This window comes from Phascolarctos cinereus, unplaced genomic scaffold, assembly GCF_003287225.1.
Source record: "Phascolarctos cinereus isolate Bilbo 61053 unplaced genomic scaffold, phaCin_HiC Scaffold_2;HRSCAF=192, whole genome shotgun sequence".
Lineage (NCBI taxonomy): Eukaryota > Metazoa > Chordata > Mammalia > Diprotodontia > Phascolarctidae > Phascolarctos > Phascolarctos cinereus.
The window spans coordinates 401,768,866-401,840,954 of record NW_027555625.1 but is presented as its reverse complement, the minus strand read 5'-3'; positions in this window follow the sequence as shown (position 1 = coordinate 401,840,954).

Here is a 72,089-nt window from a genome sequence, read left to right as displayed (position 1 = left end):
CTTATGGAGTTTCTATATGTGCCCATTAACTCCTCCTTGAGGTAATTCTCAGCTCATTCATAACTCATTTGGGAAAGAGGCTCAGACTATTTTGAAGCAGCGATATCCTGGTGGCACGGCCCTATAAAAAGAAGAGACGGTAGGATAATGAGAGAGAGAATTGTACTAGTACTAATAGTAGGCCTGGGTTCTAGGTAAGAAAAAAACATGTTTCCATAAAACTTCCTCCCCCAAACATATACCCACCCTGGAGCTAAGCATTGCTCCTTTGAGTACTTGCGTGGAAGCCGGGGCCTTTTAAACCATATTTGTAGAGACACAGACACAATATAGTTTGAGGATCCCAGGGGAAAATTTAGAAGAACGAAAAAGAGGCAGCGGTATTATTTTTTAGGGCTGCTTCCAAGACTGAACATAGTCCATGTTAGCTCAGAACTTGGGGCACTGGGCCACAGGTTACATTAGAACGACTGCTATAATTATTCATATTATTACTATTGTTAGTGCCAAGCCTTCTAAGTTATTCCTATGTGGCTTTTAAATCTTTAGGGCTTTGTGAATTCTTACCTCATTTAGGTTTATCAAAAAGGCATTTGGCTATAATCCAACAGGTGAGTTTCAGCTCAGAGCAATCTCATAAATGTTGACTGGTCTCACGTCTCTGTATGATACAGGCACACAAAACACTGTACACTGTATGCCTCAAACTCAACATCTTTTTTTCTTCCTTTTTTATGCCAAACAAAATGATCCCTTTGAATATATTCAATACCAAAAGGCTATAATCATTAGAATTTTCTTCTGTGAAGGATCTGAAAAGATCTCAATTTTTATGTCTAAGAGTTGGACCAACTAAGATTACTTTTCTAACAGCTGAACCTTTCTTGAAAGACAGAAACAATTTACCCCAACATTGTACCACTTCACCAGATAAAACCAAAACATTCCAATGGGTCAGCCAATATATTCCATCTCTAGCAAATAAGTCAGGCATAGAGCTGTTGAAAGAAATGCAGTTGGTATTTTTTCATCCATATTCATCCACAGCCACACTTCCAAGGAGCTGCTCAATAAAGCCATTCACTCAGCAGCATTTTTAGATACAATTTTGTATTGAAAGATACACAATACAACAATCAAATAATAGGTCATAACAGTCAGTGAATACAACAGCTTTTCAGCGGGAGTCATGTTTCTCTGTGTGTAGATATTCACCACACACAATGCAAAAACAACAAGCAGAATTCAATTGTCTCATTTCAACTCAGTAGAAAGTTTTCAATACAAACCCATTCTTCTTCATATGGGTCTGCTTAATGGGTGGTATCATATCTTGGTTTCCTATTTGAGCTTAAATATTTTAAATCTGTTTTTATATGAACATGCCTGGCCTTGAAAGTAAAAAAAAAAGTACTGAGTACAGATGCTTAATGTTACCTAAACAGGAAGGTAGAGTACTTGATGGGTAGGACAAGAAAGTGGTAGTTAATAACCCTAACAAGGATCTCATTCCCACTCTAAGGGTGACTTTAGACAATGGATAAAAAGCAGGGAAAGACTGAATAAGTATTGAGGCTGACTCATTTTGGTGATCCAGTGGGAATTTTCAAAGTGGGGCGGGAGGAGGATAAGAAAGTCCAATGAGACCTCTGTGACAAAGAGTTCTGGCTTCGGGGAATCTTGTTTCATTGTTGACTGTTACATATGTATGTATCAACATATGCCACAGGATGAGAATACAGTAAAGGACAAAGGACAACTCTTTGTTCTAAAGCCTGTGATGTCTGTGTCCTAGATAATAGCTTCTGAGCCCTGCCCCACTCTCTTGGTCATACCTATGTCAGGGTAACCTGGAAGTCAGTTATTGCAGAATCCAGACACAAATGCTAAAGGAAGTAACTTTCTCTGAACAGCAACACTAGTGTTCATTAGCTAAAGGACAGAGCTGAACTTTAAAATTTACCACTTTTTTCATTTTTTTTTTAAATTCGTGGACCCTTCAGAAATTTCCCAAGTACTATTCAAATTGTATCTCAAATCTAACCATTTTATTTATCCTTTCCCTGGATGTGTTTCAGCAACACATCAATTGTGGATACTGCCAAAAGATACAGATGAAACTGCTATATATTTTATGGCTGCTTCAGTGAATTTTTCTATCCATCCTGTATTGAATTGTAAAATTTCAAAGGAATGTGGCTGGTCTTAACCACTGCCACCTTGACAAGTTGCCTACATATTGACAAGACTACTTATGACGAATGTTTCTTACTCCAGTGATTTATAATACATGTTTCTTATTACCTGCATGTTATATTTCTTAGAGTGCTTGATTTAATCATTACTGGATTATATTACAGTATGTGTAATCTCTTGGAGGTAACGATTTTTGAAAATTTTTGTTTGTTTTTGGTAGTATTTGACAAATAAACACTTCCTGCTGAAATATTTGTATTTTTTAATCCATGAATCTAGAACTCTACAAATGTTTCCAATATATTGCATATTTCTTCTCACATTTTTTCCAGATGCATACCTCATTTCTCCTGTGGCTCGCTTCATGAATCTGGGGATTCAGCTTAGTTTGTTGAAACAGGTTGCAGGGTTTTTTTCCTTCACCATCAATTTTAGTTTTATTGACACTAATGCTTGTGAAGGAGCATGAAGTGACAGGCTGATGAGTCAGTTTCTTCTTCCTTTAAGCCAACTTCTTGCAGCCAGGCTGTATTACAAAGCAGCTAAACAATGGATTTGCCAATTCCTCTCTTCTCCAGTTTAGAAGCCAGTAAGACGGTCTGCTGCATGCAATATGGTGTAATTTTCATATTCATAACATTTTTTATGTAAAATTATAAGTTGCCATTTCATTTCCATGTATTATTTTTGCATGTCTTCTTGTAGGAAAAAATACCTCCAACCCTTTATGTCTGATATCTGGTTTTCCAGAATGAAATTTGTAACCCACTTTCAAATGTTTCTCCATTTTAGTTGGTGCACTTGTGCCCATTAACATATTTAAGTTTCTCCACTGTGCTGGTTAGATTTTAAAGTCTATCAATTTTCTGGATTTGGGAGGAAGAGGAGAGGTGGGAAAAACAACTGTGATTCCATTGCTATAGAGAATCCTGGGTGAGCACATTCCCTTTACCACACAGGTTGGTACTACCTCTGCAACTCATAGTCATAGCAAGCTCCATGGTGTACTGAGAGAGACAGCCAATACGTGTTAGAATTAGGACATGAACTCAGGTCTTCTTGACTCTGAGATGGGCTTTCTATCCAGTACTCCACGCTGCCTAACACTTAATTCCAAAAATGCATCAGGTATCCTACATGTTTTCTTTTCATGCTATCATCTCAACTACATTTAATAATTTAACTTCCAGGATTTGTCAGATTTAGTATGTTCATATTAGGATTTTCTAAGCAGGAGGAAATAACATGCAATGATTTATCTCCAGAGATGTTATTTATTTATTTTTAAATAAAAGTGAACTAAGGATCAGAAGGAAGAAAAAAAGAACCAAGCTGAGACTCACTTCTTGCTTATCATGTGAATAATGTGGCTTGAGGGTTTCTATTTCAAGTACTAGGTGCTTTTTAAAGCAAAAATTACGGTTTGGATGATTGGGATACCATCTTAATTACTATTAAGAAAATACTAATCCTTTAACTGATCTTTACAAGAAGCTAAAAGTACTAAATGACATCTCCACCGAATCCCTCAAAGGGAACTGGTATTTTCTATGAGTGGTAAGACAGAAGAAAAATGTCTTTGTTCCAAGGGGCCTATTGTATAGTTTAAAGAGCATTTGACAGAGTACTAGTAGACATGAGTTCTACTCTAGCTTCAGGCACTCACTATCTGTGACTTTATTCATAAAACCTCTCCAGGTTTCTGGTTTCTCACATATCAAATGAAGAATTTTAATGGCGCCTTCTATTAATTTTGTACTAGTTTTCTACATCCTAAGCAGTTGAGGATTCTTCTCCTCCTACATAATTCCTACCATTTGACAAACGAAATTAAATAAAATGTGAATTATCTCCAGCAGGGTCATGAACATTTGCTCTTCAGACGGGAGAAAAGCAGTGAGAAAGAGCATGACTACAAATTAGGGTCTATGCCATTTGTTTCAAAGATAATATACAAGGTTCTGGTCCTAGAGCAGGTCATTATCTTCCTTCACCTAAACTGCTCTAATTAGTATCCCTGCTTCTAATCTCTCTACTCTCCAATCCATCCTCCATACAGCTGCCAAAGAGCCCTTCTTAAGACACAGCTCAACTTCCTCGCTTCCCTGCTCCAAAACCTTCAGCGCTTCCCCTTGGCCTACAGGACACAATATAAACTTCACAGCCTGGCATTAAAAGGGCTTCCATAATATGACCTAGCATCTTATCTTTCCAACCTCATTCCATGCTTCAAAAAGTTCACATTCCAGTGAAATTAGACTCCAGCTAATTCCTGAACTCCACATTACCTTTCTGTCTCTGTTCCATAGCATAAAGTATCCCTTATGCCTGGAATGCACTCCTTCCTCATCTTTTCTTTTTAAGATGCCTGCCATTCTTCTAGGCTTCACTAAGGTACTACCACCTCTGTGATGGCTTCTCCCACACTCTTCCCTCCCCACCAAGTTATCAATGCTGCTTTCTCCTCATTTTTTGGCATTATACTTATTTGTATAGTTATGTTCCTCCAGTAGAATATCAGCTTCTTGAAGGCAGGCACTGTTTGCTTTTTGTCTTTGCATCCATAGCACTGATCAAAGGGCCTGACACATAAGTGATAAATAAATATTTTAACTGAAACAAATTTTAATGGCATTGTAGCCAAGACTAGGAAACCCTCCTATCTCTCTCTCTCTCTCTCTCTCTCTCTCTCTCTCTCTCTCTCTCTCTCTCTCTCTCTCTCTCTCTCTCTCTCTCTCTCTCTCTCTCACCTTCCATCAGTCTCCATCTGATAGTCTACTAATGCTCCTGGAAGATTCTTCATATATGGCAACCACCTTCCACCTCCATTAGTCAGGGATCAATAATTTGGCTTGCTGCTTTTTAAAAGGTTCCAGATCTAGTTAGACAGTACAGAAAAGCCCTGGAAAAAAATGCATATTCAGCATAACAGCTAAACCATTTCTGAAATGAATTGAGAATATAGCCAATTTTCTTTCTTCTGATCACATATACTACAAGTAGATCAAAAGTGTCAGGGTTCTGGTGGACCCTGTTCTAGACCAGACCTTTTAAGTTTTATAACTTCTACGTAGTTAAGGGTATGGGAGAGATTCATCACCATGGAATCTGAAGAGTCCTCCAAACATTAGAAAGATATTTCCTTCCCCTTCAGACTCAGAGGAATCTTAGAGCTAGAAAATCAAATATAGTAATACATATAAAGAGCTGGAAAGGAATAAACCTATTTTAAGTCCAGGTCAAAGACACCAGGTATGTTCTTCAACTGGGAATCATTTCTGAATGCAGTTTTCCAGAGAGTGAAATACTTTGTTTCATTGAGATAAGTTATCTGATATTGTAATGTAATAAAAAAAGATTTTTAAAAAATGTTTTAAAATCAAAACCAAAAGCAAACCTTATCTCTAATGTGCATGTAAGAGAGGAAAAGGGAAAAACCCATGGAAACCAATATATAGTTTGAAAGAATTAAAGTGGTTAACTATGAATTCCATACCAGAATAGTACCAACAATGGACAAGATGAGGATTCTAACTGAACTCAATTTGACAAGAATTATCTAGCTTTCCTTTGCACTATTTTGTTTTCTTCTCTTTAATTTTTTTTGGGGGGAGTAAATCCTTTTAAATCTAGCCTTTGCTGTACCCAAAGCCCATATGTAACTTATAAATATGTGTAATCAAAGCTATAAACAAAACAGAGCTCATTTCAGGCCACAGGATGGCACTCTGTGTGCATATTACTGTTGAGGTACCACACCACTAATTTCCCCTAGGATAACATGGCTCTCTGTCCCACAGGAGACTCCAATACTACCCCTATCATTTCAAAAACTTTAGCAGCTCAAATAATGGCTGACTGACTACTGTCTAACGCTTTCTGGAGGCATTTGCAGATTGTCCAACCAATATATCAAATATCCTTCCTTCATATGCAGAAGATGGTGCGCTTTTTTTTTAAGGAGAAATTTCCTCAAACTCTTTATGATATGTCCCCACCTCTTCTTATTCTCCTTTAGGAAGAAGGTGAACAATATTTTCACACTTTTGCCTGAAGCAAATACATGGCCTGAATGACTGAGGACATTTAGTCTATGCAACTACTTGCAGTTTACATAGTCTTGGCTGAGAAGTCTATATTTTGACTCCTCAGATTCTATCTCCAAAATAATACTCATCACATTTATGGAAATTAATATAAAACTGAGGAGGGCACACCTTAAATGTATTGTTATATAATTAGTTTTTTTTTTTCCTAAATGCAGATTATAGGATGGTACTTTTAGAGCTGGAAAGGACCTTTGAGGTCATCAGTTCCAGCCACATCATTTCATAAATAAGAAAACTGAGAAGCAGAGTAACATCTTCAGTCAAACAGGTAGCAAGTGACTGTGCTGAGATTTGCATTCAAGTTCTCAGACTCCAAATCCAGCACTTTTTCTCTTCTCTACACTACCATATAAAGCATCACTCAAAGAACTCCTCCCCCAATCTATAAATAGCTTGACATTTGAATACTATTATTTTATCTTTTCCCATGAGAGTTAAATGTATAACAGTCACAGAAATTTAACAAGGTAATTTTAATGAAATTCTGAATAAACAATCAAGAATACTAAAGAAATATACATCATATTCACAATAAGTAGGAATAGTTATTCAAAGTCATTATAAATAATTCAAATTGGAGTGTATTAAAACCCTTATAATAGCATTTTATTGCAGAATATTTTAAGACTTGATTTTAAATATAGTATACACATATATACATATATAGTATTATGTATGTGTATGCACGCACGCGTGCACACACACAGAGGAAACACAACAAAACAAAGTAATTTTATTTTACACAGAAACAGGATTTTTTGCTAAAGAATAATTTTAAAATTAAGAAGGTTAATAATTCCTTGTTATAGCCTTCAAATTGCTTTCTTCTTTAGTCTACCAGAATTGGAACTATATGAGGAAAATGGGGAAAGAAATTGATTCAGAAGGGATAGTAAGATCAAGCATAGGTTGGCTTGATCTGAAACACTGATTCAGAATCAAAGAATTTTAGAGCTGAAAGATACCTTAAAAATAATTGAGGACAAGCCCTGTGATCCTACAATAACTGCATATTCTCCACAAAATCTTCCCTGACCTTCCTTCTTTCCCCTTGAGTAATGTGGTCTCTCCCTCCTCAAATTAACTTGTATTTACTTATCTGTCTCTGAAGAACTGAAAATGAGTATCATCCATAGGGTACTTGGTAGTCGTAAGGCTGCAAGACACGAATATGAGAGAATTACAAAGCAGAAGCTAAAAAAAAAATACTATCAAATAAATGTGTGATTGAAAACGGAGATGGGCTGGTTACATGGTGAGAATGAGCAATAAGCCATGGATAGCTTATGTGCTCCATTGGTATTTCTACAATATCAAGAGAAAGTGAGGAAGGCCCCCCGACACACTGGGTGGCATTTATAGGATCACATGGACTAGCTGCACAGGATGAGCCGATACAGAACAAATCTGTATCAATGGAGGGAACACCTACACAGATCTGTAAGCGCTGGTGATTATTTTGTGTTCACTGTTTTTCCTTGATTAGAATGTAAGCTTCTTGAGGGAAGCACCTTTTACTTTTTAATCTTTGCAACCCTAACACCTAGTAGTGATTTATTCTTCTGCAATGTTTAATGAATGTTTGCAGCATTCTATAAAAGGGAATTATCCAATCTTAAAGATGAAGGGGAACTCAGAAGTGCCATCTAATTCTTATCAAAGAATGAATTTCAAGTATGATGTCCTTGACAAGTAGTTACTCAGGATCTGATTGAAGACCTCTTGCAGGAGGGAACTCAACTCTCCCCAGTTCCTCTCTCCACCACCCACCTCCCTTCCCCAGCCACACAGCTTGAAGCATTTTGGGATGACTGTAAAAGAGGTAACCTTATGCTGCACCAAATCTCCGCATTTTCAGAAACTGAAGTGAGCAGGACAAGGTCATAATAGCTGGTCTGTGCCAGAACCAAGAGAAGAACCCAATTTTTCTGATCTGAGGAATTCAGTGCTTTGTCCATTACAAGGTTGCTTGTTCCGCGACTGTCATGACAGCTAAAAGGACAAGGGTAAAAACGGAGAAAAATTTTCTGACTTGGAGGCAGATGCCACCATGTTTTAGTCGCTCAAGGAGCCCAAATATTTGGAAATTAATTAGAGGTAAAGCTAACATGTCCATATTAGTAAGCTTCATGACTGGAGGTCATGGCAGTCACTGGACTAATATCTAGATTCCTACTCTAATGGATACTTTAGACTTAGAAAGGTCTAATTTCACATTTTCAAAAGAAATGTCTCTTAATTTCTCTGAAGTCTCCTTATCCATAAAATAGGGATGATAATATTCATTGTACTTATTTCATAGGATTGTTGAGGATCAAATGAGATAATATATGTAAAGGTCTGTGTAAACTCTTAAAATACTATATTAATGTCAGCTCTTATTGTTATTATTATATATTTAGCATTTTAGTAAGCATTACAGAAAATGAAAAAGAAATAAGGCATAGTCCCTTCCCTGGAGGAGTTTACAATCTGGTTGGGGAAAACAGATTTACACATATGAAACTACTAGAGAATATGAGGCAGTATATAATTATGTGCTAAATTGTGTAGTACAGACCATAAATGCTATGGAATCCAGAGAGGAGAAAGATTAATGGTGGCTAGAATAGCCAGGTTTTGTGAATGAGATGGAACTTGAGCTAGGACCTGGAATGAGAAAATGCCTCTTGGTGGAGAACAGGGAAATAGAACAATATACTAACTGGTAAGTGGGGGGAACAGTGTCACCAAAAAAGATAGCCTAGATTAAACATCATTTGTACTGTATTGTTTATATGTATTTGTGTTATAATGTCCTGAAAGAGAAATATTTTACTAATGCTATAAACACTGTCACCTGCAAATATATTAAATATATCAGCGCCAATATTCAGGATTTTCTGGGCAAAGATCACCTGGAAAATGAACTAAGTGAATCAAAGACAATTTTCACACACAGAGTGAGAAACACACACACACACACACACACACACACAGAGAGAGAGAGAGAGAGAGACAGAGAGAGAGACAGAAAGAGAGACAGAGAGAGCAAGAGAAGTATTTAATGAGAATTACCATGCATATGGACTATGGAGGAAATTCTTAGCTCAATAATGACCATAACATGCCCAGTAAAAGTAGAAACCTATTATTACATGAACTGCTGGGAAGTTCCTAGGTAAGTAAAAACATTTTAAGAGACTTTTTAAAATAAGAATAGAATCCTTAGCTAAAATTCTAAAATGATAATACTTAATTACTTCTGAAAAGAGGATGGGAATATAATACCAACTGATATTTCATCCAAGCTCAGCAGTGCCTGCCATGAGAAAGGGGCAAGAACCAAAGAGTATTACTTGCCCTACTAGGAAATAAGTACGGAAAGAAGTGAGATACATGGAAAACTCTGTTCCTCTGGCCCCATGGGAAAGGAGAAATTCCAGATCAAGAGATCCAATTTAATGACCATCAATTAGAAATCAGATGAATGAAACAGAGCTTTCTTATTTGTGTTCAACTTGGGGGGTAGGAGAAGTGTGAAGAAAGGTAAATCAACAGACTTCAGAAGACTCATGTCTTGTAACTCCATCTTCTGTTCCTAGCCAAATAAGACTCTTGCTGTAGTTGAGGAATAGAAGGCTACTCTGATAAGATGGCTGAATATGAGAAGGAGAGACTTGTAGAATGAGTCTGGAAAGATAGGTTAATTAGGAACAGGCTGTGACAGACTTCAAAAGCCAAACAGAGGAGTTTTTACAATAACAGGCAAGAAGAGAAGAAGGTCTGAACTAAGGAGGTAGCTATGGGAGGTAAGAAAAGGTGCAGGTGAGAAAAGTGGTGTAGAGGCACAACCAGCAAGATCTGGCAACTGAATGCATTTGTGGAGTGAGGGTAAAGAGTCAAGAATAAACCCAAGGTTATGAACACTAGGGCCTGGGACAACGGAGGTCCCTTGAAAAGCAAGTGAGAAGTCTGAAAGAAGCCTAAGTTTCGAGAGAAAGAAAATTAACTCTGTCTTGGACATGCTGGGTTTGAATTATCTGTAAGACATGTACTTTGAAATGTCTCATAGATAACTGGGGATGTGAGACTGAAGCTCAGGGGATGGGGAGAGCCGAGCACAGCCTGGACACATAGCTCAGTATCACCATTTAGAGAATCAAGAGAAGAGCAGAATGCATCTGTCCTCAAAGGTGCCACCTGATGAACAGCAGAGTGGCGGTTGTTCAGACGTGGAGAGTGATCAAAGAATTACTGAGGCTGCAGTGTGGTACCCCACTAGGAGAAGCGGGGAAACAAGCTAGGAGGTAGTAAGAATAGCAGCATGGACATGATGGGATGGGGAAAGGACAGATTCGAGAGACCATGAGAATAAAGAACAGAAAGGAGGTGGTGACTGATTAAGTATAGAAGAGGAAATAAAGAAGAGTGAAACATTCAACAGTTCAATTCCACCAGCATTGAGTAGGAGTTGTGACCAGAGATAGAAGCAGGGAAATTGATAAAGGACACTGGCTTAGGAGAAAAGATATATTTAGTTTGGGACATATTGAATTTTAGATGACACAAAGTGAAAATGTCTGGCAAGCAGTTGAAGATAGGGAATTGGAGAGAAATTGGAGCTGGACATACACATTTCAGTTTGTGGCTGAAGCTGTGAAAGCAGATGAATTCATAGATGTGTTCTTAGAAGGTTATTAGCGTAAAAAGAGAAGAAAAGTGAGCGAATAACTGAACGCTGGGGGAGTCTAATGGTGAAGGGGCAGAAGAAACCAGAAAAGGGAAAGGTGAGCAAGAGTCAAATAGCAAAAAAAAAAAAAAAATTCCAAACTATATGAAAACTGATTCTTTAGAGGAACAAAACAGGTTTATGTGTGTGTGTGTGTGTGTGTGTCTGTGTGTGCATGTATGTGTAGGTATATAGGTATATGTGTGTTTGTGTGTATGTATGTACGTATATGTATATCTCCAAGCTATAATATAACACTGTGGGGAAGGAATAATAAAGATTAGCACCAGGAAAAAGTCATTTCTAAAATATGATTTTGGGGATACTTTGACATCTTTAAATTTGATATTTCCCTTAAACCAATGCTATAAAAAGTTTTTGTTGTTTGCTCATTTGTGTGTGTGTGTGTGTATATTCCATATGACTTAAACTAGGTGGCCACAACCCTAAGATTCTATGAATGTCATAATTCTTTTACCCTAAAGGATCAACAAGTTCATTAGTTTTGTATCTAATTGATCAAGAAGTAAAAAGAAAATACCACTATGCCACATAACCCCTGAATCTAAGGGGTGAATATTTTACCTGCGGCATATGTGCTATAGTCCACATATGCAAATATGTTCATTTGCTGGTAGTCCTGTTCATTCTTAAATGTCCAGGTCCAGTTTTATCTATACTTTTATTGTTTTTTTTTTTTTTGGCTAGGCAATGGGGTTAAGTGACTTGCCTAGGGTCACACAGCTAGTAAGTGTTATGTGTCTGAGGCCGGATTTGAACTCAGGTCCTTCTGAATTCAGGGCCGATGCTCTATCCACTGCGCCACCTAGCTGCCCCTATCTATATTTTAAAAAAATCACTCAGGACTATTAAAAAACCAATGATCCTAAGTGACAGTTAAAATAAGCTGATTAGAAATGCAAATAACAAGTTGGTCTGCCTTATGAAGTCTATTAGAGTCCTACTGCATACAATGGCTCATGGTGGTATGAAGATGACCCTGAGTTCTCAAAAGGTTATGCCAAGGAAACACAAGCTCTGTCAGTTTTACTAGTGGGGAAAATGAAGCCTAGAGGAGGTAACTAACTTTTCCAAGGTCATGGGCAGTAAGTATTGGAAAAAGGATAAATAAAACAACAAACCCATCTGGAGCCATCTATTGCACACTCTGACTTCGAAACTCTTGCTTTGGTAACTTTATTTTTGTCACTTCAGTTTTGTTCAACTAACAAACATTCCTTTTTTTTCTCCTTCCTATCTCTTCCCAACATTGAAAACAAACAAAACCTACCACAAATACGCCTAACCAAGCAAAACAAAGTTTAACATTGTCCATGTCCAGAAATGTCTCTGCTATTGCATGGTTAGTCCATCAGCTCTCTCTCAGGGGGTGGGTAGAATTCTTCATCGTTGGGTCTCTGAAATTTGTAGATCCAAGTTCTCAAGTCTTTCCAAACTGTCTGTTTGCTTCTGAGATGCTACTGTTATGGTATAAGTTGTTCTCCATATTCTGCTCACTTCACTCTAAGTTCATTAAAATATTCCAATATTTCTCTGGAAATCTTTTTGATGACTAAAAGAAATCAGAACTAGTTCCTTATTTGACAAGTGCTTTTTGATTCTCTTTCTCTCTAGTCAACATCTATTAACATTCTCCTCTGATGCCACCTTATGATACAGAGATGATCCTTGGGAAGGTAATGTCAAGACAACACAAATGCTAGCAGGTTCTCCCAATCTGGAAAGATTTTAAGTGACAGAATGCATATCAATTCTGTTCAACAAGTATTTAATTAAGAGAATTATTATGTATACTCACTGCGCTAGGTAACGGGGATACCAAGACAAAAATAACCTTCTGACCTCAAGAAGATTACATTCTACCAGCAGAAAGCAATATATACAAAAATAAGTAAATAACTCTCTCTCTCACACACACATATAAATATGCACACACATACACACGAATACACATGTCTATGTGTGTGTAATTTGGTTATAATGATGTTAGAGAATACTAACAAACTAATGTCAGGATGATCAAAGGCCTCACGTATAAAGCTTGAGACCATCCTGAAGGGGTGGAGATGGGGAAGGCGAGTAGTCCAGGCATATGGGAAAGTCTGTACAAAGGCCGAAAACTGGGCCTGGATCATTCTATACAGGAACATCCAGTAGGTTGGCTTACCTGGAACACAGAGGTTATAAAAGAGAATAACGCGAAATTGGACTGGAAACATAAGTTGAAACTAGACTGGGAAGGATATAAAATGCCAAACAAAGGCCAGCTGGCTGAGATGAATTTAGAGAGGTCCATCATGAAGTTGGCTTCATGTAGCTAAATTCTGAAGTCACAGCAACTCTTGAAGACCACCTACTCAGTCACAGAAGAGCGAAAATGTGTGTTGTGGGAGGGGCACCTACAGTAACAAGGTTTCAGATGCATGAAGGATTGAATTATAAGTATGTTCACTGACCGACAGCAAGAACCCCAATGATCCCGACTGATGCATCTGCCTATCTTGAATTAGAGCTATCAAAAAATGGCCATATTTTTATGTACACACCATCTTATGTACATTATTTTGTACCAAAAACTACAACAGGCTGAAAAAGGCTGATTTCATCACCTTTTGTAAATCTCAAGATAATGCATTCCAGTTAGAGCCCCCAGTAGGGGATTTTTTACCAGGATGTTCTGTTTATAATGAAACTACTGTCTTGTTTTTCCTGTTGAGAAGCAAACTCGTCATTTGTCATTAAGAATTTCTCCGTCTGACAGAAACGAGGTTCCCGACATCTTGTATCCGCTCAAATCATCAGAGGCTTCTTACCTGTTGATTCATGTCATCTACCAACAACTCCCACTTCTCGCCATTTCAATTAAATCTTATTTTTGTACCTGGATGTGCAGAGAGTGGGAACGGATGACTTCCTAACCCTGCCAAGCTAAGATCGAAATGAAATAGCAGCAGACTAATTTGCACACATGATGCCAAATGTTCTTGTGAACAGCACCTAGAGTCAATTTGTATACTCTAGAATCAAAGGACTGTGCCTGGCACATAGCGTTTAGTAAATACTTCTTGACTGATTGACATGACTGGAAGGCTATGCTTTCAGGAAAGACTATGTCCAAAGTATTGCAGACACATTCAGTCAGTCAGTCAATGAGTATTTATTAAGTACTTGGTTGAGGATACAGTCCCCACGGAGGTCACCAGGAGATGACCCGTAAAATAGCTATGTGCATACAAGCTATATACAGGATGAATCGGAAATAATCAAGAGAGGGAAGACATATTAGAATTAGGGAACTGGGAAAAGCTTGCTGTAGAAGGTGGGATTTTAGCTGACTCTTGAGAGAAGCCAGGAAAACTAGGAGGCCAAGGGTTTTCCAAGCCCAGGGGACAGCCAGTGAAAATGCTATATACGTCAGAAGACAGAGCAAGTGTATTATTTGAGGAACAAAAAAAGCAGGACTGTGTCACTAGATCACAAAGTGAGGGGAGTAAATTGTAAGAAGACAGGAAAGGTAGAAGGGGGCAGTTTATAATGAGTTTTTAAGGCCAAACAGAGGATTTTACATTTGATCCTGGTGACAGCAGGGAACCACTGGAGTTTATTTAATAGAGGGTGATATGGTCAGACCCGTGTTTTAGGAAAATCAATTTAATAGCTGAAAGAAAGATGTAGTGAAGTGGGAAGGGGCTTGAGGCAGGGAGGCCAATCTATTATGCCATAATAATAACTAACATTTATAGAGCAATTTATGGTTTGCAAAACACTTTACAAATATTATCTCACAACAACCTTGGGTAGTGGGTGCTTTTATTACTCTCATTTTTACAGATGAGGAAAGTGAGGCAGATAGAAGTTAAGAGACTTGTCCAAGGTCAAACAAGTAGTGTCTGAGGATGGATTTGAACTCAGATATACTCAACCCCAAGTCCACTGCTCTATCCACTGTACCACCTAGTTGCAATAGTCCAGACATGAGGTGACATGAGGTGACAAGGGCTTGAATCAGGTTGTTGCATTGTCAGAGGAGAAAAGGGGGTGTACAAACAAGAGATTTTATGAAGATGGAAATGACAGACTTGACCAATGACTGGATATAGGGGAGCATGTGAGAGAGAGTGAGAAGTCAATAATGAAACTTAATTTATGAGTCTAGGTAATCAGGAGTGAGGTAAAAAAAATACTGAGTTTTATAAACCTTTGAAGGAATTTTCCCTCTCCATAACAAATTCCATTTTTAAAAATTATTACTGATACTGAGATCCCAAACTCTGTCCTTTGCCTTCTTTTACTTACTATACCTTCTTCACTTTCTCTGCCTTAGCTCATTTCCCTGAACTTGACCCCTGATGGCCCTATCTATGATACCTACAGTAATGACATTGCACAGCTCTGCTTCATTTAAATCCAATTTGCATGCAAATCAAGACATCACTCTTGTGATGTCATCAGTCCTCTTTGGGAATGAAGGATGAAGAACAATCTACCGTAGTAACTGGATGCCCAATCCTGACCCCTCTTCACCAGGTAAATCCTTCTGTTGCCTATATCTATGCTTTAAATGTTTTCTTCAAGGTATATTTGAATTATACTATTTGTATGTGTTAACGATTGTCTTTTTCCCCGAGTTCCTCTTCTAAAATGCCACCATTCTTGAGAGTTATAAAATATATCAACCTTCTCCTCCCTTTTGTTAGGGCTAACTTTAGAATTTCATGACTTTATCTTTTATTAATTTTTTTCAATTAAAAAGCATTTATTTTCTTCCCCTCTCACCTCTTCTCCCACGGTCATAAACAAATCCTTAGTTCAGGTCCCGCATTAGATATTAGCTATACAACCATGGATGCATCATTTATCATCTCTAAGTCTTTGCTCACCTGCAAAATTGGAATTATGATTACATCTACTTCAAAGGATGAAATTAAATAATATATGCAAAAAGTTTTAAAAATCTTAAAGTGTCTTAATCTTAAATATCTTACATATTAAAAATGATTAAAAATATTAAAAATCTTAAGTATTAGCTATTACTATACTCCAACAAGAATGGCTTGGTCATCTTATTCTATCTTAAACTCCAACTGGTCATCCATTTGCTTCTTATTGTAAATCAAAGAATAGTATCAAGTCAACAAATTCTAACTTATTTTGTAAACGATAAAGTCCTCACTCATGTCAACAACTAAAATCAGTTTCCCTTGCCTCTAGCCTTTTGGAGATCTACTTGTTCAGGACAGCACAAATCTGTTGACGCTTAAGAACAATCAGAGCTATCATTTTAGTGTTCTTTTCCTTGTGTGTACAGGTTCCTGGAAGGTGCCATACTCTTGTTTATTACTTCAGAATGGTATATGTCCATATTGAACTGAAGTCCAGCACAACATGAGGAACCCCAGATAGTGGAAACAGCAATGGACTTATTTGGAGTTCAAATATCATCGCATCACTGCTTCATGGATAGCCGTGGACTCTTGATCTTACCTTCACCATCTGTAAAATGTTTTGACTATTGAACGTGATCGTGCATATAAAGCTCTTTGTAAACCTTAAAATGTTATGTAAATATTGTTATTCATTTGCCCATGCCCCTCCAAATTAAGCCTAAGAAAATATCATGTAACTTCTTTAAAATAGCAACACAGAAACAAATAAAAACACGATCTTGGGCAAAATGTGATTTACCTCCAAACTTTCCAGTTCAAAAGACTTATCATCTACTTCGTAATTTTAAAACTAAGTTCCTCAGCCTTGGGAGCTCCAGAGTGAAGCTAACTGGAGGTGGAAAGTAGCATGACAGAGGACTGGGCCTAGTGTCAGGAAGACATGAGTTCAGATCTGGCCTCAGACACTTACTAGCTGTATGATCCTGGTTAAGTCACTTAACTGTAGTCTGCCTCAGTTTCCTTATCTGTAAAATAGGGATAATAATAGCAACTACCTCCCAGGGTTGTTGTGAGGATAGACCAAGATAACATTTGTAAAGCGCTTAGAACAGTACCTTGACTTATAGGTGGTGTTTAAGAAATACTTGTCTCCTTCCTAGCTGGGGGAAAAATGAAGAACAACAAAAGTCAAAGGGAGAGAGGGAAATATTCTACTTGAAAACTTAACAAGATTCACGCATTTTATCCTTGTCTGGGCTGGACTGAATAAACAGCTAGCTTCAGTGAGCCAGTTGCCAGCATTATTTCCAATGTTCCACTTACTAAAATAAGAGCAGCACCATCTTTCTGTACCTTCGTAACATGTTTAAAGTGCTTTTTATTTGCCTGATAGATAGAAAGCATCTGGGATTTCCTGGGTATTTTAGTTGATTTTTACCCTTGCTCCTAGAACAACATACGGACTTCTTTAGCATCATTTCACTCTGACATAATTGTTTGTTAATCCTCACGTCCCCCCATAAATCATATTCTTCTACGTTACGTTGTCATATAGGTTCACTATTCCTATAGAGTGAAATCCTTTGAAAAAACATGTGCTTGAAACGTTTCCATCAGTGATTTTTTCCTGGATTTTAAAAGAAATGAATCAAGTATATTTTATCATACCAGCTAAATATATAAAAATATTCCATGTTATCTTTCACTTTATTGACATAATGAAAAATAACCACTATTTCTTTTTCTCCTCCTGTAAAAAAGCATATTTGTTTTGTTGCATTATTATTCTCCCTATATGACTGGCTCACCTCCTTTTCTGCTTATATATGTCCTTGATGTCTTTTACATAATTTCTCACATGCAAATCATTTTTGGCAATATGCTCTAGCCTACTTATATCCATAATTTGTCTTTCCATTACCCTTTGGGTCATCTGCAATTTTTAGTTTTTGTAGCCTGAGGCTAAAGATTTTTTAAAGTGTGCAGAAAGGGTGCTATAAATGATATCTCCTCCATTACACAATTATAAATGTAAGGACAGTCAATTTTAAAAAGTGAAAACTGAGAAAACAAGGAAAACCTAAGCACTTGCTGTTATGAATAATTTTTTGAAAAATAATTATCCAAGTCCTAACATTTCTACGTCATCCATACCTTTAAAAGTTCCATGTTCCATTGAACATATTTTAGCTACTGACTGGTCTCTTCACAGTAGCAACCTCGTATAAATAATCCTTTGATATGTTTGTCCAGTCTAGCCTCCTGGATTGTAAACTTTGAATTCAGGGCCCAGATTTATGTTTGTAATGTCAGTATTTATCCTGATGCCTTTATACATTGTCAATGTTCATAAATGATTATTTATGAATATGAAGGGAAACAAATGGAAACCTTATTAAATTTTCCCCTGTGATATTACAGTGGTCTAGGCAAAAAAAAAATAGGCTCAAACTTTCTTGTAGGCCAAGTATAGAAAAAATTTTGTTATTCTTATATCCATTTTATTCAGGTAGCATCTACCTAATTAAGCAACTAATGAATGGGCATTTAATGCTAATTAGGTCATTAGCATGTGATGCTAATTGGTTCTGCAAAAGTTGGGGGAAAAACATTCGTTTTCAAGTATTAGTAAATGTAAATGTGGAATTCCCTTTATTTTGCAAAGCGTAGATTTTGAGGTACAAACTGTGTCCTTATTTTGGTAGGAAGCACTATAATAGTGAAATATGTTTAATAAATCCTGCCAGTTCCAATAAGTTTCATTTTCTCTATTTTGTAGACATGCAGGTATTTAAAGCAAGTGTCTGGAGATGTATAATCAGCTGAATTGCATACAGAGGGAAACTTTTCATTCTGGTGCTAATTAGTTTTGTTTGGGCACCTGAGGCTTTTGTTTATTTTATTTTATTTTTGAACTCAGAATCATGAGTTGGAAGGAATTATAAAAAGTACCTATTCCAATCCCTCTTGTTAAGGGTGTGGGGTGTGTGTGTGTGTGTGTGTGTGTGTGTGTGTGTGTGTGTGTGTGTGTGTAATAGAGAGACTTGTGTGACCATGGGAAAGTCACCTACCTTCTCCAGATCCTTCTTTCCTAATGTATGGAAATATATCTCTAGACCTTCTTTCCTAACATATCAAAAGAATAGTTTGAAGAAGTCAAGTGACTTTTCCAAGGTCACACAAGTAGGGATTTGAAAATCCATTATTTGAAACCAAGACTTCTAATTCTAAATGGAATGACCTTCCCACTACAATAGACAGCCTCTCCACTGTCTATGCATAAGAATTTTAAAACGGCTGCTCCAGATGACTAGTTTCAGTTCCCTATGGCCTCCATAGCTGGAAACTTTCTCCTAACGAGTGGCAAGGGAAGCCTCAAGCAGTACAGAAGAGATGATGTGACTATTTTCCAAACCTGCTTCAGAAACCACGAGCACTGTTCAGTGACGGGGCTTTTCTCTTGGACGCTGTTCCCACAATGCTCTGCTTTTGTCATGGTCCATGACAAATGGCGGGCCATTTCCTTTTGTAGCCTAGATTCCTGCCACAACTACCTCACTGGTCTTTTTGCTTCTGACGTTTCTTCCCTCTAATCCATCTTGCACACTGCTTCCAGCTTTTAACCTTTATAAAATGACACGTGCAGCAAGTAATTCCCTTGCTCAAAAATCTTCAGCAATTTCCCATTGCCTACAGGGTAAAGTCCAAGCTCCTAAGCTTGCTGTTCAAGGTGACCCAAACTATTTTTTGCCACAACTTCCCTACATAACAATGAGAGCTGACACTTCTATGCTTTATAAAGTACTTTGCATGTGTTATCTCACAGGACTCTGGTGATATTATGAGTATTACTGTATGTTACTCAACAACCTCTATGTTCTGGCCAATCTTGCCTTCTTGCTCACCGTGTATGACATTCCATCTCCCATATCTGCCTTTACACAGGCTGTTTTCCCTGCCCTCAAAACTATTCTTTCAAACATCTTCACAGCTTAGAACTCCTACTTTCTTCTTTTTTCCTCCTATTTTTTTGGTAAATAATATTTTATTTTTCCCAATTACATATAAAGATGGTCTTCAACATTCATTTTTATAAGATTTTTTTTCTAATTTTTTTCTCCCACCCTCCCATACCCCTCCCCAAGACAGCAAGCAATCTGATCTAGTTTATGCATGTGCAATCACATAAACATATTTCCATATTAATCATGCGAAAGAAGAAAAAGAACAAAAGAGAAAAGCCACACATAAAAAAAGTGAAAATAGTATTTTTCAATCTGCATTCAGACTCCATAGTTCTTCCTCTGGATGTGGACTGCATTTTTCATCACGAGTCTTTTGGAACTTTCTTGGATCACTGTTATTACTGAGAAGAGCTAAGTTAGTCATAGTTGATCATTGCATAATAGAACTCCTACTTTGCTTAAAAGTTTAGCTCAAGCACCTCTTTCTAAATGAGGCTTTCTTGTTTCCCCCAGCCACAAAGTTTACCTACTTCTCATTTTTTAGATATGTTGCAGACAGGGTGTAACATCACTTGAAGGTAGGTACTGTTGCTTTTTCAGCTTTTTATGCCCAGGGTGTTGTATATATTAAATACTTAATAAATGCTTGTTCGTTGACTGTTCTTGCTTCTCAGATGAGGAAACTTAAGATCAGAACGATTAAATGATTTGCCCTCATTCACACAGGTAATAAGAATGGTACTGAGGGGGAGGGCGTAGGGAAGAGGGAATGTGAACCCAGATTATTTTAGATTCCAGGTACAAGCCCTTTCTACTCTAATGGGACCCTCTACTCCAGTATGGTGATCCGATCATGCCTGTATTCTCCCTATCAGTTGCACTATTCCCCTCATATACATTCAATTTCTACCCATCTCTGAAGCATCATAATCATATTTTAATCTTCCAGGCTTCAGTTTTCTCATCCACACACGAAAAAGGTAAAGTCCCTAAAAACTAATACAATAAGGATACTGGACCAGCTAATATCCAACGTCCCTTCCAACTTTAAATATATGGTGTGTTATGTATTAAGCAGCATGGTACAGCATAAAAAACACTGTTTCTGGCCAGTTTCAAATTCCATGTCTAGTGTCTACTGCCTGTATGCTCTGGGCCAAGTCATTTAACCCTCTTAGGCCTCAGTTTTCCCATCTGTAAAATGAGGTTAGATTAGATGTTCTCTAAGAACCCTTCCAATTTTAAATACTGAAGTCTATATGTATTATTTTGTTAGTTATTTGCAGGAAATGTAACATGAAAGCAATGAGCTGAACTAGGCAATCCAACTGTTCCCAAAATGGATATGGGTCTGTTTCACATTCCCTATCTTAAAAGTACTGATGGAATTGGGGGAGGGGCCTGAATAGATTAAAGCCTCCGAATTAAACACAGCACTTAGCCCAAACACTTATAATTTAAAGGCTTGGCCCAATTTTGAGGCAAGGTTTCCCCTCTGTATAAGCTCAAATCATATCTCCTTTGTCTGGAAAAATAAGATTTCATGCACAATCAAGTTTATCTACCTCAAATCAATAAAAGCATTAAAACAGATATAAAAGAAATATAGTTAACCAATTTAAATATTATTGAAAGGCTTGTAGAACCACAGATATGCTGAATGTGAAATTTCCTAGTTGAAAGGTACCTTGAAAGCTTTTTAGGCAATACCAGAATGCTTTCAAACGATGTGCAGCCACTTACGAAAAGTATTCAGGTGCTTTACCTAATCTGAAAGGGAGCACTTTTTCATAGCATTAGTCTTATAATGAGCCTTTTCAGGCAAATTTCAAAGAGTGCATGGTTCACATACTTTAAACTAAATTCGCTCATAATTTAGCATTTGACAAAAGCTAATGCCTAATTGTCTCAAAAGGGGCTACAGAGGGAAAACTTTTTTTTCCTTATTCCCAAACAAAGCTAAACACTGGGGCTTCCACCTCTTGCCCCAATTCCCCCTCCTTCTTGTAGGTAACAATGATTCTGAAAAGATGGTGGGTTGTGGAAAGCAATTTTTGGTGCCAAAGTGAATGGAGATGATAGAATGACTAGCTTCACCTGGACTTTTCAGCCTGGGCTGACATCTGGAATATAACAATGCTTTCATTTCAAATCAAAACAAAGAAACACAGAAATGTGAAAATCAAGGTCAAAGGAAAAAATTATTCTCTTCTACTCATTTTAATCTAGCGTACCTTGGTTAATTCTAAAATGCAAGGTTCTTATGGTTCTACCAACACCTGAGTAGGGTACCTTGGTTAAGTCACTTTCCCTTTTACAGCCTCAATCTTCTACATGTAAAATGAGGTGGACAGAACAGGTGATCTCTAACGTTGCTCACATTCAATGATTATAATCTATGATCTTCGCAATTCAGATGGTCTTTAGGAGTCCCAGTTGCAATTATCTTTAGATTGTCTCCTTCTCCTTTCACATCTACAACTCTTATAAAAGTGGCAGAGAACAGCCTTGAAAACAAAGTATTTTCTCAATCAAACCAAGAAGAAGAGTAGTATAGAAGCAATTTTTGTTGTCGTTTAGTCAATTAGTTGCGTCCAACTCTTCGTGCCTGCATTTGGGATTTTCTTGGCAAAGGTACTAGAGTGCTTTGCCATTTTCTCTTCCAGCTCATTTTTACAGATGAAAAAACTGAGGCTAACAATGTTCAGCATTGCACAGCTAGTAAGCGTCCGAGACCAAATTTGAACTTGGGTCCTCCTGACTGTAGGGCTGGTGCTTTATCCACTGAGCCATCTAGCTGCCCTTGTAGAAATAAATGCCAGTTATTTAACTCCCATATACCTCAGTTTCTATAGCTGTAAAATGAGAAGATCAGGCTAGACAACTTTCAGCATCCCTTCCAGCTCTAAATCTATGGAATACAGATGATACTATGAAGTGATAAAAAGGAAAGAGCGAAAAAAAAAAGAAAGAAAGAAAGAAGTATTATCTCGTAAATGGCTTTTAAAATCCTGAGTAATTTTCATAATTGTGACACTCTACACAATTTGATAGTATCTTATATTGATTCTCATGTTTTAAGACAACAATCATTACATTATTATCTGCAGTCTAAGCAGTGCAGCCTAACCTCCTAATTAGGATGAAAAACTGTGCCAGCAGCAGCCCCAGTAAGTCACAACAAGTCAATATTTTTAATAAGGATTAATTTAAAAAACTCTACAAGGTTGTATTGGAAGCAGTTCTGGCATGTCTATTGATTAACAGTTGGCATTACATCTCATAAAGGACTCATTATGTAAAGCATCAATCTAACTGTGATGTTTCCCCCCTTCTTAAACACTATTGATTTGTTTTGCTGTATTTTTTTAAAGTCCCTATAGCCCCCACCACGCAGACAGAGCATTGGGAACTGGTTCCTAGGATGTCACTAACCATCATTGTTTTGGAAGGTGCACAACACCTAATCTAAGTGAGTAAGATGACTATGAATTTCTACTTTCTGCCTCTCTTCAAGACCTATCCCACCAACTTCGTAGACTGGCAGAAGAAGCATACTTACATATCCTGCCATTTGAGAGGAAGTTATCACTATCTTGAATGGTCAATGAAAGTATTTGCTTTAATCCTCTCAAACTCTACAAAGTAATTCCTGAAGGTAGAATTTCCAGGACAGATAGTTAAGGTACACTCTGAAAATAGCATCAGAATTTTTTTTTTCCCTAAGAGTTGGGGTTGGGAGCTGAGATTGGCAAGAGAAGTTGGGGGGGAAAGTCAGAGTGAAGGGATTAATTTACAGTTAAGCAAAACATTGTTTAAGTCAGGGTAAAAAAACTACCACTAGTTACCACATTACTGAGAAATCTGTAAGAAGGCAGTCTGGACATTGGTACCCTAAACTCATGAATATGCAGCTTTGACATGTCAGACTATTCAAGCATATAGTCCCAACCCTTTCCGTCACTGATATCAATGCACTACGCACTGGCCAGCACAGGCTATTCAAGTAAAGAGCACTGTATGGAAAATGTTTAAAACATTCACTGAAACGCTCTAGGTTTCTCAAAACGATTACGTGGAGATCGCCTTCATAACGCTTTAAGTACAAAGAAACGTCACTGGGGAAATAGGTGTGAGTATACACACACAAACACACACATACACATTTTATTAAAGAAAAAAAAATATGTTTGCTTGATGCTAGATGGCAGTGCCATGCAATTAAAACTCCAAAGGATTTCACCAGAATGTGTAACTCAAGCCAGTGACTCTGCTAAACATGAATTTGACATGTCACAGATTATGATTAAAAGTAAAACTACATTATGAATTCACACTTTACTTCATGGAAACTCATTAAAAAGTCATGACAAAGCCTTTACTGTGTGAAGGTCCATTTTTTTTTTCAAAGAGTAAGTTATACAGGATAACTCTAAATACATATGTGATAAGCTTAAAAAAAAGTGACTCTGAAAACAAACTGGCAAAAAGCAGAACTTAGTTAAAACATGGTAGGCTTTCCTATTTGTGGTAAAATCATGAATGTATTTTAGTGCTTTAATGGCAGCAATCTTGTTATCATATGCAGTGGAGGGAGGAAGCAGGCCACGAGAGACCTGAATGTCACCCTGTGGAAGTGTTTCTAATTACTCAAATATCATTCATGCATTTACATTCATTCATTAAGCACACATTTACTAAATTATTACCTCAAAGGATCTTATATTTTAACTGAGGAAGAAGGATGTAAACAAAAACCTAAAATACAAAGTATTCTACAGTGAGAGGCATTAAGTTCAAGAGGATTCAGAGGAGGAAAACTCCACTTCCATTTGGAGTAGTCAAGGAAGTTTCCAAAAGAAGTGACAAAGCTCCACTCTGAAGGATAGATTAAGGGTTTTGATCACTAATGATAGAGGAGAAAGTCAATAAATAAGGTTATAATCTCAGTTCTTCCATTTACAAGTTGTGTGACCTTAAAGAAATCTTTTAACCACTCAAGGCTTCAGCCTCTCCAACTATAAAATCAGACTGGAAGAATAGATCATTTATAAGGAACCGACCAGTGCAAACAATCTAGGATTCTGAAAAGGGATGACATTAGCTAAGACGTTATTTGTCCTTTGTTTTCGAAGATGACCATGACATCATGGAGGTGATGCCATGACATGCAAGTGAATTGAATTTAAGCGAGGGAGGGCTGTGCAAAGTCACCAGTCTCACTTTCCCCTCCATAGCCATCTGGGACCAGTGGCCAGATACACATCAGGATGATTGGAGATGGTTCCAGATGTGGTGGAAGACCTTGGCCTTTCAAAGCTAAAGTCTTTAGCATGTCTCAGTTTGACTGAGGCAACAATGGGAAAGTATGTTGTATCACTGAGAACAGGAAACAGTCTCTTGGCTGACTTTTTATGACTGTGAGTATATACCACAGATCATCTAATGGGGGGGTGGGAGGGAATGGATGTTGCTTTCATTAATAGTAGTTATTGAACAGGCACAGAGGCAAGATAAAGTAATGATGGGAGAATCCAACTCTTTTGACATTGTAGGAAGTCTCATGCTGCTAAAAAGCGTATCCTAAAACTTGCTGAAGTTGTTTGTTTTTTTTTTTAGTAATTACAGGAAATAACTAAAGCAATACTAGAATTGAGTAGTCTTTTTAGTGCCATGGTTTCCCTCCTTCCTCCCCCTGGCAATCTGGTGAAGCCTATGAACCTCTTCTCAGAATAATATCTTTAAATGCATAAAAAAATATTTACATTGAAATATCGAATTATTTTAAAAAACTAAGTTTGTACACCCCAGGTTAAGATTCTAAGGGATCTGATACCTTGAAATAATCACGACCAACAAAAAAGGGATAGTTGTGGATGTAGGGATCAGAGGAATCTTGGGAGAAAGTGGGGTACTGGAGATGAGACTCCTCTGTAGGGAGGGGTTGGACTAGAGAACTGCTATGACCAGAAAGCAATACTAGGCATGGTTCACATGTACCTTAAACATATAGACAGCAGATGTCCAAAAGCACAGAGAAAAGTTTCTTATATTCCTAAGGTCAGAGTCTAAAATGGAGTATTGTTCAAGGGGGTATGGAAGGTTCTCAGAACGAAATTCTGACTATATGTTCATAAAGGATTCCAATAAGAAAGGAGTGGCATCTAAAGATAACAATGTAGCTTAGAGAACTCTATATAAGCTCAGCTTTAAAAAGGACATGTAAAAAAGATGAAGGGAAGACCAAGGACAAATACAAGAGAGTGACATGACAATAGCGTGAGGGAGGCTAAAGCTCAGAGCTGAATCTTGCACAAAAAAATGATAAGGAGTGGGAAAAGGGACTTTTTAGGGAGTAATGAGAACTACAAGAAAGGGGCAAGCCCTGTGCTAGGAGCAGCAGGCAAAACACTAACATGCCAAAAATATAATTATTCAACTATTGTTTTGTTCTGCTTTCTCCATTAACAGAGAATAAGCTTCAAAATGAGAATTCTTGCTTTGCGTATGAAGTTTAACTAAATCATATATTTAAAGTGGGCAGGAATTTTTCAAAGGAAAATGAGCCTTAGAGAGGTGAAATTACTTGGCCAAGGTCACACAGATGACTGAAGAATGAAAGAAGTGCTAGGATTAAAAGTCCAAGTTCTCTTATTCCAAATTCAATGCTCTTCTAATGGTTCAGATTCTCTCCAACTCTAAGATTGTATGATAAAAGGAATGCCTTACGAATATTAATCTGACAGTGGTATATCAGATGGATTTGAAGAGCAAGAGATTACAAACAGAGACACCAGGGAGGTTATTGCCATAAGCTAATAAGATCCATAAACAGTAGGAAGAGAAAACCAGGTAAGGGGGAAAATATTTTAAACATAAATAGATTTTCTATGAGTAATATATGAATAATACATTATTTGTTCTTTAAAGATAAAATAAACTATTGGAGACTTTGATATTAAAATAAAAATAAGGGAAGAAGAAGAAAATAGGAATTATTCTTCTAATATGATATTAAAGCACATTTCCCATCCTATTAGTCCTTTTTTCATCCAATAATAAAATAGAGAAGAAAAACAACCAGATGTGATATTCTATGCATGGATTTAGAATGTCATATATACATATATGTGTGTATATAAATAAAACTTGGCTTTTTATGAAAGGGAGGGTAGTGGTGGTACTTTCTATGGAGATTTCAAGTTACAATCATTATTGGGGCTTTTTCTGAACCCCACCCCACCATCAATGAGCTCATTCAAACAGGCAACACTGTTTAGTTTGAACTTAGAATTAATATGGTTTCACCTCTCTAGGGCTCAGTTTCCTCTGAAAAATTCCTGCCCACTATAAATCTGTGATTTAGTTCAACTTCATATCCAAAGCAAGAATTCTCATGTTGAAGATCATTCTCCTTTAATGGAGGAAGATCTAAGTCTCAAATTATGGAATGGTAAATATTTATAGTCTACAGTTTTGGCTGTTCAAAGTAAATCCTTTTTTCCCACATTTGCTTTCATCCTAAAATTGGAAAGATATTATCATAGACTTTTTTTTTCAAAAAGACTAAGGTGAGAACATTTTACAAGGAAAGAGTTAAAATTGTGAGTGAACTGTTGGATAGTATAGTCGTCAAAGCAGTTCTGCAGCTTGTTCCAGACTCCAGGATCAATTAAATAACATATATTCATTCAGTTCCTACTATGTGCCAGCATCCTGCTATACTCTGGAAGGTACAGATTAGTGTCTGTCCTCTCTCATTCTATTTTTCAGACCATAGGTATTTTTGCTCATGGCTGGCAAATTTCAACACTCTGATTGTCATTTCTTAATTTTATAGTTTCCCTTTTCCTTAATGCTGGGTATTAACCATGTTTAACATATCATTCTGACAAAAGTTAGCAACCTTCTAATATCAATACCTCATATTCTGACAGTGATAGCCTTCTTAAACCTTACTCCCCTCCAATCTAACACCAATCTTCTTTCACCTTTCTCCTCTACAATCTACTGACACCTCTTTGGTGTTGCTTTTACAAGACACTCCTAACTCTGTGCATTTAAACTGGCTGCCCCTTGTCTGGACTTTTTTTTTTTACTTCCTAATCTTGCTCCCTTGCTCCCCTCAAAGCTTATCTAAAATCCTACTTTTACAAGAAGCTTTTCCCAACCACCCGTAATGATAGAGTCTTCCCTCTATGATGATCTCTAATTTATCCTGTATGTATCTGTTGTTGGCATGTTGCCTCCCATAATATACTATGAGCCCCATGAAAGCAGGGACTAAATTTTTCTGTACTTTCTATGTCCAGTGCTTAGCACACTGTCTCGCGCATAGTATGCACTTAATAAATTGTTGACTTGCCCACTTGTTCAAAGTCTTCAGTAAAGTTATGTAAAATAATGCCCAGTTTCATTTGAGAAAGCAAAGAAGAAAAAGAATGAAAAAGAAGGGAATCCTAACATGTCTCAGCAGGCTAGATGTTGAAAGAAAGTTTCACGGGTAAGCAACCAAAGAACCATGAAACTCTTAGACGTACATAACATGTAAGAAATTCTTCCTGTAGATCAGGGGTTCTTAATCTTTTTTGTCTCATGGACCCCCCTTTGGCAGTCTGGTGAAACCCATGACACTGTTCTCAGAATCCTGTTTTCAAATCTACAAAATGAAATATATAGGGATTACAAAGGAAACTAATTCTAGTGAAATACAATTATCAAAAAAAAAATCAAAACAAATTGGCAGGCCATCTGAAATCTATCCATGGACCCTTTAGGGGTCTTTGTACTCCAGATAAAGAACTCATGATCTAAAGAGTCCTTCTGAAGAAGCAGCAGCAACTCCTTATGCTCTGATGTAAGTTGCATAGAAAGGTCATGAACATGAGTATTGAGATTTTCTACTCAGGAGTACTGACACAACCATTTGTTGATCAAAAGGGAATAACAGGAAGGTTTCATGTCTTTCTATTGTTCCTGGGGTATATATGCATCTGGGGCTGATGGAGAGTTCCCTGAGCTCTATAATCATGAAAACTACACCTAGTAATTCATAGAAGGAATGGCTTGACATAATAACATATAAAGTTCTGGGCAAGAAACTCAATGATTTAGGGAAATGATCAGCTGGCTAAGATATGATTTAAAAATGAGATTTGAATTACTGGACTACAGTTTTTAGTACAGAAAAGATCAGTTCTTGATAAGGATTGGAGTACACTTAATGAGGGCTTTAAATTTAAAAGAGAAGGGAAGAGAGAGAAAATATGTATCTATATCTATCTATCTATAGATAATCTGCCAAGACAGATGCCACAGAGAACACCAGGTAAAGCAGAAGAAGAAAAGCATCACTATTGAGGACAACTAATCAGAAGACATTTTTCAAGAAAAGACTTGATGTTAAAACCCATGATCTCAGGCAAATATATAAAACTATATGAAGGATGCATAATAAGCAAGGTGAAATAGGCATCCTTATATAAGAAAGCAGGTTTTACCCCCCTGAGAATCTGAAGTATGAGTTCTAGACTAGTATATGGCTAAGGAAGTGTAAACTATACCTTATTAAAACATAAGAGAATAGAAAAAGAGCAGGAGAATAGCAGAGAGACTTAGTGATTGAAACAGAAATGATAAAAACCTATGGAGAAAATGCCCAATTTCACCTTAAAATTCATGATGGCAATGAAAACTAGTTGAAGTTAGACATGTATACTGGGAATTAAAGGTACAACACCATGATAAAAAATTCTATGAGCAAAACAGCCTGAAATGAAAAGAGGTTTCCAAATTGAATTCTTATGAGGAAGAAAAATAACTTCTTTAAAAAAAAGAATGATGTGTGATTAGGGACTATCTAAACAAATCATCATATATGAATGTGATGTATTACAATAATGCTATAAGAAATGACAAACATGAGGAATGCAGAGAAACATGTAAAGATTTGTATGAACTGATGCAAAGTGAAGTAAAAAGAGCTATAAAATAATATATACAACATAAATGGAAAGAACAATAATGCCAAATATCTATCTATGGCTTTAATAAAACAGGCCTAAAATTCAGAAGGAAAGATGTAATAGTCCACTCTGACCAGACTCCACAAGGATCACATTTTAGAACAGACATTGATAAACTTGAACGGTATGTTCTAAGAGAAGGATCACCAGAGCAGTCAGAGGAATGGAAATTATGTGTTATGGATTAGTAGAGGGAATTGGAATTATCTGGGATAATTCTGTGAGGCATAGGGGACATACACGCATAGTTGTTGTTCAGTCATTTTTCAGTCATGTCCAACTTTTTATGACCCCATTTGGGATTTTCTTAGCAAATATACTGGAGTAGTTTGCCATTTCCTTCTCCAGTTTTCATTTTACACTTGAGGAAACTGAGGCAAACAGGGTTAGGTGACTTGTCCAGGATCACACACGTAGCAAGCAAGTATCTAGGGCCAAATATGAACTCAGGTCCTCCTGACTTCAGGCCCGGTGCTCTGTCTACTGTGCCACCTAGCTGCCCACCCAGTGCCTGGTACATAGAAGAAACCCAATAAATACTTAACAAAACTGAACTGAATTACTATTTGAGTATGTAGCTTCACTCAAGTCTCAGTCTCCTCACCTCCAAAATTAGAGGGTTGAACTAGATCATACCAAAAGTCTCATCCAGCTCTGCATCTAGGATTCTATCAATAGTAAAGCCATCCACAGCAAGCTGTTACACTCTACCTTCAGTGGTAAGAAATGTAGTAACCCACAGCATCATGCCACACCTCATTTTAATCAGGGATACAATATCTTCATCTTTTCAAAGTCTTTCAGCTATAAATTTCTAGAATGCATCAAAAAGATTTTCTATGAGCCCATCTGTGCAGCACATTCATTTTCTGTGACTGTTTTGCTGAGTACGATGAAAACCGTGACTGCTAATGAACGGGGACTCTGAGAATGGCGACGCTACTCTGGGAGGGTGACGGGAGAGTCTCATCATCTGAGTGCAGAAGACTCAGGTCTAGACTTTCACGAAAGCTTTTCATGGAACTTCTTTCAGCTATGCTGCTTCAGAAGACGCTGCCTTCTCAAGCAACCTGTGAGGGAGATGTGATGTTCTTTTCCATGTGAAGATCAGTATGGCTGGCGGTCAAATGTGATGCAAATGCTGGGCAATAAAAGAAGAATTTTATTCTGGCTCTGAGAGATTCCCCGTTTTGAAGCTGCATCAAGAAAATATGCACCAATTGTGTTAGCCACAGAGCTAGGGATGAGTTCTTAGGAATTCAGTGCACTGATTATAGGGTGAAGCTAAATGAACAATCTTACTGTCATCATCACTAATCAGTGCGATGCCCAAATTGTCATTCAATGAGTATTGATTAATTGATTTTTTTTTTACTGTCTGAAGGATGATTAGCACTATACTAGGTATTCAGAGCTCCTGTTGTTCCTTCAAATATGTGATATTTGGAGGCGTGTATAATTCTAGTCCTAGAAATCAAAAGCATTTCTTATTTGGATACCATAATGGGAAAGGACAAAGAATAATCCTTAAATACTCCCAAACTAAGCATTAGCCCATATAGCACGAGAGAAAATAAACATATGCAATATGAAGCATATCACTGGCATGAGTTCTTTCATTGAGAAACCTCTACCTAAATGAATTTTAAATTAACATATTCATTTAAATTATTATAATATCATCTATATAATTACTTATTAAAAACTGCTTATCCATTTTCCTTATCAACACATTCAAACAGTTACGCAGTTGAGATTTAGCTCAATACAATATTACATACTATCACATTTAAGTTGCCTTATTAGTTGAAACAGCATAGTTTCCCAATTATAATACAACCCTAGGAAATGAGTTGTAGTTTCAAGTTGAATACAGAAGTTGGTGAGAATTGTCAGAAAGTCTTGGGAAACTGGCTGGAAGAATGGAGAACCATAAGAAAGAAACATAACTGAAAAGCTGAGTGGAGGTGGGAAGAGTTGGAAGCATGGAGAGAATAAAAGAGACTTAGTGCACACCAAAGCCAAAGCTAGTAGCACATGGAAGGGAATGTGGCTTGGAGTTTAACAACTGAACACAGAAGATTAACAGCTTTTCAGCTCAAGGTGTGAATGTTAAATGAAAATGAAACTTCACTTCTTAAAGATCAGCCTGATGTTCTAATGGAAGTAAATTTTATTAAAAGTTTTCATTTATTCAAAAATATGCAGAGAATGTTCTGCGTATATGTAACACTCAGGCCTGGCATATGTATCATACAGCACGGGGTTCTGGGTCCTGGACAAAGATACAAAGTAGTATTAAATATGCTTCCTGCCCTTCAGGAAGTTGCAATTTAGTTAGGAAGAGATATGCCATGAAACAGTTATGTTGTCAATAACAGCCTGTACAATAGGAAAATTTCTGTGAACTGATGAATGAAATAAGCAGGACCAGAACAAGATTCATCATGATGACAATAATGTAAACAAAACATACATTAAAACAAAGTCAAAGCCTGTGGAATTATAATGACCAATCTTGGCCCCAGAGAAGAGATGAAGAAATGTACTTCTCTCTGTTCTATGTGTTGTCAGATAAAGTCATTGGGTTGGTTTTGCTGAACTATTTTCGTTTGTTCCAAGGACAGGTTTACCAGTTTTGGATGAGAGGTTGAGAAGGATATATTTGGAAATGATTGTGATGTAAAAACAAAAGGCATCAATAAAATTTCTTTAAATATTTAAAAGAAAAATAAAAGGCTTTTTTTTTCTTTGCTATAAACTAGAGTCTTAGGGAAGGCTTCAGGGAAGGGGCAAGACAAAGAAGAGTGTGACATTATCTGGTAGTGCCCAAAGGTCAATATGTGAATGGCAGGGAAATTCAGCTTTGCAAAGAATGGTAAAAAGCAATTTAGAAAGTATCACCAACAACCTTAATGAAATACTTAATTCAATCAACATCTTTATTGAGTACCTAATATATACAAGGCACTGCTCCAGGTGCTGTGAGATATACTTAATTTACTTCATGAAAGCAAGAAGAGAAGAAGCCTTTCCTACCTGTATATCCCAGCTTAAGCTCTTTAAAATATAGAAAATCAGTCAAGGGTATAGCCCCAGAGTTCTTTACCCGAGGTCTACTTCAAAAAAAAATTGGATAATTATTTCAATATAATTGGTATTATATTGTAATAATTATACGCATTTATAGTAATAACATTTTATTTTTCCCAATTACACATAACAATTTTTAACATTCGTTTTTTAAAATCTTTTGTTCCAAATTTTCTCTGTCTCCTTCCCTCTCCTTGAAATGGTATGCAATTTGATACAGGTTATACATATCTATGAATTTATTTCGTTTAACAACATTCTTCTGAGAAGGGGTCCACAGGCTTCATCAGACTGTCAAAGGGATCTATGATACAAAAATTATTAGGAACCCTCATCTACCAAATGGATATAACCCACAGAAAGAGTGACACATTAATGTATTTTTGACTGTTGCAAAATGAAATGGTTTCTAAAATGCAAGGCAATGCTATGCTATTTTAAGGTAAATGTAGACAAGGTTCGATACCTCTTCAGAGGTCAGTAGGTATGCATGTAGGCAGACTTAAACCCATAAAAACTACAGATCAACCCAGACATGGTTAAGCCACAGAGGCTCCTATTAACCTATATTAGTCTACATTAGTCTCAATAAAATGAAAAGAGGCTAAATTAGCTTAAACAATGTTAATTCAGCTTCAAATTTTCTTTTTAAATAAAAACCCTTAAAGGAGCTCCAGTTAGGGCTAGTGGTTGGGAATAAATGGTAAGCATAGGAATTTAAGCTGAATTCTGTAGTAATAAAGACATTTGCCAAATACACTCATTTTATTTATGTCCAAGTGACTCAATTTAGAGTTCTTCCTCAAACGTCTGGTTTGATTTTAGGCCATGCCTCATCTCTCATTTATCAGCACAAATGTCTGTAAAACATATCCTAGTAGAGAGCACACAAAAATTGGAGTCAGAGGTCCTAGGTTACAATTCTGTCTCTGATGCTATCTCAATGGCCTTGGCCAAGTCTCTTGTCTTCAGTTTGCTCATTTGTAAAACCAATGAGTTGAAAGAGAGAATGTCTGGGGTCCTTTTGAGGTCTACTTATGTGATTTTATTCTTGGCTATGTCACTTATTAGCTATACGACACTTGGGTTTTCAAGGCTCAGTGTCCCACTTATTAAAATGGAGATAATATTACCACCATCTAAATAACAATAATAGCAACAAAAACAATTAACAATGAGGATGTTGTTATTAACAATAACTAGTAGTAGTAGTAGTATACTTTCAGAACTGCACAATGGATCAAAACAGACTTGGAAAGTATCGTAACAAAAATTTAGGCAACATTAACAAAACACAAGGCCCATCACAAAGTGGAAGCTACTGAAAGATGAATACGCCCTTGCACCAAAAAGGAAGAAGACTGAAAAGCATTCTCAGATAACACGATTAACAGATCAAAACCATGTAGAAATACTTTGGGAACAAACAGATATCAACTGAACAAGTAAGTATAATGTCTGCGGACAAGTCCACATCATTGAATTTGTTGAATACAATCAGAAGTAGTTTACATACTAAGTTTATCAAATCTAAAAATGGAACTCAAATGTCCACTGAGGCAATATTCACATGAACTCAGTAAACAATATTTTAACAAGGACGTATCTACCAGATACTCGAGTTAACCATATTTGTTTGTCAAAAGAGGGAGTTGGGATATCAATTTAGGACCAGGTCACTGCCACTAGAAATTACAGATATCCTTATCATTAAGGAATCCAGACTTAGTGAGCAATGTAAATTGTGTGGGCAAACAGTAGAAATTGAGCAATATATCACTGCAAGATATAAAAAAAAAATCACCCACTGAATATATAGTATGATATGACCTGAAAGCTAGAATTATACATCAGAAGTTTGCTCTGTTTCAAGGATCAACGGATGACAAATATCTACACTACAAATAAACACTTAAAATACCCTGAGAATTACAACCAATAAATTGTGTTGGAATCTAATCATTATCATATACCAAACTCTTGCCCCAAATGGCCTGAATATAATATTGATATACATAAAATATGCACAATCTCCAAGGTACATGGAAAAAAAGCAGGTTTCAAAATATAAAAACCTAGCAGAGAACATTAAAGTCATGTGGGAATAAGATGAGGTGAATATCATCTCTGTTTTCATAACTGCTACTGGAGCTGGACTAAGGACATGTTTGTTGAGCCCACAGAAAAATGCATTTATATCCTAATACTTTTATTAAACTATTAAAAAGCAGTGATTTGGGGAGGAAGAGAGGAAAGTAAAGAAAAGGAGAAGAAAGAAGGAGGAAAAAGGGAGAGAAGGAGAAGAATGAAAAGGAGGAGGAGGAGGAGGAAGGAAGAGGAGGAGGAGGAAAAGTAGGAGGAAGGGAAGAAGAAAGGGAAGGAAGAGAAAGGAGGAGGACAAAGGAGGAGGAAAAGAAGAAGGAGAAGAACAACAAGATGATGACAGTGATAACAAATGCTTTAATGTCTGTGAAATATTTTGTATACACTATCTGTTTTGATCCAGGCTATAAACTTATCAGGCAGAAACTATTATTTTACTCATTTTACAGATGAGAACGTTGAGGTTCACAGAAGAAAAATGCCTTGCTTAAAGTCAAGCCACTTTTAACTATCTTAGTTTCTGAGGCAGATCTTCCTGATTCTAGTTTCCTATATTCCTATACCCAGATTCCTCTATTGACTATACTGTGCTGATATTATATGATATTTAAGATTCCAAAAATTCGGTAAGAAAAGTAATACAGTTGCTATTCACAGAACTGGTCTTCCACATTTCTTTTATTAGGAGCCTTTGGGAAAAGCACTGACTCTAGAATCAAAAGGAAACATGTTTAAATCCTGTCTCTATCACTTACTGGCTATGGGACGTTGGGCAAATTCATCTGTAAAATAAGGGGGTTGGATTAGATGACATCTTTAAGCCCTAGAGCCTATGAGTCTAAATGCAGGTGATTAAGTTATTAGCCACTTTAATAAAAAATATGTTCATGAACCTTTAGTCCATCAAAAATCAAATCAGGATATTAAAAAGAAAATTCATACACACAATCTCATTCAGTCAGTCTTTTTCAAGAAAGAACCTAGTCAAAGCTTTGGTTACCATTAGTTCTTTGTATGAGAGGCTTGTCAGAGAATATGTATGTAGATTAGAAAGAGGATGAGACGATATTAATAAATGTCTACTATTACTACTACTACTACTTCTTCTTCTTCTCCTCCTTCTCCCCCTCCTCTTTCTCTTCCTCCTTCCCCTACCTCTTCTCCTTCTCATTCTTTTTAATCACATATCTCACAGGCCAGACTGGCATTCAAAGTTTTCTGAGTGTACTGTGAACACGTAATAGCTATTTCAAACTCTAGAGGCCAAGTTTGTAACTGCAACTCTGCAGCTAACAAGACAAAACAGGAATAAAACCTACACCAGCTATTTTGATTGGGAGTGTTAGACTTCAGACAACTTTCTTTCTGGGAGGTTATTCTTTCCCATCCCATTTAATGTACTCAAAATAAGAAAGAAAATTGCAATAGGTCAGTGATCATATTCCATGCTGGAAATATGGACTCTCTGAGCCTTACAGTTTAGGGATGGCAGCTCTATGCAGTAGTACCTAGAAAATACCTAGCCTTTGTTAACCCAAACGGGGGTCAAAGCTTCTGGCAACTGCTCCAAGATCTGTATCCTTAGTCCAACTGTTGCTGGCAAACTGTAAATATCATGCTCCAAGAAGTATCTGTGGCACCTCTTCCCACACTGACTTATCCATATTAATCTTCTCACTGATTTATCTCTGCTCATTTGAGCAGCTTAGATGACATTGCTTCAATTACTTTCCTTGGGAAATTACTCTGTTGTCTAATTGACTCTACTATTAATTTTATTTTCCATTATCTAATTTCTATTTTTCCCTATTTCCCCCTAGTTTCAGGCCATTACTTCTTATTGTTTTCCACTTCTTTAACACTAGAACCAATTGCTTTCTTTTGTTAGTTATGACTTCATCATCACCTCTAGCAGCAAAAAAAGTTTATATAGGTCCCACTATGTAACAGGCTTTTGGATTTAAGACTCTGTTTTATATACCATCTCCCTCAACCCCACTTTTTAAATGTACACATGAAGATTCTGCTGATTACTTCCTCCAGAACAAAACCTAGGGTGATAATAGGCTGCTGCTGCTTAGTATACCATGGGCATTGAACATTTATTGCTACAGAAATTCTGGTAGGCTGTGTGGGGAGGACACAAGGAGTCATCTTAGGTTTGTCACTATTCATTGTCTGGGACTTCACCTATGCTTTCATTAGTCTAGCAGTTAGAAAGCAGCTATTTTTTTTTTTGTTCTCAAGACCTCCTTACACTCTTAAAAACTGAGGAGTCCAAAGATCTTTTGTGTGTATTATTTCTATCAATATTTACCATATTAGAAATTAAAACATTTTAGTATTATTATGAAAATAGATTTCACTCCACTGGCCCCTTACAAAGGTCCCAGGAATATCCAAATAGTCTTCAGACTATACTTTGAGAAACTTTGGTTTTACCATAGCACAATGGATAGAGTACTTGACCTGGAGTCAAGAAGATCTGAAATAAAATCTGGACTCAGGTGGCTGTGTGACCCTGGGCAAGTCACTTAACATCAATTTGGCTCAGTTTCTTTAACTTTAAAATGCAGGTATTAGCACCCACCTCCCAGGGTTGTTGTGAGAATTAAATACCTGAAAAGTGCTTAGTGCAATGACATAGTAAACAAGAAATATTTGTTTCCTTCCTTCCTTCCTTCCTTCCTTCCTTCCTTCCTTCCTTCTTTCCTTCCTTCCTTCTTTCCTTTCTTTCCTTTCTTTCCTTTCCTTCTTTCCTTTCTTTCCTTTCCTTCCTTCTTTCCTTTCTTTCCTTTCCTTCCTTCTTTCCTTTCTTTCCTTTCCTTCCTTCTTTCCTTTCTTTCCTTTCCTTCCTTCCTTCCTTCCTTCCTTCCTTCCTTCCTTCCTTCCTTCTTTCCTTTCTTTCCTTTCTTTCCTTTCCTTCTTTCCTTTCTTTCCTTTCCTTCCTTCTTTCCTTTCTTTCCTTTCCTTCCTTCTTTCCTTTCTTTCCTTTCCTTCCTTCTTTCCTTTCTTTCCTTTCCTTCCTTCTTTCCTTTCTTTCCTTTCCTTCCTTCCTTCCTTCCTTCCTTCCTTCCTTCCTTCCTTCCTTCCTTCCTTCCTTCCTTCCTTCCTTCCTTCCTTCCTTCCTTCCTTCCTTCCTTCCTTCCTTCCTTCCTTCCTTCCTACTATCCTCTGGAGGAAGACCACATCTCTGGTGTAAGAAACTTCTATGAGGCAACTACCTCTACCAATAGTATCTTCCTATCCCACCCAGAGAGTTGTCCAGAGCAGTGGTTTCATACCCAAATAGAAACAGGGCCACTAAAGTATACATAACAATTTTAAAAATTAATTTATTATTAGTTTTCAACATTCACTTTTATATGATTTTCAGTTCTAAATTTTTCCCCCCTCCCCAAGATGGCATGCAATCTGATGTAGGCTATACATGCACAATTATATTAAACATATTTCCACATTAGTCATGTAGATAAGGACTCTTGCAGAGGTATGTTGACTTAGAAAATTACATATTAACATATCTCTGTTCTATTGCATGTTCATTTATTTTGTTAAATATTTCTCCAGTACATTTTCATCTGGTACAGACTGAACTTGGGAGGTTGAGAGCTTTGGGTGACTCAGTGTTTGATACCTATAAGCTAGAGCACTGAAAGCTTAAGTGCCTTGCCCAGGGTCCCACAGTCAATACTTGTCAGAGGTTGAACTTGAACCCTGGTCCTCCTGGATTAGACAAGACTCTATCCATGATACCCACCTGCCTTTACCTATTCATTGTATGACCTGTTCCCTCATTAATTGACTAACTGGTTTATATTCAGCTTTAAGAGTTTATAGATCTAATCAATTTATTAAGAGAGCAGCCAATTAGCAAATCCTCTTTTCAGATGATCAAAATACAAATTCATAAAAAAAACCCAAAACAGTTGTCTCCTACTGGAAATCATTGGCAGAAGTCTGTTTAATGCTTCTTGATAAATCCATCATTCCTATTTGATGGTCATGGAATTGCTATTCGATTCCTTCATCCATGCAATGACCATTTATCAATAGTCTATAACGTGCCAAGTACTGTGCCAAACCTTGAGAGGGATACAAACGTAAAGAGCACGGCCGGTGGGATGGCCCTGGGTGATATCTCCCGGACACTTCCTGGAAGGTCTCAGTACAACCTGAAATGTTGGTGAGGTTGAAGTGGTACGAGAGCCACTATCAAGTTTAAGGAGCAGAGAAGAAAAAAGACGGATGGCAAGGTTAATGGCCACCTAGCCCTGGGAGACCATTACTACCTGTACCTCCTCTGGCTTCAACTTGTGAACATCAGGGCTCCTAGTCACCACCATCTCCTCACAGGCATCCCATGAGTACCTTTCCCAACCCTTCTATCTGACTCCCCCAAGCCTCCTTAACAGGCTCTGATGTTCATCTCTTTTTTGGGTGTGCTGTTTCCCCCCACTGGAATGTAAGCTCTTCGGGAGTAGGGACTGTCTTTCTTTTTGCTTATATTTCCATCCCCAGCACTTAGCACAGTGTCTGGCATAGAATAAATGGTTATGAAATACTTGTTGGTTTGTTGACTTGACTCACCTTCCCAAACTCTGGAAGCCTTCCCAAAGACTCTGCGGGAAAATTTTCAAGTCATAAGGTTTTGCTCCCATTTGCCAGGAAGGGATAAGTTCAGGGGCAGGGTGTGGAGAAGTGGAGTTCCTGTGATCATGGATAAAAGCATCAGACTGAGTCATTCCCAGGGCCTTGTCTGCCTAGTAGTTATGCTCAAAAGAATCATCTAAACTTTCTGCATCACACTTCAAGTTCTGTTATGTGACTCAAGGCATTTGGGGCTGAAATAATCCATTGCTCTTGCAATAAGGTGAAATAAAGGCTTTAATTGCAAGCCACCTAACTTTTCTGTTTCTTCTTCCACATCTTGGAACCATCCAAAGACAGATGTACGAGACAGACTGAACTCTTAACCTTTCATCTCTGAGGAAATTTGCTTAGGACATCGTACTGGAAGTACTCACTGAAGATGCATCTCCTTGGCATCATAATGTTGGTCATTTAAAGTAAATTGTTCTTACGTTTCACTATGATATGAAATCAAATGATCCTTCAATAAGAGCTGAATTCAAACAAGGCAAGGCAAATTGCCAGTTGGAAGAGAGAGGGACAGAGCCAATGAGAATACATGGAATCCTAAAGGGTTGAAATTACAGCAACTTTGCTGGAAGATTCAGAGAGTTAGGGTCTAAAGTTGAAATCTGCCTAACAGTTATGCTCCAAAAAAATCATTTAAGCATCTTTCATCATACTTCAAGTTCTATATTGCTGCCTTGCTGTGAGTGACTAAGATGATCCCTGGCTCCTGCTATGTGAAGAGATAAGAGGCTAATTATAAACTACTAAACTTCTGTGTTTACTCTTCCATAATTTGGAAACACTGGAGAATGAAGCAGGAAGAAGTCAAACTCAAGAAATCTCTGTCCCTGGAAACTTGAGTGGAGACCCTAGTGGTTTGCTTTAGGCACAGGGATTAGGAGTGCTTAATAATGATATTAAGAAGAGATTGCTCACAAGCTGCAAGAAACTACTAAATTGATGTTAATAAAACTCAGTCTTTCCCTTAAAGTAGCTTATAATCTAGTAGGGAAAGATGTTCATAAAATGCATAGGATGTGATAAGTGCACAAGTAAGGTATAAAGTGCTATGGAAATTCCAAAGAAAAAGCTAGAGTAAGGGATCAAATAAGTTTCCTGAAAAAGGTGACATTTGAACTGGACCTTGGATTATCAGTTGGATTTTTAAAAATGAAAGGAAGGAAGGAAGGCACTCCAGTTGGAGATAATATCATGAGCAAAGTCAAGTTGGCAAGAAAATATATGAATGACATATACAGGACACATAGAGTCCAGCTGAACCAGGATACAAGTTAAGAAATACAAGAGAACAAAATAATAGCAAAAAAAAAAATTAAGCAAATGGAAATCAAAGAAATTAGTTCCTTCTTAATGATCATGTAAACACCAAAAGGAATTACTCTCAGAAGATGGAAATGGAACCACAGAACATAGTGATTACTGCAAAGAGTCAATAGAGAACCAATATTGCATCAGAGTTCCGTTTATCTGTTGGCCAATCAGGAAGTCCACCAAAGCAGCACACATCATTCATGATAAAAGTTGAGACAAAAAGGAGACTACTCATCAAAGAGCTTAATCACAAAAATCATGAATACCAATCTTTAACCATTAACCAAAATATGATCAAATACGGGGTACATTTATAAACTGTTTAGCTGAAGCATCAGGAGGGAAAAAAAGTCACATCTGATTTAATCAGAAGGTATTCTTCCCATCCAATAGAGCTCTTAGTCATTCCAACATAGTATGCTAGTGGCCATTAAACAAAATGACAACATCATAACTGAAATAACCATTTGCTCAAATTAGTTTCTTAAAAAAATCCATGAACTTCAGCATTATACTCAGTATTTATGAATCTTAACTCTTGGGTATGACTGTTTTCTGTTCACTATTATAATTTCTCGGAATGTAAAACCAAGGTTATTAATGTTGGGTCTTTCACTTTCTTTTTCACTGACCTGGCTTTACCTCTTAAAGGCAACAAAATGATTTCTTCCCCTAAAGATCTCCTCAAATGCTTAGGGGTGACATGGAAGCAACCTCAGAACCACCCCCAACCCTTATGCTATGACTGTGATAGCCAAACTCTGGCAGGCCCTACCAAGCTTTGAGAAGGTACCCAGCCTACCTACCTTCAGAGCTGTTTCTCTCCAGAAAGTTAGCCACCAGGAGAAGAAAATTTTTGGCCGCAGCCGCTCAAGTGCCCCTTGTTTTAAGTACATTCACAGTATAGAATTTTCATGACACCATAATTAAAGTAGGGCATTTATTTAATTTACAGCACCTGAAGATTTCATGTAAGGAAATTTCAGGCCCAAAGTATATTATAGGATACCACTCAGGAAAAAATGGGGCCGATTTCTATTAGAAACTATTTTATAAATAAATAAAGCAGAGTGGAGGCAAGTCCCAAGAACTCTAAGGGTAAAACACAATCTTAAGAGCAAAGAAAAATTCCAGTGGAATAGAAAAGAGGAGAAAAGCCTTGAAAGGGAAATCTCAGAACACTCCCAATATTTCCAGGGTTGAAAACCAAATGGTCCAGCTGCAAATCACAGCCTCTGTGTAGTCCTACCATTATACTCCTTTGTAGGCAACAGATCAGTGTGCCTCCGTAGAAGATCATGCATCTAAAAGTGCATCAATCACACTGGAAAAACAAAGCCCTAACAACAGAACCTGATTTACTTGTGATTTTAAGGGTTAACTGTTTGTAAGACTTCAAAGACAATATCATGAGCTCCAAAGAGAAAATCCACTCCTTTGAGGAGAATTAACTGGCAGTTTTCCTCTGCCCACCCTGCTTATCATCTATTGTAGTATGCACAGTGGCACAACACTGCAGTACCCACAAACAAACGGTAACAAGAAAGCAAAAAAAAAAGTTAATGCAATAAAGAGGGCAGCCAAACATAAAAAGGGCTTCATTCAGATGAGCTAACACAGAACAGTCTTCACGCCAGGATAACGAGTGGATGAGAGCCCACACTGAGAATCAACTCCCACTGCCACTGTAAAAAATAAATATGAAAAACTCAACTTAATGCCAGTTTCTGGTTTCCAAATTAAGTGTTTTGCCTTTGGGGGATTCATGTGGGGGGGGAAATGAATAAGCCACTCTGCTTTACTATCTGTGACTTAAAGATTCTCCTTCTTCCTTAGGTATACTTATCACCTGTGAAGCAAAAGGTGAAGCTTGTGTAATTTAGAAATGCCAACTAGGTTCTCAGGGTTATTCTAGCTGCATAGTAACCCCACAGTATAAAGAAGTACCCCCAAACAAAGTGTTTACACCAGGCCAGTGTTGTTTCTTCACTTCCCGACAGAAGTAGTGCTCTTCTCCGTTTGGCTTTTAAAGCTCCCTGACCAGGGGCAGCTAGGTGGCACAGTGGAGTCAGAAGGACCTAAGTTCAAATCTGGCCTCAGACCCATAATACTCCCTAGCTGTGTGACTCTGGGCAAGTCACTTGATCCCAAATGCCTCACTTAAAAAAATAATAATTAAGTTCTCTGACCCCTTCCTACCTTTCCAGTCTTTTAATACCCTATACCCCCCTAGGGTTTTCACTTGCTGTTCCCCCTGCCTGGAACTCTCTCCCCCCTTATCCCTGTCTCCCAGATTATCTGGCTTCATTCAGGTATTAGTCAAAGTCCCGTCTTTGGCAAAAAGCCTTTCCTAATCCCCCTTAATGCTACTGCCTTCTCCATGTGATTGTCTCTGATTTATCCTGTATATCACTTTTAATACATAGTTGCTTTTAAGTTCCTATTATCTCCTCTATTACATGGTAAGGGGCTTCAGAGCAGGGGACTGTCTTCTGTCTTTCTTTGCAGCACAGCTCCCGAGAAGAAAGTGAGGCTGGTGACTTTGCTAAGTCCTCCCTCCCTTAAATCCAATTCACTTGCAAGTCATGGCATCGCCTTCCTGATGCCACGGGCCTCTTCGAGAAAGAAGGACAAACAATGACAACAACAATCCTAATGCTTAACACAATGCCTGGCACATAGCAGATACTTCATAAATACTACCTGACGACTGAATTGACTGAGAGCTATAGAAGAATGCACAGTGAGAAGCAGTGCGCCAGAATGAAAACAGCAAGGGAGTCGCAGTCACAGAAACTTGGTTTAAGTCTGGGCTGCACTCTTAGACTTTACTAGCTTGATTAAGTCATTTAATGTCTCAGAGACTGTTTCTACAACTATAAAATGGAGGTAAGATAGTGGTACTTACACTAAGACTCTGTAAGGTAAAAAAAATGTATACAATTGTGAGTTACCACTATTGTTAAGTAAAACAAATGAAATCAATATTCAACCCATTCTAAACATTTACTTAATAATGGCAAGTAAGACAGGATATTTTTACAGTGTTCTAAACAAATATTTTATCAGTTTGTTAGGTACTAAGTAGACAAAACAAAGGATAATCAGCCTCTGCCTCATAGGAATTCAAATTATATATGATGGAGTAAACGTATTTACTTATTGGGAAAGTACGAGCTAGTTGAACAGTTGAAAAACATGCCAAAAACAAGTGGCTATCTTCTCAATACTTTCTCTAAAAGGCAAACAACTCTGAGATGAGTTGTGAATCCAGAAAAGCATATTGCCTAGCCTAGCACATACAGACAGACAAGTGTGGAAGATGACAGGGGTCTATAATTCAATTCAATTTAACATACGTTTAAGGAGAGTTTCAACAGTCACTGCTCTCAAGCACCTACACAAATAAATACAAAGTAACACTGGAAGACAGAATATGCCACTAACTGGGGTAATGAGGGAAGATCTCACATAGGGAGTGGCACCTGACCTTGTCTATGGAAGGAAGTGAAAGAGTTTAAGAGGAAGAAGTGAAACTAGAGGAAGGAATCTAGAGGAGATGAGAGTAGGTTGAATTAGTGAAAGAGGAGATAATGAAAAGAGGGTTCTTGTAATGCAGCTGAAAGCAAGTTTGGGGAAGATCTGATGACAATGTTAATGGTGAGAAAGGAGAAAAAGAAGGAATTGAAAATGTATCTAAAGTCCTGTGCTTTGGGAATCAGAGGGATGGTGGTGACATCAACTGAGGCTAGGAAATTGATGGTAAGGTTGATCTTTCCCTCTGGGGAAGATGGGGATACTAGTTACAAGAAACTAGACCCTGAGCTTCTAGATCACAAGCCAATTAGACCATGAACATATTACCTTCTATGCTACTAAAAAATATTCATGTCATGCTCACAGCCCTTTAAAACACTATGTGACTCAATAAATCCCTGCTTATATTATGCCACTGGCACTCATAGCACCTAAGTATTTTATTAGTGCTGTTTACAGATGGAACAGGATACCGTTGAGTATGGCTAGTTTCTTTCATATCAGATAGCTTACTGCCTTCCTCATTGCTATGTTAAGATAGGAATTGAAGGGTTCTGACAGTTTTACCATACATCTTTTTATTCACAAAGACTTCTAATCTTGAAACTGGTTCTTTGTTTTAAATCAGGGATCTATTGATTAATTGTGAGACTGAGCGTGGCTCACAGGGGGCTGAGGAGGGTATACACTGTGGAATTAGGACAGTTAAACACTGAAATCGATCCTCCCTTTCTCTGGCCACTGTTGCTGCAGCAAGCAGTTTCTCTAAGCTATTAATTTTATTATTAGCACACCTGGAGACATTGGTTCCCTCCGGGAAAAGCAATTCAACTGTGTGTGCTACAAGACTAGTGGCGTATGATCAATGAAACAGCTGGGACCGTAAGCTGCCTGTGCATCTCTTTCCTCCTTTTGGAATTTGGGGAGTAATACTCCTTGTGTAATGATGTACATGACATGTTATAATGTTTCACAACTATTTCCCTTTTGCCCCTTTCAACTTCCTTTGATAATAAGAAATTACTTTAAAAGGAAATTATAGCTCGAAGAGCACTGACCTGGAAGTCAGTTGGCTCTGGCATTAATGTGCTGTATGATTCTGGACAAGTCATTTAACTTCCCTGGGCAGCACTTTCCCCATCAATAAAATGAGGGGTCTGCACCAGAAGGAACTAAGCTCACTTTCAGACTCTAAGGTAAGGCTCTAGGTGGCATAGTGGATAGAAACCTTAACTTGGAGTCAGGAAATTTTCCTACTGTAGACACTACCAAGCTGTGACTCAGAAAATCACTTGACAGCTGTCAGTCTCAACTTCCTCATCTGTAAACTGGGAATACTAATACAACCTTCCTCACAGGATTGTAGTGAGGATTAAATGAGACAACACAACAGTTTGCAAACCTAAAGGTGCTATATAAATGTTAACTACTATTATCACACTCTTATTAAGTTCCTCAGTTACAATGAAAAGCAGCATTGAAGGGGAGTAGATTTCACTCCTCATGTTTTTCATAAACTAGGCAGGGCAAGTGCATTTCTCCAGACTGTCCTAAACTGTCCGTTGGAGGTTTCAAACCTGACGTACCACAGGCATCTCGAATTCAGTATGTCCAAAGCAGAACTCCATTTCTTTTGCTGCAAACCTGCCATCTCTTCCAGACTTTCCTGTTACTGTCAAGGGCACCACCACGAGCCTTGTAGTCACTGCAGTTCACAACCCCAGAGTCCTCCTCAGCTCTTCATTCTCACCTACCACATCCCATCAGTTGCTGAGTCTCCTCATTTCTATCTCCATACAATCTCTCTTCTATGTCTCCTCTCCACTCTTCCTCAGGCCTTCATCACCTCTCACCTGACTAGTACAGTCGGTGCCTAGCGAGCGTCCTAGTTACCACACCCCACAACCACACACCTCACCACACAGCTAGCCTTCACACAGCTGCCATTTGTTTTCCTGAAGTGCAGGTCTAACCACACCATTCTCTCATGAAATAAACTCCAGGGGTTCCCTGTCTGACCTTTAACCTTTAGGATTAAATATAAATTTCTCTTTTGGTATTTTGAGGCCTTCCAATCTTGTGCCATCTTATCTTTCAAGCTTATTAGACATTACTCCCTTTCATATGTTATTATGGTTCATCCCAACTGTATTCCTCATTTGTAGTCCTCATAAAAAAAAAAAAGGCCAAGGTCTCCCACTGCATCCTGGGCCATCTCTAGTCCTGCTGATCGATATCTGGCCACTGGACCAAGATGACTGGAGGAGAAAATGAGGCTGGTGATCTTGCACAGCCCTTTCTCCCTCAAATCCAATTTAACTGCAACTCATGTCATTATTTCCCTGATGTCACAGTCGTCTTTGAGAACAAAGTACAAACCACAACCTGTGAGTAGTCCGAGCTGCACTAATGGGGACCCAGCTGGCCAGTTCCAGTTCAGCAACTTATCCTCTCCTCTCCTGTTTCCTCTCCCCTTCCTCTCCCCTCCCCTCTCCTCCCCTCACCTCCTCTCTCCTCCCTTCTCTTCTCTCTTCTCCAGCCCTTATCTGAGGGTGTTCTGCCCAAGCGAAGATAAGTTTTGATGGCTGAAACTACCTAGTTAACTTGGGGATTCCTTGCTAGATTTCTTTCTCCAAAACCATACCTTAAACCCAATTCACTCTGGATCTCACTGATTGGAGAACAATAAGTCCCCACCCAAGCACCACTTTAATGGTTATTTTGGGGCCCTCCCACCTCAGAGTAAATGTAAATAGTAACTGTTTCTCTTTTGGCCAGCAACCCTGAAGGTCTTCCCCTCCCAGTTTGATTTGATTTTTTTTTCCAGTTTGATTTGATTTTTTTTTTAATTAAAGGGGCCAGTCCTTGACTCACTTTTCTTTCTGGCAAGGCAATTGGGGTTAAGTGACTTGCCCAGAGTCACACAGCTAGTAAGTGTTATTTGTCTGACACCACATTTGAACTCAGGTCCTCCTGACTGCAGGGCTGGTGCTCTATCCACTGCGCCACCTAGCTGCCCCCTTCTTAAAGAGGCCTATTTACTGAATGGGGGTTACCTCAGTGAAAGGGAGAACTTGAAAAGACCTTAGCTTAAAAGGGCCATGGTCTCCCATAGCATCCTGGGCCATCTCCAGTGCTCCTGATCCATATCTGGCCACTGGACCAAGAGGACGCTGGAAGAGAAAGTGAGGCCAGTAACTTTGCACAGCCCTCCCTCCCTCAAATCCAATTCAAAGGCAAGTCATGTCATCACCTGCCTGATGTCATGGTTCTCTTCCTGAACAAAGGACAAACCACACAACAATCACCACACGCAACCACATCTGCTACATTTCATCTTCCGTCTCCTTGATTTTAACTTAGTTCATTTTTCTGCCTGGATTGCACTGCTTCTGTACTGCTACATCACAGAATGCCTAGTTTCAGTCAAGTCGCAATTAGAGCACAACCTTCTAAATCACGGTTTTCATGATCCTGCAAAATTCCAGATCCCCCTTCCCAAAAATGACCTTGCACCTATTTTATTTCTCTTCTGCATATATCTACAAACGCACATATTTTCACCCCTGGCTAGTCAAGAAATTCCTTAAAGGTAGGGACTCTTTCACTTCTGACTTTGCATTACCAGTAAAAGAAGTGATTTTTTTTTGTTATATTAATAACCAATTATAAAATTAGGATTGAGTTTTTTCCTTTCTATTTCCTCATTTAGGGACCAGTCCCTTTTTCAATCAGTCTCTGAAAGATAAGGCTGATAGATGAGATTGACCTAATCATAAGGGTACATGCTCAGCAACCTTGGGCAGGACCCCACCCAAACAGAAGACCTTGTGTTTACAATGCAAATAGAATCTAATCTAGGTAAATTCTTGCCCTTAAAAAGTAAGACTATGCCTTTGCAGTCCCTCACTCATCCACCCACATTATGGTCTAGGGCAATACTTCTTAAATTGTGGGTAAAACTTCTTAAACCCATATGGAGTTGTGACCCACAGTTTAAGAAGTGCTGATGGGACGGCAAGTGGAAAAAGCTTAAGAAGCCCTGGTCTAGGGTAACCCAGTTTATAAAGGAGAAAAACCAACCAGAGTGTTCTGGATAAAGATGGATTCCTTTGTCCAAATTGTTGGAGGTGGCTGAGTCTCACAATCAAGCCATATTCTCAAGAGGAAGACCTGAAGACGTTTAGCCCATCTTCTCATTAATATATCCACCTCCCCCCATTAATTACTTGCCAATCAGCGTGGCTTTTCACCTGTCAGGCCAACTCCTTCTCCAAAGATATTTAAGCAGTCAGTAATCTCCATGGTTTTGTCTGATTACAGAGAAAAACCAAGAGACCATCAATGTACTGATTATTAGTTAGCCTAATTAATAAATTATTAATTACTCAGAAACTCTGTCTCTCAGGCTTTTCATTCATTTCACCATCGCCTCAGTATGACCACTCCTGTGCCTGATTGAAGTGAACTAGAGATAGTGCTCATGGCACGTGAGGACGCTACAGAAATGAGGCCAGGGTGTTTGAAGGGGACTGGGGTTAAGAAGATGGAGGCTGTTATCCAAATACCAATCTTATCTGGAGAGGAGGGAGACTGACTTCAATAACCATAAATAATAGCAGGAGGGATTTGGGCCAGAGGAAATGAACTTTAAAAAGAGGAGAAATGGTTGCTGAATGAAGTTGAGAGAGGGAGGGTTTGAAAGTGGTAATGCAGAGCAAAGAGTATAGCAACTCTTCTTATTGGCCATCAATATCAAAAAGCGTGACAAAAGGAGAAGCCAATATTCACATCTGAGAAAGAACCAATGGGAATCTAAGTGCAGATCAAAGCATACTATTCTTCATTTTATTTGTTCGTGCTTTTTTTTTTCTCTTGGTCTGTTTCTTTCACAACACGATTAATATGGAAATGTTTTACACGATTGCACACATATAACCTATATCAAGTTGCTTACCATCTGGGGTGGGGAGAGATAAAAAAAGGAGGGAGAAAATTTGAAAATTAAAAAAAAATCTTTTTAATGAATCTTTACATGTAACTGGGAAAAAATAAAATACTATACAAAACAAACAAAAAGCAGTAGCCAAGCCTGGAGAGGGTGCCAAGAGATGTGACATCTTGAGGAGAAAGCCAGATCTCAGCACCAGAGTATGGAAGGAAAGTGAATGTAAGAGATGAAAGGGAATTTGGTAACAATAGAAGAGTATTCCAGGGAGCAGAATGGAAAGAGGGGAAAGTGACAGAGAGTGACTACGGAAGACTTGGGCTGAATTCAATAGAAGAAGATGGCAACAGTTGCAGTGGATAAGCAATTACTGTTGATCTACTCCCTACCAAACGATCCCATGGTGATCTCCAGTGCTGGTGTATCTGGGCTATCCAGGGGACTTGGGGAGGATGGACAGGAACGTGGAGAATGGATAAAGTGAGGAGAAACTTGAGGCAAAGAGATCAATTAGGAGGCCATTGCAATAATCTAGGCAAGAGGTAATGAGTGAACTTAGGTGGTAGCTGGGTGAGTAAAGAGAAGGTTAAGGGATATAAAAGATGTTGTAGAGATAGGAAAAGCTAGATGTGACAAATGAATGATATATATATATATATATTATATATATATATATATGCATATGCATATACACATATATGTGTATGTACATACTTGCATATACTCATGCATAAAATCTCTCCTTTATATATGTATACATATTCTCTCATCATATATATGTGCATGTGTACATATACACATTTATGATAAGGATAGGTATAATATATACATAAGAAAAAAAGGTATGTATATGAATATGTATATGCATACAAATACACATATATGGAGAGATTTTCTGTATACATACATGTATATATACACACACACTAACATATATATATATATATATATATATATATATATTTAAAATCAATCACCAAATCTAGCTTATCCTAACTCCATAACAAGTTACTTATCCCTCCCTCACCTTCACTCAACATACACAGCTAAGACCTTAGTTCAGTTCTCATTACCTCTTGCCTGGATTATTTTAATGGCCTCCCAACTGATCTCTTTACCTCAAGCCTCTCCTCACTTTATATATGGAAAATAAGGGGTCAAGGATAACACAGGGTTACAAACCTGGGAGACTGGAAGGATGGTGGTGCCTTTGATAGAAATAGGCAAGTCTGGAAGAGAAGATGGTTTATGAGAAATAATTAACACTATCTTGGATGTGTTGAGCTTGAAATATTTCTAGAACACACAGTCTGAAATGTCTAATAAGCATCTGATGGTCAGGAGAGATTGGGTTTGAAAGAATAATCTGAGTGTCCTTTTCTGGTATAATTAAACCCATGGGAAATGGTGAGATCACTGAGACAGTGTAAAGAGAGAAGAATGAAGGATAGCCTGGGGGAGGAGAGAGTAGAAGAATACCCAAAGTGAAGGGAAATGATCAGAGTGATGTAGCCGAAAAGGAGACTGAAAAGGAGTGGTCAGACAGGTAGGAGGCACTGACCAGAAGAGAGTAGGGTCATGAAAGCCCAAAGAGAATATAAAAGAAATGAAGGTAGCTACCAATGTCAAATGCAGCAAATATGTCAAGAAGGTTGAGGACTGAGAAAAGACCATCAGATTTGGGAATTAAGAGATTGCTGGCAACTTTAGTGAGAATAGTTTTAGTTGAGGGATGAGATTGGAAGCCCCACTGGAAAGAACTGAAGAGCGGCTGAGACAGGGTAAAGTGAAAGAAGTGAGTGTAGACAACCTCTTTCTAGGAGTTTGGCTGAGAAAGGGAAAAGAGATATAAGAGATTAGCTTGAGGGAATGGTAGGGAATAGTGAAGGTTTTTGTTTTGTTTTGTTTTGTTTTGTTTTGAACTGTTAGCCTGAGAGACAGCTTGGTGATACACTGAACACACCACTGGACTTGGAGTTAGGAAGACTTGAGTTTGAATCTTCTTTCAGACACTTAATAGCTATGTAGCTCTGGGCAAGTCACTTTTTGTGCTTCAGTTTCTGCATCTGTAAAATGTGGATAGTAAAAAGTGCCTACCTTCCTGAGTTGTGAAAACTTAATGTAAAAAATTCTACAAACCTTAAAGTGTTCTATATAAATACTAGCTGTCATCATCATCACCATCATCATCATTTTGTGTCAAGGACCCCTTTGGCAGTATGATGAAGCTTATGAATACCTTCTTAAAATAATGTTTTTAAGTGTATAAAATAAAATATGAAGATTACAAATGAAACCAATTATAATGAAATGAAATTATTGAAAAAATTTTTAAACCTACCAGAAACCAGAAACTGATAGAGTGGGTTATATATTAATCCCTCAGGGCCTTCCTAAGTGACTGGGAAGCTAATCTTATCAATTAATTTGTCTGATAGTGACTTGTCATTTATCTCAGATGGTATCTGTAGGATTACAGATTTAGAGCTGGAAAGAGCTTTAGAGGTCATTCTAGTTCAACCTTATTTTAGAACAGAGAATGAGGTCCAGAGAGTGGTCCAATAAGTGACTAGCCCAAGGTCACAAAGCTAACAACTGGCAGAGACATGATCTGAACTATTGTCCTCCTCTGATCCAGCCTCTTTCTACCACTGTCTCCCTTGTTTTTAAGTTGGGACTTTCAAGGGCATAACTCAAAAGATGACACCAATATGAGAATTTCAGGCAAAGCCAACAGAATAATGAGGTTGGCAGGGAAGAAAACATTCTTGAAGTCATATCATTTGGTAACCAAATATATAGAACCCTGCTGTCAGTTGACATCTTTCCCTCAGCCTCTTCCCACCAGTACTCTCAGCCTAATTTCAATGGTTGCCTTTTGCTATTCATTCTGATATTTTTTAAAACTTCATGGACTGATCAGTTTATATAGGTTGAAAATTCACATAATGTCATTTTATATTCTCTAAAGAATGAAGAAGATTCTTAATAATGACTAACTATTATTAGGATCATAGGATCTCATGCCAGAAGGGACTTTAGAGATATTTGAATCCAAATCCCTTTTACAGAAGAGGAAAATGAGACCCAAAGGCCCATTTGGAGAATGACTTGTCCCGAGTCATACAGTACATGTTCCAGAGCTGGGGTTTGTAGATACATCTTTTTGTAGTATAGCTAGATCCAGATTAGTGTGGATAATGAATCCTGGGAAGTGGTCACATGCACTTGGATTAGCACTATTTGAAGTTATAATTATGTAAAATACGCTAACTGGTTCCAGCTCAATGGAACTATGCAATTCCAATCAGAATAATGCTACCACTTCACTCACTAATCAGGACCTAGCTGCAAAGGCTTATTGAGATGAACTGAATTTATTTCTGACTTGTAACTGGGGGTTAAAGAAGGTACAGCAAAACTGTCCTTCCTCATTCTGACCTATCCTTCATGCAGGCTCAGCACTTTGGTGCTTTGGGGGTTGACCAGTTCCCCAGCTGATCCCTGCTATGAGTCACTAAGCATTGAGGGCCTTTGAGATGAGGAAGCAATCTTACTGGCCACTGAGCAGGAAGAGTAGATGCCTCAGTGCATCTTTAAAGGGAGCGAGTGAGGGACTTTCCCTCAGTCAGGCTCCTTTTCATTATCTTTTTGGCTAGTACATGTGTGAATGCCCTTCGGAGCCACTCCCTCAAAAGAGAAGGCTGATCAAAGTGCCTTCCCTCCCCCTGGAATCAGGAAGACTGCTCCTTTTAGCTACAGGTGCTAGTTAAGCTCTTGGACACTTTGTGGATGACAGAAGCTGCCACAGGCCATGTGTGACTCAATGCTGTGTCACACATATCGCCTGATGAAAGCAAAAAAGGGAGCTATCATTGCCAAAGCATCCAAGAGCTTAGCTGGCACCTGTGGTCAGCCAGAAACAGAAAGGACAGCTCCTGTATGTCTTCATGTTATGTGGGATGCTCCCCTTGCACTCTACATCCCATTGTTACGTGTATTACAGTGTTATTACAGTGTCTCATTGGTCCAGTAATACTGTTAGGTTTAACTAAGAACCAACCAGCAAGCAGAAATCGTTTTTATCTTCAGGAACTGCCTACTCAGTTCTATCCTACATTCTTTCTCCCTCAGATTAATCTTTGATTTAAAACCCAATTTCAAGAGAAAGGGAATAGCTTTCATAAAGTCACAGGTGGCTCACGTAGAAATCTCTTCCAAATTTATAAATCTGTAACTTGGCATGCTACCTTAATAGCCTACAGTTCCTGCAACAAAGATAGGTTAATTTTGCATTAGATGAGCTTTAATGTACATTTAAAAATCAGAGACTAGTCTGTGTGTTCATTAGTGGAAATCATGCTTAAAGAGGGTTATATAGGACTAGGAAGAAAATCAGAGGCCTCTGAAGAAGCAAAGCATTTTTGCTTTGTGTCATTTTCCATTATTTATGTTGAGCTGAGCTGCTATGAATCACATGAATCTAATATACTTTACTAATTAATTGCTAGAGCACAACACTTTGGATGGGTTCCAAGTCTTTGGAAGTGGGATATTTTGCCGAACTATAGCAAAGTGCAGATGGCTTCACCAAGCCTAAGAGGAGAAGCTTCTTTCCCTTTCTTCCTTTCAGGAAGGTAAATTCAATTCAATTCAATTCCAAAAATATTTATTCATCACTTGCTTTATCTATGTAAAGCACTGAGCTAGGTAGGGGGGACATAGAGACAAAAATCAAATAGTTCCAATGCTTCAGTCTCTTACATTTTACTGGAGATATATCATACACACATATTAAGTCAGTAAGCATTTATTGAACACCTACCATGTACCAGGCACTGTTCTAAGAACAGGAGATACAAAGAAAGGCAAAAGACCTCCCTTTCCCTCAGGGAGCTTATGGGGGAAACAACATGTAAATAGTTCAGTACAAACAATTAAATATAAACATATGTTACAAACTATATGTAAATTATTTTACGAAGGAGCACATTAACAACTGAGTGAAACAGGAAAGGTCTCAAATAGGACATGGAACGTGAGTGATTCTTTGAAGGAAGCTAAAGATTCTAAGAGACAGTAATGAGAAAGTCCACTTTGGATACAGGGACCTCCTGGGCAAAGACATGGAGGAGGAGACAGAACATCCTGCATGAGAAACAGCTAGAAGGCCAGTTTTCCTGGAGTGAAAAGAATGTGAAGCACAATAGAAGGAAATAAGATGAGCAAGGTGAGACGGGAGGACAGATGTAATATATGTTATGGAGGCAGAATCATCAAGAATTGGGAATTGATCACAGATTAAGGACTGGAAGGGAAAACCTGGCCAAAGTTTATCGCAATGGCACAGTTCATTTTGAGCATCTTTGTTGGGGATTTAGGCTTAATGAAACTGCCAGACAATGTGACCAACAGGGACTATAATGTGGTGATCTGTAGGTGTCATTTTTTATGCCTCTTTTGTGAAAAACAGGACTGAGACTAAATACAAGATTGATTTCACCACCGATAAGCAACTATAAGGACCTGAACTTCAAGAGTTAAAAACAACAACCCCCCCCCCCTTCTCTCCTACTAGGCCTCTGGCTCTAGCTAAGGTTAATAGAATTTGTATGTGAAAACAGAGGACATCTATGTGGAGAGGAATGGATTCATTTTTTGTTCTGGCTGATATAAACTGTATGGAAGAAAGATTCCCCAGGCCGGGTACAAAGGCGAGAACTTGGAGGACCCACTTAAGCAAACCGAAAAGCTTGAGAAAACAAAGTTATCTTCTGCCTACTTTAAAAGTAGACACAAATGGAAAAAGTTTTCTTTGTTGTAAACAGGGAATCAGATTCACACCTCCATTTAACAGCAGTAGGAATTGCACACCTACAGTGATTTCCCAGGGGTACCAAGCTGAAAATGTACCCCAAGGTGTCAGGAACAAATGTGTATAATGATGTCTGTCTTTCTGACTAGAGCTACAGTGTAGTAGTCTTAATGGATTTAAGAGAAATTGTAGCTGACACTGGAATGACACTTTTTTGTGAACAAAACACATTATGTTTATCCCCTTCCTTCCCCACCCCCATCCTAAGCAACACTACAAAATCAACACCATTCTCCCCTCTGAGACCACATTGTGCAGTGTGTATGTGCACTAGAAATTCCAACGTTCAGTACAGATGTTTGCATGTCCTTTAACAGCTGCTCATCAATGCTATCATATTTCTACCCAAAGGTGGAGATAGCAAGACCTTATGCCAATCTGTGACCCTTTACTTCCTCCCTACTCCCTCAAGATGAAGGAAATTTTTACACCCGAATGCTTTTCCTATCCTCTGCTTCTCTCCACATTCCCTCTTATCTCTCCACATTATTTTCTAATTGTGATCTTCATTTATGTAGCCCATAAAGATTGTAAAGATTCTGACTCATATCCCCTACATTTCAAAACACGGTTATCACATTAAGTCTTTAGAGTACTCACAGCAACAGACCAAGCAAACAAGAAAGACAGGGAGAATCTCTTTATTGCTCCTTCGGTGAGGCAGATATAATGGAAAGGACTTGGGACTGGGAATCAGGAGAAGTGAGTTCTGTCACTAAATGGCTGTCTGCAACCTTGAATATTTCATTTTACTAGGCTGTTGTTTCTTTGTCTTTAAAGTGATGGAACTGGTCAAGAAGATCTTTGAAGTCCTTTGTCTAACATTCTATGACCATGAAGCATGATTACATAGGATCGAAGGATCATAAATCTGGAGTTGGTAGGGACCTTAAAGGTCATCAATCCAACCTCTTCATTTCACAGATGAAGAAACTGAAGCCAGGGATATTAAATGACTTACTCAAGGTCACAAAGGTAGTGAATTTCAGACAGGATTTGAACTCTGGCTTTCTGACTCCAGAACCATTGCTCTTTTTCTGTACCATTATTATCAGGCTCCCCTATTAATCCTACCAATTCATGGTTAGAAGTTGCTCAGAAACATGTGTCTTAGCAGGATTACTCCTGTTATTTGCTTAGGAGCTTCACCTTTTCATTTCTAGGGAAAAATATCACTCATAGGGGTTTGGGAAGGAACCAGCTTTCAAGAGGTGGTGATATGCAATAATTGACCATTCGAAGCTGTACCTTACCCCACATGCTGTATGAGACAATGTGGGTTTGCATGTATAGCAATCCATCGAAAGAGAAATTGGGAAGTTTAAAAAACCATCAATAAGAACAAAAAACAAGAACAAAACAAAACAAACAAAAAACCCACCAGGAGTCTGGTTAAAAACAGGAGACTCCATTGAGGGCTCTCAGTGAGTGGCAATACAGCTGTCACCACTATCTCCACAGTTTCTTGGGGCTTGGCTTCAAGTTTTCATTACCATGACATTTTCAAATTATAGAACTGGTCATATTTGCTCTGGAGTATCAAAAACTTCAAAGTGCTTTCTCGTTGACACTGTAAACAGCTGTCTAATGTTAGGTAATTGTAACTAAAGCATAAAAAGAAAGGTAGTGTATTTTTTCCCTTTGTAGTTAAGAGGGTTTCCAATAACTCCAGTGCTCGTTAAGATACAATAATGAAGAGCTAAGATGGAGTCTAAAAATGGAAATATAAAGTTAAGTAACTCATTTAATATTTTGAAAGGTAAAATATTAAGAGGAGAAAGAAGTGCTATCTTCATCAATCACAGACCCCATAAAGCCCACGAAAGTAATATGAAGCTGTCCAACAGTAAGCACCAATGTAGAGCAGCATTGGCCTAGTGAGACTACCTTCTAATAGGTGGGAGGCTATTTCAATCTCCATACACATTTAATCACAGGCCTGTTTGAGCACTGACTGCCAATTATCCTGAATTATGTGTCATATAGTGGGTTTGTGATCTGGGCTATAGTGCATTAGGGACTCAGCGGAGACCACCATGTTGATCTGACAAGGTTCTTAGAGCTGGAATGAATAAATTAACGCAACAGAATGCTTCTGATGAAGGGAAGATTGGAGCCAAGCTCCCAGAGATGGCAGATTAGTGACTAATCAGTTCTAACACCTGGTTTCCATAACACTCTAATAACAAGTCTTCCACACTGCCTATAAAATACCAGAGCCCCTCCCTCTGCCAGGCAAAAGAGTGAAACAGTCTCAAAAGTTAAATCTTACAGTGAGTCTATTCAAGGTCTGATAGATTTTATCTTTTTGAAAAATTAAGAGCTGCAACTATCCTTTTCCCTGTCTCTTCCTCAGGAAATACCTTTAGAAAGAGGGAAGTCAATTTTCAATTAAAAAGAGGCAGTGTGAGAATAGCTACTGGGGGAGGGAGAGGGGAAAGGAATGTGATAGGGATACAATAGAAATTTAGGCAATTTCAAAACAAAAGATAGCAATAAATTTTATTTTTTAAAAAGGAAGCAGCATGGTACAGTAAGAAAAAAAATGCTCAGTTTGGAATCAGACTACTTGGTTTCAAATCTCACCCCTGCCTGGCTTACCTGTGTGATCTTGGAAAAGTCCCTTAACCTCTTTAGATCTTGGTTTCCTCATTGACAAAATGAAGGGACTGGCCTCCAAGGTCCCTTTCATCTCTAATTCTATGAGGCTATCTCTAGCAGCTCTAAGTTTTTTGGGAGAACACTGTAGCCTTGAGCGAGACCCACAGATACAGAGTTTGCTGTTCAAATTATCAGGTGATAAGGAGGAGGAATATATTAGTGGGGATGATTATAAAATAGTCATAAATCTAAAATTATCTGGACTAGCCACTCACCTTAAAATTCAACATAGAAACCATTCAAGATATATGGTGGTAAATTTAGATTTTAATTATCCTGTTTTAGTTAATGGGGTGTGGGGGGGCACTCCTTACATTCCAACATTTGCCAAAGTCCAGAATCAAGAATTAGGCAAATTATATTTTAGCTATAATGTCAAAAATTTTACATCCCAGATGTTTTAGCTTCTCAACTACAAGAAAAAATTCTCACCAAATACATCTGGCAACACTCCAGAACTTCTTCCCCAAAGCAGTCTTGTGTGGGAGTGTTATTATGCTCAATGCTGTTAATCATTGTGATTTGCTGAGGAGGCTGTACTTTGAGGACCAGCTTTATTGAGAATCACTTCTTTGATCATCACTCTTCATTAGGCATGGATCACTAATGATGGCCTAGTATAGGGGATACATTGCTGGATCTAGACTATTGAAGGCCCAGATTCAAATACAACCGTGGCCATTTTTTTTCTAGCTTTGTGACCATAGGTCACATTTAACTTCTCTGTGCCTTAATTTCCCTATCTGTAAAATGTAGTCAATAATAGGATCTAATTCACAGGCTTAAATAAGATAATGTAGACAAATTGTATATTATTACCAATTATTACCAATCAATCAACATACATTTGTCGTCAGGCACAGGAAATATAAAGACAAAAGGGAAACTATCCCTGTCCTCAAGGAGCTTATATTCCATATCACTGCTGCTATTTAGAAAAAAGAGGGGCAGTTAGTGGCACAGTGAATAGAGTTCTGGCCTTGGAGTCAGGAGGAGCTGAGTTCAAATCCAGCCTCAGACACTTGACACCTACTAGCTGTGTGACTCTGGGCAAGTCACTTAACCCCAATTGCCTCATCAAAAAGAAAAAAAAAACCAAAAAAACATGTGTGTGTGTGTGTGTGTGTGTGTGTGTGTATGTATGTATATATATGTATATATATATTTATATATAAAATAAAGAGACTAAAGCTCTTAACTGATACCAGATATGCTTCATATAATATCTGAGAAGTGTCTTTCTTCCCATCATCAGAGTACCTAAGGCATAAGACATTGAACTACTTAGCAGCTGTAGTCAGCACTCTGGTAATCCTTTCCAATGTGGACAAAGTGTTTAAATAAAAATGAATATACAAGATGGTGGAGTAGGAAAGCACTCAGCAGAGCTCTCCCAATATTCCCCTCCATTCCACTTTAAATTGATACCTGAAACTGAATTCTGAAGTACCAGAGCCAATGAAAGGTCAGAGTAAGACATTCTTCCAGCCCAAGACAACATAGGAAATCAGAAAAAGAGATTTGTGACATGTGGGTAGAGGCTAGCTGAGAGTCTGCTTGGATGAAACACCAGTGGTGGGATCATGTGGTGGTGACAGAGGCAGCAGTAGCTTTGGAAGCTCTCAAGCCAGAGATGCTAAGGGGACCTGGCAACTGATCAGAAAGAGATTGAAGGGTATCCCTTTGCTAACACAGGACACAAAACCAGATGCTGTTTGGCAACCTCACTGTCTACACCCACTTTGGGGGTCATAGTTCAGGGGCAGAGGAGAACATTTTCGGTCATGAAGGAGTAGAAACCCTGAGAGGCAGTAACACTTCTACCCCAAGGGATCAGGGACCCTGAGAAACAGTATCATTTCCAGTCCCAAGAAAGGAGGGGCCCTGAGAAGCAGTACTGATTGCAATCCCAAGGGGTAAAGGAGCCTTCTTGAATAAGGAACAGAATGCAAACCAAGAGAACTGTGACCAGACCTCTCACCAGATCACATCATCTTGGAAGCACTGAAAAATTCCAAAGCCCCAGAACTAGTTCTGAAAACAAAAGCATAGACAAAGTCTGAAGTTTGAGACACAGCTCCCCCTTCTACCCTACTCATGCCAGGAACACAGCCCAACATTAACATAAAGTTCCAAATTAAGAAACAGGGTGGAAGAATGAGCAAACATCAAAAAAGAGCCTGACCATAGAAATCTATTACGATGACAGGGAAGATCAAAACAGAAACTCAGAAGAAGACAATGAAGTCAAAACAGCTACAAGCAAAGCTTCCAAGAAAAAAAAAATAGTTAATTGTACATAAGCCCAACAAAAATTCCTGGAAGAACTAAAAGATAATTTTCAAAATCAAGTAAGAGCAGTAGAGGGAAAAATTAAGTAAAGAAATGAAAGCAAATGAAGAATACTATGAAAAGACAATTAACAGCTTGGTAAAAGAGGTTCAAAAATACTGAAGAAAATAACACCTTAAAAAAACAGAATTGGCCTAATGGAGAAAGAGATACAAAAAGTCATTGGTGAAAATAACTCCTTAAAAGGCATGATTCTGCAAATGGAAAAAGAGTGGAAGCAAATGAATCCATGAGAAACCAAGAAACAACAGAACAAAGTCAAAAAAATGAAAAAGAAGACGAAAATGTGAACTATCTCACTGAAAAACAGCTGGCCTGGAAAATAGATCAAGGAGAGATAATTTAAAGATTTACTGGATTTACCTGAAAGCCATGATCAAAGAAAGAGCCCATACATCATAAAATTATCAAGGAAAACTGCCCTGATATTCTAGAACCAGAGGGTAAAATAGAAATTGAAAGAATCCACCAATCGCCAACTGAAAGATATCCCAAAAGGAAAACTCCCAGGAATATTATAGCCAATTCCAGAGCTCCCAGTTAACACACTTCTAGTAGCCAGGAAAAAAAAGAACATTCAAATTCCAGGGATCCACAGTCAGTATCACATAAGATTTAGCAGCTACCACTTTAAAGTAGCAGAGTACTTGGAATATGATATTCCAGAAGGCAAAGGAGCTGGGATTACAACCACAATTAACCCATTTAGCAAAACTGAGTATAATCTTTTGAGGGAAAAATTGAATATTTAATGAAATAGAGGGCTTTCAAACATTCTTGATGAAAAGACCAGAGTTGAAAAGAAAATGTGACCTTCAAATACAAGACTCAAGAGAAGCATTTAAAACAGAGAGACACACACAGAGTTTAAAAAAAAAATTAATAAATCATGACCTCTGACAAAACAAAAGCAAAACTAGATCTAATTAAAAGAAGATCCGAAGGAAAAAGAGTATATGTTCTTCTTAGCTATACATGGCACCTTCACAAAAAAACTGATCATGTATTAGGTCATAAAAACTTCACAACTAAATGCCGAAAAGCAAAAACAAAAATTAAGTGAATTTTATAGAAATATAAACTTCCCAGATTAACAGAAGAGGAAATAAAATACTTAAAAATTCTATCTTAGAAAAAGAAATTGAACAAGTCATCCATGAGCACCCTAAGAAAAAAATCTCCAGGACTAGATTAATTCATTAGTGAACTTTACCAAACACCTAAGGGAAAATTAATCCCAATACTACACAAACTGCTTGAAAAAAATAGGTAAATAAGTTGACCTACCAAATTACCTTTAAGACATAAATATGGTCCCAATACGTAAGCCAGGAAGAGAAAAAACAGAGAAAGAAAACTATAGGTCAATTTCCTTAATGTATATCAATGTAAAATTTTTTAAATAAACTACTAGTGACAATATTACAGCAATATATCATAAAGATCATACACTATGACCAGAAGAGAATTATACCAGTAATTCAGAGCTGACTCAATATCAGTAAAACTATGAACATAATTGACCATATCTATAAGAAAAACAGTAAAAATCATACGATTATATCAATAGATGCCCAAAAAAGTTCTATGACAAAATACAACACCCATTCCTATTAAAAACATTACAAAGCGCAGGAATAATTTGTACTTTTTTAAAAATAATAAGTACTATCTATCTAAAACTGAGAGCAAGCATTATTTGTAATGGGGATAAACTTGAAGCCTTCCCTATGAGATCAGAAGTGAAGTATGGAAATCCATTATCACTACTATTATTCAATATTGTCCTAGAAATGCTAGCTATTGTTATAAGAGAAGAAAAAGAAATTGAAGGAATTAGAATAGATAATGAGGAAACAAAACTATAACTCTTTGCAGATGATATGGTAGTCTACTTAGAGAACCCTAGAGAATCAACTAAAAAGCTAATTGAAACAATTAACAACTTCAGCAGAATTGAAGGATATAAAATAAACCCACATAAATCATTGGCATTTCTACATACTACTAACAAAACCCAACAACAAGAAATAGAAAGAGAAATTTCATTTAAAATAACTGCAGACAATATAAAATACTTGGGAGTCTACCTGCCAAGATAAACTCAAAATTGAACATACTTACAAAATATTCTTCATACAAATACAAATCTAAACAACTGGGAAAATATTAATTACTCAAAATAAGCCAGGTCAATATAATAAAAATGACAATTCTGTCTAACTGAATTTATTTGGTCAGTGGCATACTGATCAAACCTATCAAACAATTATTTTATAGAGATAGAAAAAATAATAACAAAATTCATCCAAGAACAATCAAAATATCAAGAGAATCAAAATGAGACAAAAAAATGGAAAGGAAGCTATCCCAACAGTATAGGTTTCAAGCTATTTTACGAAGTGGTAATCATCAAAACAATCTGGTACTAGTTAAGAAATAGAGTAGTGGACACAATACATAGTAGTAAACAACCATTGTAACATACTGTTTGATAAACCCCAAAATCCAAGCTTTGGTGGTAAGAACTCACCATGTGACAAAAACTGCTGGGAAAACTAGAAAGCAATTTGACAGAAGTTAGGCATAGACCAACATCTCACACGATATGCCAAGACCAGGTCAAAATGAATAAATGATTTATACATAAAAGAGTCATCTAGGGGAACATGTAAAAATGTACCTGTTAGAGCTATGGATAAGGGAAGAGTTTATGTCCAAAAAAGAGATAAAAGTGAGCATGAGAAGTAAAACTGACACTTTTGATTAGATGAAATTAAAAAGCTGCTTGCACAAAAAAACCCCCAAAAACCTAATGTTGCCAAAATTAGAAAGAAAATAGGAAACTGGTAAAAATTTTTGCAGCAAGTTTCTCTGATAAAGGCCTCATTTCTCAAATATATAGGGAACTGGGCCAAATTTATAAAAATAAGATTCCCTGGTTGAATATATAATTCCCTGGTTGAAAAATGGTCAAAGCATATGAACAGATAGTTTTCGGATGAAGAAATCAAAGCTATCTATAGTCACAGGGAAAAATTCTATAACTCAATACTGACTCTAAAATTACTACATTTCTCTAAAATGCAAAATCAAACAACTCTGAGATACCACCTCACACCCATCAGACTAGCTAACATGACAGAAAAAAAGATGAATGCTGGAGGGGATATAGAAAAATTGGGACACTGATGCACTGTCGGTAGAGTTGTGAACTAGTCCAAATATTCTGGAGAACCATTTGAAACTATGCCCAAGGGCTATAAAACTGTGCCTACTCTTTGACCCAGAAATGCCAGCAGTAGCTTTGTATAGCAAAGAGATCAAAGAAAAGGGGAAAGGATCTATTTCTACAAAAACATTTATAGCAGCTCATTTTTGTGGTGGCAAAGAATCAGAAATTGAGGGGATGCCCATCAACTGGGGAGTGATTGAATAAGTTGTAGTATGTGATTGTGATGGAATACTACTGTGCTATAAGAAATGACGAGCAGATGATGAGCAGTGTGGTTTCAGAAAAACTAGGAATACTTATATGAATTGATGCAAAGTGAAGTAAGCAAAACCAGGAGAACGTTGTACACATTAACAGAAATATTATAAGAATTATCAACTCTGAAAGACTTAGCTACTCTGATCAAGGCAGTGATCCAAGACAATTCCAAAGGACCCATGCTGAAAAATACTATCCACCTCCAGAGAGAGAACTGATGAACTCTGAATGCAGATTGAAGCATACTTTTTCTTTATTTATTTTTATTGTCTAATTTTGTTTGTGTTTTCTTTTGCAACATGGTTAATATCAAAATATGTTTTGCAGGACCTCACCTACATAATCAAAATAAAATTATTTGCCTTCTCAAGGTAGAGAGTGAGCTGGGGGAGAGAGAGAGAAGTTGAAACTCAAAATTTTTTTAAAATTATTAAAATTTTTATACATAATTGGGAAATAGTTAAGTATAAAGTAATTTTTAAAAATGAATATAATTACAGTACAGGCCTACCCCACTTTAGGAAAATCTGTTATACAAAAACAAACTGATAACACAGTTAAGCTGGTTACAAAACAAAACAAAATTTTCTTTACAAAATAATTCACCTGAGGACTCCTATTTAAAGAACCCTTTTAAATAATAAGCTCAATGTATAATAAATGGACTTGCAAGCAATTTCTTTCAGTTAAAAAATAAAATAGGTTGAAATTATCTTTTGATTTATGCATATCTCGTACCTCCCACCTTCAGAAGACTGCACGTTTTATTCAACCTAGTCTGTTTAATTTTATGGCTTTGTCACAGTACCAGACAAGGAACAGTTCAGCATTTCGGATTTCCTTTTTCTTATTTTTCTTTTTCAGTCTGATTATTTTCCTAGTTGGGATGCATCTCTCTGCTCCACATTCAGCATGTTGTCCTATGAAGACCCACACTCTTACTATGAATGACAGAGAAGCCAAGTACATATTTTCCCAAGGGCCAGTTCCAGATTTGGTCTCCCAAAGGGAAAATATCTAAATTCCTCCAGGCACACTGTAATAGCGACCCCATTTTCACAGCTTCATTTTGTTACAACACCTGACTTGTTTTTCCTCTGCCAGTCTTCCTGAAGGGAATGCTGAATGCAGAATGAAGTAGCTGGGGTTTTTTGTTTGTCTGTTTTTTCCAGTTGGGTTACACTAGAAACCATTGTCTTCAATATATCCCCCTTTTCTCAACTAGAATTTGAGTCTGGGTATTCAAAATGCAGAAGTGCCTGTTTTAATATGGACAAGCGCCATGCCAATAACCCTGGGCATTTGTTATCCCAAGCAATTACTTATTGACTGATATTCTTCCCTCTTCTTCCCCTGCCTCAGTTCTCTCTCTTCTGCTCTCTGAGTTGAAATGCTTCCATGAAGCAAAATAAATGCAGTCTTCTTGAAATAGGCTGAAAAACTGACATTTATGGGAAAAAAAAGTTAATCTTTAAAAGGCTTGATTGAACTTGTAATCAAAAAAGGCATGGTTGGGCCCATTTCCTCTATTCCTTCTCCATTACATATTTCACCCTCTAGCCCAAATTAAAGGGCCCGAAACTATAAAATAGAGAAAGGCCAGCATCAGTCCATTCAGATTGTGACTATTCCCTAAAACGGTTAGCACTATTACCACTGAAGAACCAAGGAGTATTCACAAGAGTTAGTATAGTGACTCTGTGTGTGTGTGTGTGTGTATGTGTTTGTACACACACATATGTAGCAGCATGCACATGCAGCAAGGTAAGAACATAGACATTACAACAAAACTCATCAAAATGGAGCAACAAAGGCTCTGGAAGTAGCATGAAAGGTACAGAAGTTTGTGATTAATCTTCATGTCTCATTTTACAAGACGAATCTAAATGTAGATCAAATGAGATAATGTATGTAAAGCACTATGCAAATGTCAAAGCCCTACTATACAAATGGCAGTCATTATTGGTGGTGGTGGTGGTGTTGTCTATCAATATGGGACATTCAAGGGATCAGCTGCCATTTGGTCTGCCCTTACGTTATTAAATGATACTTCTTCCTTTCCCACATTTCTGTCCTTTTCGTGGGTTATCAGTGAAAATACATTTGTTAGATTAAGAGCAACCTGTAGCGGATCCTTTAAAATAAGCTAGTATTTGATAAGGGACAGAAGCATCACATGACTGGAACATCATTAGAGTTTACATACTTTGACTATACCCACTGGTCAAGGGGCATATACAAGGGGCCCACTTATAACAAGGGGCAAGGTGACCAGGGCTTTGATCTAGGCCGGTGCTTCCCTGCCATGTTACCACATCGTTTATCTTATTCTCCATCAGTTTCCACAATGGGTTCCCCAGGCACACTTCCAGTAGGCAGGAAGACATCACACTTAGGGCTGGACCGGCTTTTATGGCACACCTTTACCTCATCATTCTCTGCTCTACTGCTACCGCTACCTGCCCCTCTCAACCATTTTTACCTCAGGTAAAAATAGAAGTAGACATAACTCTGTACCAAACTCAATGTTACAAGTCATCCAGATGTATATGGATAGATAAATGGGGGGAGAAAAAAGGGAAGAGGAAAGACAGACAAAGAGACATACAGACATACAGATCCAAATATGCATATTTGTGTATGTCTATACATGTATACATATATACATGCTGAAGCAAAGGCATCTCCCTCAGATCTCAGATGTTTTCAAACTAGAGCAGGTTAATCAGATAACCAGTCCTAGTTAGTGCCTCCATAACTTTAATTTACTTCACCTTTGGCTATGCGACAGTTAAAGAAGAGGTGTGACAGCAAGTAGAGACATTTCTCTGCCTTGAAGTCACGTGAACTTAATAAAAGAAGTAACTCCCACTGTGTTTTTTATATCTGATTAACCCATTGATATTGAATCATTTCAACAGGAGAAATTGTGTCAAATTCACCAGAAGAAGAGGATCTTTTCAGATGGCATGGGGCAGAAACTCCTCCAAATTACTGTCTTCACAAACTAACCACTTCTTCTTGGACCTGAAATCCAGATATAATGAAAGTACAGGAAGGAGGAAAAATGGTTTATGCTACCAGGGCCTGGATGTGAGCTTGGTGGAACTTAAAAGGATCTCTTTCAATCAAGAGCCAGTAGCTTAGAATGTGCAGATGGCGGGTCAGACAATGAACATTTATTAAGCACCTACTATGTGCCAGGCACTGTTCTAAAAGCTGGGGATATAAATAAAGGCAACAAACCTCACCCCCCCAAAAAAAATAGCTCTTGCCCTCAAAGGGCTCACAATCTAATGGGAGAAACAACAGGTAAACTAATGATAGAGAAGATGCCTGGAGCCAATCGCTAGAATGTCTTGTTCATGGAACAGCAAAGAGGGCAGTGTCATCAGATCCGAGGGTGTGTGGGGGCGGGGTGCAGGAGTGGCAAGGTGTAAGAAGTCTGGAAGAGTCAAAGAGGACTAGGTTACGGAGGTTTTAAAAAACTTTTGAACACCTAAAGACTCTGTATTTGATCCTAGAATTTCTTAGCATTGGGATAGGAATTGGAGCCATGATTTCATTGGTATAGGGAACTCCCAGGAGAAGAAATTTACTCTAGAAATGAAGGTTGGCACCTTTTCTTTGTCAAACAACCCTATTTTAAGCACAAGCTTGCCAGAAACTATTTCATCTCCTTTTTTCCAATTCCAGGCATTTCTGCTTAGAGATCCAAAGACAGGCAAAGGTTCTCCATGTCTTTGAAAATCTCTCTCACACGAACCATTTTGGAGACATAATTTACAGTCTTTTAAAACAAAGGCAAAACTATAGCCAAGATCAGGCAAGGGTTTAGCCTTTAAGTAATAGCATCAAAACAACAGTAAATTGAAATAATGATCATATACTCTGGTGACTCATTTTCCTAAAGCCATTCAATCCCTATGTTACTACTCCTTCTAAGGATTCTCCTTTCTACTTGGTCAAAGGTGAACTCAAGAGTAGTTTCCATTAACTAAACTAATCAAAGACTGATGATTACCCTGGCTGAATCAAATCATGGAGAAATGGGGTCCTGCTTTTAAGTAGAAGGACCTCCTGCCCTTGCTTGGCCACCATTCTAACTCTACACTCAGGGAAAACAAAGTTCTCCCCTGAACTTTTACCCACTTTGGAAAGTGGTTAGGGCTTTGATAAGAGGGTGGGGGGGGGAAGATTTAGCTCAGGACACTATTTTCCAAGACATTTAAGTAAGGTTTAGGTTTTAAGCTTTTTAAGCTTTTTAAAAAAAGTTTCATTAAGATAACTCTAGAAAGGACTTCAGACAGAGAAGTATTTATTTTCTAGTATTTGTAAAAGACAAAATAGGCTTCACCATGCCTCCATATCTGTAACATATTCAATGAGAGCTGCCTTGGTCACTGAGAGGTTAAAGGACTTGCCCAGGGTCACGCAGCCCCGTGATGTCACAGGTAGAACTTGAACCCAGATCTTCCTGGCTTGGAGGCCAGCTCTCTATCCACTATGAAACACTACATATCACAATGCTTTATATGTATGTTTTACACATACACACAGTAATTAACTTATTATTGCCAGATCTGCCAATTATTGCCAGTTTCTTATATTCATATCCCCTTATCTGTCTCACAGCATCTCAATTAACAGAGAAGGCATTAGAATTAAGAGGGATTGTAAAAAGCTTCCTGCAGAAGGTGGGATTTCAGTTGGGACTGAAGCCAGAGAAGTTAATAGGCTGGGCCTCTTATGTAATGTATGCATCTGAAGATTACATTATCAATACATGAGTGGGGGCAGCTAGGTGGCACATAGATAGAGCACCCACCCTGGAGTCAGTAAGACCTGAGTTCAAACCTGGCCTGGGATACTTACTGTGTGACTCTAGGCAAATCACTTAACCCTGACTGCCTCCCCCCTCAAAAAAATAACACACACACACACACATACACACACATAATCTCAACATCACCAGGCGAATGAGCGCTAGGAAGGTGCTGCTGCTGAGTTGTAGGTTTTTTGTTCTGTTTCACTTTGTTTTTACATAGATTAGGAACGATTTTGGCTATCCCTTTCTCCCTCTCTCATCCTCCTTCCCATGCTTGTGTCGCTGCCTCTCTAGGGTTGGGGAGCCAGCCTTCAGCAACGGAACAGAATGACAGCAACCAGTCCACCATAAGAAAGGAAGTCACAGCTCTGCCCTTGTTCCTACAGTGAGTAAGCCAGCAACATCGAGTCTAATTAATGGGCATGTATGACTTAAAGACAGCAGAAACAGACAGCTAGGGTCACGAGGAGAAGCCATAGGCATATCTGTGAGGAATCAGCCCCATTAGGACAAACTCCTTTAAAGGCCACATTGTCTATACATATGGATGAATATACATACATACATACATACTATGCCATATAGACTTCTTATATATTGCATGAGTATGTTTATTTGTAATATATTTTAATGCTTTTTTTTTTGTTTTATATCACCAATGTTCTCCAATCTATGCCTTTCAAAAAATCATCCTTTATAACAAAGAACAAAAAAAGAGGGTGGGAAAGTTTTATAAAACTAATCAAGATACTGGAAAATCAGACATATAGACATATAGTTATGGTATAGATATATAGTTATGGTATATATACACACACACACACACACACACACACACATATAGATTATATAGTAGATATATGTAAATGCCAATGTCTAAAATGTAATAAAGGAAATAAGTGTTTACCAAGCACCTACTATTCATATTATAAAGTTGGGGACACTAAAGCAAACATAAGCTAAGTGACTTGTCCACGGTCACATAGTGAAGAAGCATCTAAGGCTGGATTTGAATTCAGATCCTCCAGGTCCAGCACTCTATCCATTGTGTCACCTAGCTACCCACGTGTATTGATTTCCATCTACAGCGAAGTTCATTTATAGACAGTGGATTCATTTATATAAGTACTACCTCCAGTGATAAAGCTAGCCACTTATCCCTGCCTTCTCATCCTCTCTCATCCTTGTCTATGCTCTTCTCTAGATTCTCCACAGAAAATCTACTTGGCGTGCCAGAGAACTTCCTATAATACTTGAGCATTCTGATGAGGACAGCACTTGGGATGTCTATCTGTCATCCCACTCCTTTGCTACGTGGTCAACACTACTTTTCTCATCTTGCCCATCCAGGATAATATCTTTGCACCACTTCCTATGAACAAGTTATCATTTGTTATATGCTTTAGCATGCTTATACCAACAATGCATCTCGCTGTTATCCTTTAGGTGACTCTCCACGTTGATCCTTTAGAGACAGCATCATGCCATGATTTGAAACTATATACCACCACTAGAAGGATCTGTGTGTTAAAACATTGGGTTTTGGTGTCAGGAAACAAATTGGGATCGCCAAAAGGACTGTAAAATTTTCCAAATGCAATCCAGCCTTCTTTGTTTTTCCTTCTATTCAATTCTGGGCCCAACTCATTGTCCAAATGCAGTGCTTGTCTATGAGATTTGTACTAATGGACTAACTCATTGCACTCCCCATAGAACTGTATGCCCTAGTCTAGGCAGCAGGCATTCTTCATCCATCTGCTATTTTTTTTCTGTACTGAGTATCATCAGGCTGTATGTGGGGTGGGGGGGACGGCTTTAGATCTCATTTAGAAAGCCAAGCCATATTATATTCTGGGGATTGATATAGTATTGATTTCAAATAATTTCAAATTTGTAATGATCTCATATTTATCACTGTAACTGACCTACTTCTCTATTGCATTTCTGAAATAAAATAAGACTGAGATGTTCGCAATCAACCACCATTCCCCTACCAAAAAAAAAAATCAATAGCCTACAAATAGCAGTGTGTTAATATATTGATCACTAATTAAATTTCATTATTATTTTTCTTCGTCCTTTTCTAGCTTTCAGTTAAAGCTTATCTGTAAGTACTCAGCTATTTAACAGGACATTTAGCCATGGGGGGGGGAGATAAAGAATGCCTCAGTTCTTACAATAAGGAAAATACAACCAAAGGGAAATTTCCTACTCTGCTTCATAACAACATTAGCCTATTTCCTTACCCTGATTTCCCCACCTTGCTTTACGTTCAATAGTATGATCAGAGCCAAAAATTTATTTTCTCAGGCATTCTCAATGGATGTCTTCTTTGAGGGCAGGGATAAATATAATTCCTCTTGAAAACATTAAGTATGCTGTACTCCATAGCAGGTTGAGTGTATATAGTGATGAGAGAGCAGAAGTAAGTTCCCTTCTAAAACGCACTTGTCTGGATATAGAGGTTCAAAGCGATGTGCTACTGGGCTGAATATGAAAATTATGAGGACTTTTTTTACTTTTAAGAAGAACACAAACTATAGAACAATCTTGGAAGTGTAAATCTTAGATGTGCACTTCAGAACCGATGGTAATGTGGTTTCGTTCTTATGATAAATGTGTTTTAAAATATCTAAATAAGGATCCTTTTTTCCCCCTTAAGATTTCCATTTCGGAGTGTTGATTTTAGAAGGCAGCCGGATTGCTACCAAAGTATATGGATGTGAGCCACCCAAATGCACGCTTCAAAATAATCAGAAACTAAAGTAATCTTCAAAAGGCTATTGAAGTAAGTTACCGAGCTAACTAGTTAGATGACACAGAAGACATTCACTCAAATTTTATTAAATTGTTATGGTATTAATAAAATGGACTCCTAAAAGAACTTTTATGTGAACATCTGCTTTAATGACAAGCATTGCACCTCTTTTATTTGCACATGGGGAAAGTGAGGTAGGGTGATTAAATGACTCACTGAAGGCCATACATCAAGCAAGAGACAGAGTCAGGGCCAATATAAATCTCATTTACATGAAGCTGAATATATCATCAAAACAGCATTACTCTTCATGTCTGACCTTCTGCACTAGCACTTTTAATCACGCATGTGAATCCAAGATGTAAAATAGTCTACAGTGAGGGAAGATTTACTGTGAATCACAGTCAAAAATGCTGTAATGGTCCTTTAAATGAAACCTTCTTTAAATTGTGTAAATAATGCTCAATTCGACCTGCTTGAGGCAGGAAAGAGGCTGGAGCGAAAGAAAAGCAGAGGCAAAGGAGGATGTGGATTAAGTGGGCTTTGAATGGGGTG